The sequence below is a fragment of the Astatotilapia calliptera genome, unplaced genomic scaffold (assembly GCF_900246225.1).
Source record: "Astatotilapia calliptera unplaced genomic scaffold, fAstCal1.2 U_scaffold_110, whole genome shotgun sequence".
NCBI lineage: Eukaryota > Metazoa > Chordata > Actinopteri > Cichliformes > Cichlidae > Astatotilapia > Astatotilapia calliptera.
Window position 1 is genome coordinate 1 of NW_020535631.1, and position 59,521 is coordinate 59,521.

Here is a 59,521-nt window from a genome sequence, read left to right on the forward strand (position 1 = left end):
ATGAGTCACATGAAGTTCAAAATGGCTATCAGTGCACCAGTGAAAACTCAGTTCCTATTTACACCAACTCTGCTACTCACCAAACATCCCTTCACCAAGGAATAAAACTTGTGGGAGAAGTAGCTCAATACACTGCTCCATCCTGATGCAACAATACTGCCCCAGCATCCACTTTGCTAGCTCTACCTTCAGCTTGAAGAATCTCTGAGATGGGTCTCTAAGCCCTGGAGAGAGCAAGGATAGCCTTGATATCCTCAAAGATTGTCTATAATGATCTGACCACTGGAACATAACCTTGGGTTTAAGGGTCAGTTAGAGGAGCAACCACTGCAGAGAAATATCTCACAAAACCCACAATAATAACCCAACCATTCCAAGAAAGTGTGGAAGTTCTTCAGTAGTGGAGAATGAAGTGATCAGTAGCTTCCACTTTAGCTCTTACTGATGTACCTGTCCCTGTCCAGCCACCTTACCCAAGTAAGTCAAAGTGGCCCAGAAGTTTGCAGATGACACGGCCATCATGGGGTGATCTGGGATGATCAGGAAGAGGAGTACAGAAGTCTGGTGAGGAACTTTGTCGCATGAGTCACACAAACCACCTGCAACTCAACACCTCAAAGACTAAGGAACTGGTTGTGGACTTCGGGAGGTCCAGAGAAGGCTCACTGCCGGTTCAGATAGAGGGGGAGGAGGTGGAGTGGTCAACAAGTACAAGTACCTGGGCTGTGGGTGGACAATAAAACTGGACTGGTCATGCAACACAGAGCACCTGTATAAAAAAGCCAAAGCCGACTGTACTTCCTCAGGAGGCTGAGGTCTTTTAACATCTGCAGAAGCTCCTGAGGATGTTTTACCAGTCGGTGGTTGCTGGAGTACTTTTCTATGCTGTGTGTGCTGGGGAGGCAGCACAGCAAAGAGGACTCATCCAGGCTGGGAAAACTGATCAGGAGGCTAGCTCTGTGGTCGGCATGAAGGACACTCTGGTGACAGTGGCAGAGAAAAGGACGCTAAAGAAACTGATGGACATTATGGACAATGCTGGGCATCCTCTGCCACACGGCCATAACAACCAGAAGAGTCTGTTCATGACAGGTTGCTTCTCCCCAAGACAAGAACTAACAGACTTAAAAAACTCCTTTGTCCACACGCCATCAAACTGTTTAAACTCCCTCTCTGGAGGGGAGAGGGAGGGGAAACAGGAGGACAAAGGAGGGGGGAACAACTAAGCTGTAGTGCTTCTTCACCTCACTGTACAATACCTTTTGTGCAATACTTTTGTAAATAGTCAACAGTGCAATAGACTCAATACTTGAAATGTGCAATTCACTTGTATTTTTATTTTTTATTCCTATTTATTCTATTTATCCCCTTTGTATATTTTATTTATATTTGTCTCTGTATTTATATGTGTGTGTGTGTGTGTGTGTGTGTGTGTGTGTGTGTGTGTGTATATATATATATATATAACAATTCTGTAACTGTAACTTCGGTCGTTGCTGTGCTTTTTTTGGAAGTCGAATTTCCCAGAGGAACCCACCCCGAGGATTAATAAAGTTCTATCTTATCTTATCTTAGTAAACTCACACTTGGCAAGGTTCGCTGTAAGATTTTCCAAAGTTATGCAATCAAGGAAAGCACAGATGGACTTAAGATGATCTTGCCAGGTGTTGCGATAAATACCACTATATTATCTAAAGAGCACAGCCCACCTTCCACACCAGAAACCCACAAAACTCATTAGGCGCTTGATTGAGGGAAGACACATAGCATACAGGCTTAACCCTTAACCACACAACAGGCTAGGCTAAGCGTGTACCTTCTTCAATCACAATTTGTTTATACACCACATTGTATTTACGCCACATTAGGCAAAATTGGTATGGCCCGATCTTGCCGTCACTCCTAAAGCTTCCCCCTCTTTCTAATCAAATCAAATCAAATCAAATCAAATCACTTTTATTGTCACATCACATGTGCAGGCACACTGGCACAGCACATGCGAGTGAAATTCTTGTGTGCGAGCCCCACAAGCAACAGAGATGTGCAAACACAACAACACAAACGAGCAAAATACAAGAATGGCCAACCTGAAACTAATAAATATATGTACAATATATAATAGTGTATGCATTTCTGGATGTGTATACTAAATATTTTCCTACGTGTGTGTGTGTGTGTGTGTGTGTGTGTGTGTGTGTATACACATTTTTACAAATTAAATAGTAAAAAAAAAAAAAAAAAAAAATAAATAAATATTAATAATAGTAATAATAAAATATATAAAATATACAGAGTTGAATATGTGCAAAAACAACCAAATGTCATGTCACCATATCATTTTTGATTGGTTGACATGCATTTTCCACCAACACGAAAGGGCAGTTTTTTGTTTTGCAGCAAAAAACCAGCAGGCACAGAGTCCTCTGGCCAACACAAAGAAATTGATGATGGTGGCCGAATACGCGACTGAGCTAATGATTGAACTGAAGGTTGAGCTGGCAACCTGACCAGGTAACAGAACTGCAGGCTGCACTAAAGGCCAAGTAGAAACACAGATCGACAGAGGAGCAGGCTCATTGAAAACAGTCTTTGTCAAATTAGCTCTCTGCTCTGAGTGAGCAGATGCAGATCAACAGAAGTCCTTAACATTCTCAGTTTTTTAATTAACAGTCCTGGTGATTTTAACTCCAGGCTTGGAAGAAGCAGAGTGACTACAGTTTTTCACACTCAATGTAGGCTCAGAAAAGGCAAAAACAGCGAGCCGGAGCGGGAGCAGTTCAGCGAGCCACCGGCTGAGGAGCCAGCGCCGCTGCTGGAGGACCTCAATGAGCCGGAGCGACCGTTGCCAGCAGAGGAGCTCGGCGAGCCGGGGATTGGCGAGCGGGAGGAGCTCAGCGAGCCTGTGGAGCCTGCGCTGCCTCCGTAGGAGCTCGGAGGTCCGGAGGGACCCGCTCAGCCAGAACTGGAGGTCAGCGAGTCAGAGGGACCTCCACGCCATCCACGTCCAGCACGTCCACGTCAGCGACCAGCGCGTCATCGGCCATGTACCACACCTCGCTGTTGCTCACCGGAGCAGCGCCGCCACCGTCAGACCCGGGGCAGGCCGCCTGGGGAGCAGCGCCGCCGCCGCCGTCGGACCCGGGGCGGCCACCGGAGCTGCTGTGTTTCCACCAAGGGGTTGGAGGTAGGCCACCTGAACTGTTTTTCCGCCGCTGCCTAACCGACCGCAGGTCCCGCTTGTTTTGCCGTCAAACAAGTTGTTGTGTGGTGGCTGTTTAACGGTGAGGTTTTGGGGCCCTCCGTCCTGGACCCCCCGCCACCCGCCCTGGGTTGGTTGTGCTGTACTTTTTGTTTGTTTTTTTGTTTTGGGTCGTCGGGAGCCGACCCTTAGAGGGGGGGTACTGTCAGGGTCCTGGGTCTGAGCGACCCAGGATCCCTGGGCAGTCATGGATTGGTGATATTATATGTATTTTTGGTGTTGCTGCTGCTCTTCTCCATGCTTGTAGATGTGTGTGTGTGTGTGTGTGTGTATGGGTGCAGGTGTGTATGTACACTGGTTTACAGGTGCCTTCAGGCCTGGTGGGTGTTGCCCAGCTAGGGGACTGGCCACACCCGAAGCTAGACACCTGCCGCTGATCAGGGCTCGTCGGGGGAGCTACTTAGGAGAGTCTTGGAGCTCCCACCGACGTGGGATCATTCCATGAGACTCCACGTTAGTCATCCAGTTGAACTGAGTTAGTGTGTGTATGCCCGCGGTTATATGTGTCCTGACGGCTGCGTCTATTGTGTCCCCAGGAGAAGTGTGGAGCGCCAGACAGCAGCCAGCATGAGGGGTGCTGAGACACGGGAGCGGAGAACATGGAGCACAGACTTTTTGGGAAGACACGACACGGGAGTCAGGGGAGAGCACGGGGATTTACTGTTATTGTTTCCATCACTGTAAATAAACGCACTGTTTATACACAGAGCACCGTGCCTGGGTCCTCCTTCCCCACACCTACGGTTTGCCATGCCGAACCGTGACAGTAACGCACATACAGTGGGGCAAAAAAGTATTTAGTCAGCCACCAATTGTGCAAGTTCCCCCACTTAAAATGATGACAGAGGTGAGAGACAGAATGTGTCTTCAACTGTGAGAGACAGAATGTGAAAAAAAAAAATCCATGAATCCACATGGTAGGATTTGTAAAGAATTTATTCGTAAATCAGGGTGGAAAATAAGTATTTGGTCAATAACAAAAATACAACTCAATACTTTGTAACATAACCTTTGTTGGCAATAACAGAGGTCAAACGTTTACTATAGGTCTTTACCAGGTTTGCACACACAGTAGCTGGTATTTTGGCCCATTCCTCCATGCAGATCTTCTCGAGAGCAGTGATGTTTTGGGGCTGTCGCCGAGCAACACGGACTTTCAACTCCCGCCACAGATTTTCTATGGGGTTGAGGTCTGGAGACTGGCTAGGCCACTCCAGGACTTTCAAATGCTTCTTACGGAGCCACTCCTTTGTTGCCCGGGCGGTGTGTTTTGGATCATTGTCATGTTGGAAGACCCAGCCTCGTTTCATCTTCAAAGTTCTCACTGATGGAAGGAGGTTTTGGCTCAAAATCTCACCATACATGGCCCCATTCATTCTGTCCTTAACACGGATCAGTCGTCCTGTCCCCTTGGCAGAAAAACAGCCCCATAGCATGATGTTTCCACCCCCATGCTTCACAGTAGGTATGGTGTTCTTGGGATGCAACTCAGTATTCTTCGTCCTCCAAACACGACGAGTTGAGTTTATACCAAAAAGTTCTACTTTGGTTTCATCTGACCACATGACATTCTCCCAATCCTCTGCTGTATCATCCATGTGCTCTCTGGCAAACTTCAGACGGGCCTGGACATGCACTGGCTTCAGCAGCGGAACACGTCTGGCACTGCGGGATTTGATTCCCTGCCGTTGTAGTGTGTTACTGATGGTGACCTTTGTTACTTTGGTCCCAGCTCTCTGCAGGTCATTCACCAGGTCCCCCCGTGTGGTTCTGGGATCTTTGCTCACCGTTCTCATGATCATTTTGACCCCACGGGATGAGATCTTGCGTGGAGCCCCAGATCGAGGGAGATTATCAGTGGTCTTGTATGTCTTCCATTTTCTGATGATTGCTCCCACAGTTGATTTTTTCACACCAAGCTGCTTGCCTATTGTAGATTCACGCTTCCCAGTCTGGTGCAGGTCTACAATACTTTTCCTGGTGTCCTTCGAAAGCTCTTTGGTCTTGGCCATGGCGGAGTTTGGAGTCTGACTGTTTGAGGCTGTGAACAGGTGTCTTTTATACAGATGATGAGTTCAAACAGGTGCCATTCATACAGGTAACGAGTGGGGGACAGAAAAGCTTCTTACATAAGACGTTACAGGTCTGTGAGAGCCAGAGATTTTCCTTGTTTGAGGTGACCGAATACTTATTTTCCACCCTGATTTACGAATAAATTCTTTACAAATCCTACCATGTGAATTCATGGATTTTTTTTTCACATTCTGTCTCTCACAGTTGAAGTGTACCTCTGGTGCAAATTACTGACCTCTGTCATCATTTTAAGTGGGGGAACTTGCACAATCGGTGGCTGACTAAATACTTTTTTGCCCCACTGTATGTCAGGTTGGGTATCAGACGCCACCTCTCTGGGGACATCTCAGGCCCTCCAAGGTTTGGAGGCCTATCTCCCCCTACCACCACTTCCCCTGCCAGTGGCGGACTCCCTCAGGTGTCGGTGCGTTGGTGGTTCTTTGTGTCTGGGGATGGGCGTCCAGGTACACACCGGCTCACTCCTTGGCGGCCGCTTATCGGGGTCTGGAGCCTGGGGCTCGCTCGGGCCACTTCGGAGGTGGGGTGCCCCCGGCCTCTCGGCCTGGGGCTCGGTCACTCAGGCGCGGCTGGCTGCCGGCGGAGCTCACGGGCGCGTCACTGCAACCCCCCCTGGCTTCTGCTCCGCGGCTGCTGAGTGAGCCCTCATCTGGGACTCTCCTCAGCTCTTTCCGGGACAGTGGCGCAGCTGCCCCTCTGTTGGTCTTCCTTGGTCTCTTGTGTTCTGGGGGCCTCTGGATGTCTGGAGTTTTGATCTCCTCCATACCTGCTTCATGCCCTGGAGGACGGGGCTGTGGCCCCCCCACACCCTCTAGCAGATCATTACATGAAGGAACCTTTTAAAAAAACAAGCGCGTCCATGCTCACAGGTGTACACACAGGTGATCACACCCACAAACTACACCCTTTTTGGCTCCTACCTCAAAGCACACTGTGTTCTGTCGATCTTATGTGCTGCACAATAATGTTTAATATTTAGTATTTACTGTCATATTCCCATATATCATTGTGATGCTGTTTATTCTATTACTCTTGTTCTCTTCTGCTTGTTTTCTTTTTTCTTTCTCAGCAGGTGATCCAGGTGATTGATAGATGCATTTTTTATTTCTTTTTCTTTTTTTTTTCTGCTCATTCTGTTGGTTTTTGTTTTTTGCCCTTCTCCCCCGTCCCTCTTCTCAGCTGTTTCTCTTTCCCTCTTTCTTTCTCCCCTTCTTTCCTCCAGTCAAGTCTGTCCCGTATTCAGTAAGTGAAAATAAAATAAACAATAAAAGGTGAATCAAATGGACCATTACGGCAAGGCTGGGATGGTCAATTTGGTAAAGTAAATCCGTTGGGCATCTTTCTTTGCCTTTAGACAACAATTCTGATGGCAAAAGAGCCAAACGGGACAGGCAAAAAAAAAAAGAAAGAAAGAAAGAAAAAAAAGAAAAAAAAAAGTTTATTTGGTGACCCAGAAAGGGTAATCTGGAGAAAAGGAGGATCGCATTTGTTGGCTGCGGTTGTCGGAGCCTATGCGTACTTGTAAGCACGGCAATGGCAGAGGAGCGCGGCTAAAAAACCTTTAAATATTACATTTTCTTGGTCACAAAATAAACTTTTAAGATATTTTCAGGCGAGAATGTAGCTGTGTAAAGTTCAAGTATCAGTTCAAGCTCGATTTATCAAGACATTGCATATTTGCAAAAATGCTCCGACGTTTTCGGAGACGTCTATTTTTTTTAATGCTTTGTGGCAGCTTTTGAACATCTGTGGCATCTATATCTATTGTCAAATCTAGCCTTTATTTAACAACATAAGCAAACTGCTTTTATATTTAACCGACTTTTCTGTTGAATTACATTTTAAATAATAACATTAACAATAGTATTTGTTTTGTTAAAACATGTGTTTAAAAACAAGTTTTGTTGTGAAAGCTATAATCCAGATACATGGCCTGTTAAATGCTTAACATCTGGGTTGGCTTTATAACTGAGAATAAAGTAATATAGCTCGTCCTTCTAAAGAATTAAGTTAAATTACACAGTTGAATCATAAGAAACATGTTACATATAAACCCTGTCATAAGTTAACTTTTAACAAGCATGCAATGATTATATTTAAATTAGGTGGTCTTTTTTTCAAAACATATCTCTTTAGGCCTAAAATGTGCCAATACTACACATTCAGACACAGTAGTAGATGGTGTTTTTAATACTATATGTGTTAGTCTAATTCGGTTGTATGGGGTCTACATTGACCCTCTGTGTTGTAAGTTATTATGATTGCACAGCCATTAAGGATCAAATCAGCTTCTAAAAATGTTCTGTTTTTTCTCCCTCTGCTTGCTTCTTTCTGTCTTTGAGGCTCGGGACCAGCACTCCTGCTGTTGAACAGAAAGACATCAACTCATTGGTAAGTATTTTTGGTCAAGTTACTTGAAAAAAGTAATCAGTAACTAATTACCAATTACTTCCCCCAAAAAGTAATCTCATTACTTTACTGATTACTTATTTTCAAAAGTAATTAATTACTTAGTTACTTTTTAAAAACACGATTTACAACCTGAATAGGTGATAAAGCGATAGATCTTTCAGCCCAATTCTACTTTTTCTACATAATCCATCATACAAAATGTAATCAAATGGAAAAGTCTCTTTTTGTAACTTGTTTTAGTAGTTTTAACCTTTTAACTTTATGCATCAAGGTCAAAGGAGCTTGCAAAGAAAAGCATCTGGACTTCTTTAAGAAGAGAACCTTCACAGACTTTATGCATCAAGCAAAAATTTAATTATATGCAACATTCTCTGACTGGAAGAAATTTGTTTAACATTTAAACCTATTTTCTGCACATTCCAGCACATAAAATATATATTTTTTGTGTTTACACTCACTCTTTCAAATAGATGCAAGTAAAACACAGCAGAAAATAAATAACATCAAAGACACAGCGGTCCTGTTGCTCTATTTTCAACTGTAAAGCAGGAGTGGGGTAGGTGGAGGTGTGCTCTGGTGCAGGTGTGCCGCAGCGGTCAGTGGAAGAATCCGTGAGTTTCTCTGTGAATTTCCCATTACGTGGTAGCGCACTCCTGGTGCTTGCTCGGAAGTTTAGGGGGATTTTTTTCGCTGTAAAAAGAAGTTTTCTTCCTACGCACAACGGACATTAATGTTTTTGTCACTTTGTATGGAATCAAACTCAAAGTAAGGTCAGTGCTTCCACGCTTTAAATGCTGCACGCTCATACTCTCTCCTGCACTCGATATATGATCCATTGTTGATCTGCACACAGCTGTTGTCACGAACGTCGCACTCACTTACGTCACTGTTGTGAGATATTCTCGCAAAAAATCACGGTTTTAGTAACGCAGTAACGCAGCGTTCCTACGGGAAAGTAACGTAACGGTACTTTCCCGTAGGAACGTAGGAAGTAACGATAATCTAATTACCGTTTTTGCAATAGTAATCCCTTACTTTACTCGTTACCTGAAAAAAGTAATCAGATTACGCGTTACTGCCCATCTCTGGTGCCGACCTGGGGACAGTTTCCACTTTTGTCGTACTATTGTACTAGGTAAGACTGTGCAATGACAATAAAGAGTTATCTCTTATCACGCTATCTCTCTCTCTAGAATTGAGTTTTGTTTTCAGGAGGAAACATGCAAATGACAGCAACTTGAACCTTTTTCAAAACTGTGAAACTGCAAAGAAAAAAGCCATTTTCACTGAGCAATAGACCACTCTCACACAGTTTTTACAGTAAAATTATATAGTACAAACACTTATAGTGTGCCATTTAAGATTAACAACCATATCAAACTGTTAGTTACTCCTATTCTTTTGCTGTTTTGAAAAATAAGAACCAAATGAATTGAAATGACTGATGTGTCTAAGATGAAAGTACTGTCTCTCACTCAAGCCCTCAGTTAGTGGTGACAGGCAGGTAAAGCACTAGGGAAACTTGCTGTGGGCTGTTGTGAAGATTAAACCAAAGATTAAATGTAATTAAGGACACTGAGTCCTGTAAGCATTAGGACACCAAAGACATATTTGTGTCACAGTTGTTAGTATGAATGTTAGTAACAGGAAAACATACTAGTTATTATTTTCTAACACTTCTTAAATAAATCATACGTGTAAATACAAACAATGTAAACTGAGAAAAAAGAACAATACATTTAGCATTTGAAATAGAAGTATAATTTTAATTCCTAACAATTAAAATTTTAAACGTTTCTTTTTTCCCTATTTTCTTATTATCACGAAATATACAACATACAGAGTAGAGGAGAACAGATTAGGGAACTTACAGAAAAATACGAGTATGAGTACATTAATTTCTATTCAGTCCAGGATTAATGCAATTGAGGAAAGAATTATTACAATAATCAGAATAATACTCATCACCAGTAATCATAATAATGACAATGATAGCAATAACACAATTATAACAAGAATATGGGAAATAACTATAACTCATAGTCACTCAAACAGAAATTTCCAGCAGACTTTGTCAAATGCTTTTTCTGCATCGACTGATAAGATTATAGTTTTCTGATACTCTGAAAGCTGCATGTAGTTGAATAGTTTACAAATATTTATAGTGGGATGTCTGCCTTTAATAAAACCTGTCAGGTCAGGATGGATAAGGGCTGGAATTACTTTTTCTAAATGGGATGCAAGAACATGGCTTATAATTTTAATGTCTGTATTTACCAGAGAAAGTGGCCTAATTTGGCTGATTGGGATTTTTCTCTGGTTTTAACAAAAGGTTAATTATTGCAGTATTCATGGTTGGAGGACTTGTAGACATAATCATAAATTCTTTAACCATTCTTATGAATAGCGAGGACAGGGTTGGCCAGAAATGTTTTGTAGAACTCAGCAGGGACGCCATCTGGGCTAGATGCCTTGTTACAGAGTATTTGATTAAGAATAGTTCTTCTAGAGCTATAGTTTATCCAACATCGTACCTTGATCTTGTGTTAAAATAGACAGATCTATAGCACTCAGAAATTTGTGAATGTCTTCCATATTTGGGTCATGGTCAGAAGTGTATAGATGCATATAAAACATCCTAACAACATTATTTATATCTGGAAGATAATGAAAAGGTTTCCCTGCTGAGTCTTTGATAACTACATGTTTTTTGTCTTTATTTTGACTAAATAGCTTTACTAGATATTTATCTGATTTATTTATTATTGTATTCAGATTTCTCATGTGTCAACCGCTGTATAAGAAACTGTGATTTTGTGTTTAACAACACATTTAAATCAAGTCTGTGTTTTCTTAAATCACACACTAGCTTTTCAAAAGTGTTGCTGTGCAATTTCTTTTCAACATTTTAATTTTTTCTTCCAAATTGTGTCTTTTTCCTTTTTATAGGATGAGTATGAGATAATCCTGCCCCTTAAAACAGCTATGCCAGTTTCCTATAATAAAGTTAATAAATATTGGGAGAATCATTTATATCCAAAAAGGATGTCCATTCTCTTTAAAATATTATTTAAGTCCTACTTTTTTAGCAAAGATGTGTTCAAGCACCATCAGGTGGTCGATTTTTGTTGCCATTTTTTATTGAGTTTCAAAGAGACAGGTTTATGATCGCTTTGGATGACGGGAATTACTAGCTGGGGGAAAAATATATTCTCGATGATGAATGATGGACTTGGAAAAGTAAGTGAATTCTTGATCATCAGGGTGGTTTAAACTCCAGCTCTCACAAAGGCCATAATCTTCCATGTATGGTTTAAAAATGACAGTCGATTGATATGTTCTATTATTAGGACTTATTGATTAGTAGTTAAATATAACAATATAAAAAATATGTACAACCCTAACCACATTTTTATATTTATATTTGCACCTCTAAACACAACTATGCTTGTTTTTTACATAAACTGTATATGAAAGATGGATGGAGCCACCACAGCATTATCCACCAGCTGGAGAAGTCCCATTATGAAGCCTCAAGTTGAGCATGTCTGCAATCTTCATTTTGGTATTTTGAATGTAAGGGGGTGAATCTGACATGGATACCAAAGGATATCCTGGGCCATCTGACCTCAGGAAATCACATGATAGGGTGGGGCTAGGTTTCACAATGAGCTCACCCAAAACCTTGGCTGATTGTGACCTACACCCATTTTCACACCTTGGCTTGTGTGATTAGGTAGAGGATCATTAGAGGGTCCATTGTCCCTCTCGGAGGGACACTCCCACAGGGCTTAAATCTGTGTCTCCACCATTTGACCCTAGAACTTAAGAAGCTTCTCAGATGAGAGGTGAAACATCTTCAAGCAACTTGAAGTCCAGACGCTTTCTTTCCCAAGCTCCTTCGAATACAAAAGGATAAGAAGAGCAACTTGTCAGTCTCACTGTAAAGCATACCCTGATTTATTCTCATTTGCAATAATTATATCTGCTTTATACAAACAAACAATGATTTTTCCACCTCAGGTAAACTTCAGTGGATGACTATGGGCTGTCCAGTGTGGAGTCACGTGTGCTCAGTGGGGTTTTCTTCTCTCTCGAGAGCTTGTCGTATTTTCTGCCAGAAGATTCCAGTGTGTTGACCAGCCTGTGGCCAGCTCAAGTAAGAGCTCCTCTTCACCAGACTCCTTATTTGGTAGTACGGAGACAGCTGGTTGGCTGGTATGTCCTCCAGAAACACCATGATCAGCACATCCTTGTGCTCATCGAACAGACGGTAGCTAAAGAGATCACACGCAGATTAATCAGTGTAGAAGCTGGCGATGTCATTACATGTAAGGACAAAGAGTTGGTAACCATACCTGGCCATCTGGATTTCTTTGGAGCACCACTCACTCTGCAGGTAATTTGGGCTGATCACACAGATAGTCTTTCTGCTGCTATAGATGGCCTCTGTAATGTTTTCTACAATGGGCTTACCTGTAAAAACAGAAATCTGAGACGTTAAACAAAAATCTCACACATCAAACATGTCAGCATTTTTCTAGTTTTAACATTTACTACTTAAAACAGCACTGGTGAATAACATAAAATGTATGTCTGTGAAGGTTCTCAGTCATCCAGGTCATTGTAGTCTATTGTTTCCAAGCTCCTTAGACAACATAAAATGTAGCCTTTTCTATGAGTTAAAACATTTCAAAGGTATTCTCACTTTTGAGAAGAGCAGGATCTACAGTAGTGTCTAAATTCCAGTCACAGCCTTTGGTGGGACTTTTTGTGTAATGGACAAGCAAAGCACAATTCAATAAGCTTCTGGGGTAATAACTGGTGCTGACTCAGACTTTAATTTTAATATTTTCTGTAATTCAATATTTTCTGGAATTCAGATGTTTTTGTACGTCTATATTCTTTTATGTGAAACCCATTTCATGATTTCAGGAAAAAACTGGACCAATCTTAACTGTATATTTTCCAGAGTAAATCTTTCATTTCCTACATGTAGGATGCTTTGAAAGTTGAGCAGCACATCTAAAGTCTACTTTTAGAGGTTTAAAGATCAATTTGTAGCTCTTGTCCAGATAGTCAGTCTTAAAATATCTAGATCTAGCACTCAAACTTCGTTTTGTGGGTCACATGGGATTGGTATTCTTGTTTGACTTCATATCAGCCATTTATATTTGTGTAAAGATATTGTATTAAAATTTTGAACAAAACAAAACAAAAAAACAGTTGTGTAAACCCCGATCTTTGTCAGTACAAGTTTAAGGAAAGCTGAGGCAGTTTGTGTGGTAGCTTCATTAAATATAGATCTAAAAATAGAAAAATAGAAAAAAAGAGGCTAATGATAATCATATATACCTGGTTCAAAGTCTCTGTGGTGCAGACAGAGTTTCCAGCCCTGTTGACCCTCCAGCTCTGGAAGCAACTCTCCACAGACCCAAGCTTCATCATGAACATTGTAGGAGACAAAGGCATCGTAGCTGTGAGGAATACCTTTCTTCCTCCTCTTATTATCATAGAGAAAGGCCAGGAAGAGGTAATAGGCATAGGTGAGGTGTGACCTCAGGAAGTGATAGATGAAGGATGCAAGGAGAGTAAGCATAACTAGACTAGAGCTAAAGAGGAAGCAGAGCAATGCAGCATCTATCCGACAGGAGTCAAAACCAAAGTCAAGGAATTTTTTTCCCCGTTGGCTGACAGGAAATGAGCAAGTGTACTGATGTGCATTAACAACCTGTGTCTGTTTGCTGCCTTGAATCCACTGGATAAGACCGTAATTAGAACATTCACATGTTAAAAGGTTAGCAGATAGATCCAGATATGTCAAGCCTGGAAGGGATTGGATAACTGTTTCACTGATTACAAACAATTCATTGTCACTGACGTTAGCCACCTGAGTGCCGACAGTTTGGCCTCTGCTAGAAAATCCAAAGACCTGAGTTTATTGTTGGAGAGGTCGAGTGTTATCAGGTTTGGAATTGGCAAGAACACGTCAGATGTTAAAACTGAAAGCTCGCTGTAAGATATCCTCAGATGTTTCAGTTGCGGTGTGTATTTAAATGTGTCTGGGTACAAAGATCCATGAAATATGCCTCTGTTATTAAGTACTCTAAAGAAGTCAAACCACTGAGAACATCTTTTGAAATATCGTAATATCCTCTATGAACCTTGATATGAAGCTTCTTCAATCTTTGTAAATTTGAGAAAGGCCTATCCCTTTGTTCAGAGCTGTTATGTGACTGGCTTTGAACAACATTTAAGATCAGAGTGCTTAAGTTTGACAGTCCACTGAAATGGTCGTAAAATAATTATCACCTAACAAATAAAGAATCTGGAGGTTATCAAGTCCTTCGAACCCTCCTTCATCAACACTGTCACACTTGTCTAAGTCTATACACAAGTATTGAAGGGAAGACAGACTATGAAAATCTCCATGAATGAAATTCATGATATCAATATTTCTCAAATTTAAAAACTCCAATGTCTGTAATTTATCTTTGAATGTATCTATAAATGACATAATCTTGTTGTTTTCAAGATTTAAGCTTTTCAAATTGTTTAAATTTTGAAAACACAGTCAAAGATATAGGATATTTGATTGTGGCTCAGATCGAGTATTGTTAGGCTTTTTAAATTCCAGAAGTAAGGACAGTAAAGTTCACTGATGACATTGTCACTAAGGTCATAGACTTCCAATGTGGTGAGTCCTTGGACGGCCACTGGCAGTTCGGACAGTTCATTATTTTGTAATATCAGGCTTCTGAGCTGTGTCATTGACGGGAGTGCATTATCAGCCATGCTTTTTATATTGTTAAATGATAAGTTGAGCTCAACAAGGTTAGAGCAAGACTGCAGCATGTGCTCTTTATGGTGTGAATTTCACTATTTCTCACATCAACTGTTCTTAGAGAAGGAATTTGGCAGGCAACATCAATGAGACCATCATCTATCCACTTTTGTATGTTATCCATCTGAAACTCTTGAAGAGAGTAAGCAGTCTGCAGAATCGCTCTGTACACATCAAAGCTAAGAGAAGTTTCACTCATGTGCAGTCTCGTTAGGCTCCTCAAAAAGGTCTTGTTTGACACTTCCCACTCGATGTCCTTGGACCAGCCTCGCAAGTCCAGAGACTGCAGATGAGGAAAAATGTCTCTTGTAATGCTGAACTTTTTCACTGAATCCAAACTTAGAGTGAGTAGGTTTGAGGTATTTACATGGAGGTCATCGGACTGAAACAAAGTAAAGTTGTTGTGAGTAATAATCAAATGTTGTAAAGTTGGAAGTTTAACAATATAATCAATATCTGAAATTTGATGCAGGTAATTATTGCTCAAATCTACTAAACGTAAGATGACCAGAGGCTGAAAGACCACAGGGGAGATAAATGAGATAATGTTGTTGTCCAGAGACAGTGTCTCTAACTTGGAAAGACCCTGAAACATGTTTTTTGTCAGTGCTGTGAGTAAATTTTCACCCAAGTCGAGAACTTTTAACTCTACCAAGTCTGCAAAAGTTCCATCATCAATTTGTAAAATCCAATTATTTTTAACATATAGAGCTTCAAGCTTAGATAAACCTCTTAAATCCACCTTGGAAATATTTGAAATGCCATTTAAGCTGAGATTGAGCGATACTGCATTACCAGGAATGTCATCTGGAATAGCAGTGAGGTGACGCTTTGCACATGTAACTGATATATTCTTTGAATTTTCAGAATACAGGATTGTGCAGTCTTTTAGAGAAAAAGCAAGTGAATGTTCACAATGAAACAAAAAAGACAAAAGTGAGATAAGCAGCAGAAGGACTCTTTCTGTAGCTAGCATGTTGATCTCAGTGGTGGTTTTCACTTTCTTTAGGGAGATGGAGGTGGGAGCATACTGTTGGTCAATACACCTGAAGCAGACCAGAGAAGAAAGAAAATATAAGGTAGGTTTTGATCACATCACAGTGTCCACAATTTGGCATGAAATAATGTGACATCTGGTGCAGTCAGTGGTGAAAACTGGTGATAGTCTGAGAGTTTATCTACCTATCCATGGGTCAGTGGCTCAATCCAGTACATATATCAAAATTGGGACCTGCAGGCCAGAGCCCACTCTTTACATATTTCAAAGAGACATGCATATCACTTAAGATTCTCCATATATTTTGTCCTGCACAGTTTTACTTAGATTAGATTAGATTAGATTAGATTAGATTAGATAGAATAGATTAGATAGAACTTTATTAATCCCTCGGGTGGGTTCCTCTGGGAAATTCGATTTCCAAAAAAGCACAGCACCGACAGAAGTTACAGTTACAGAATATTATATATATATATATATATATATTATATAATATATATATATACACATACACACACACACACACATAATATAAATACAGAGACAATATAAATAAAATATACGAAGGGGATAAATAGAATAAATAGGAATAAAAATAAAAATACAAGTGAATTGCACATCTCAAGTATTGAGTCTATTGCACCGTTGACTATTTACAAAAGTATTGCACAAAAGGTATTGCGCAGTGAGGTGAAGAGGCACTACAGCTTAGTTGTTCCCTCCTTTGTCCTCCTGTTTCCCCTCCCTCTCCCCTCCAGAGAGGAGTTAAACAGTCTGATGGCGTGTGGGACAAAGGAGTTTTTAAGTCTGTTAGTTCTTGTCTTTGGGAGAAGCAACCTGTCACTGAACAGACTCTTCTGGTTGTTAATGGCCGTGTGCAGAGGATGCCCAGCATTGTTCATAATGTCCAGCAGTTTCTTTAATGTCCTTTTCTCTGCCACTGTCACCAGAGTGTCCAGCTTCATGCCGACCACAGAGCTAGCCCTCCTGATCAGTTTCTCCAGCCTGGATGAGTCCTTCTTTGCTGTGCTGCTCCCCCAGCACACCACAGCATAGAAAAGTACTCCAGCAACCACCGACTGGTAAAACATCCTCAGGAGCTTCCTGCAGATGTTAAAAGACCTCAGCCTCCTGAGGAAGTACAGTCGGCTTTGGGCTTTTTTATACAGGTGCTCTGTGTTGCATGACCAGTCCAGTTTATTGTCCACCCACAGCCCGAGGTACTTGTACTTGTTGACCACCTCCACCTCCTCCCCCTCTATCTGAACCGGTAGTGGACCTTCTCTGGACCTCCCGAAGTCCACAACCAGTTCCTTAGTCTTTGAGGTGTTGAGTTGCAGGTGGTTTGTGTGACTCCATGCGACAAAGTTCCTCACCAGACTTCTGTACTCCTCTTCCTGATCATCCCAGATACACCCCATGATGGCTGTGTCGTCTGCAAACTTCTGAATATGGCATAATTCAGAGTTGTAGCAGAAGTCAGAGGTGTACAGGGTGAAGAGAAGAGGGGACAGCACAGTTCCCTGTGGTGCTCCTGTGCTGCTGACCACTGTGTCAGACGTGATGTCCTTCAGCCTGACGTACTGTGGTCTGTCGGTGAGGTAGTCGGAGATTCAAGCCACCAGGCAGGGTCCACCTCCATCCTGTTCAGTTTTTCTTGAAGCATACAGGGCCGGATGGTATTAAAGGCACTGGAAAAGTCAAGAAACAGGATCCTGACCGTGCCTTTTCCCCCATCCAGGTGTGAGTGGGCTCTGTGTAGGAGGTACAGGATGGCATCCTCCACTCCGACACCCGCCTTGTATGCAAACTGTAGTGGGTCCTGGGCATGTTGTACCTGTGGTCGGAGGAGGTTGAGGAAGAGCCGCTCTAGAGTCTTCATAAGATGTGACGTCAGTGCCACCGGTCGGAAGTCATTCAGCTTCATTGGGCCGGTTCTTTTTGGGGACCGGGACGATGCAGGACGTCTTCCATAGGGTGGGCACTCTCCCCAGTCGCAGACTGAGGTTGAAGACTCGTTGTAGCGGCTCCCCAAGTTCAGCAGCACACGCCTTTAGCATCCTAGGACACACCTTGTGGTTAACAAGATAGATAACACAGAATGAAGTTTAAAGGAAAGGCAGGCAGCTGAACTACAGATGGGCAACTGAGTTGTCTTGTCCAGCAAATCACTGTTTCTATGAAAAACCCATATAAGGAACCCCAAAGGTCAAACCTGGTGTTGAGCACTTGTGGACACCCCCAAGTGGGATAAGTATAGGTTTGTCCTGCCCACAAAGTCCCACAGTTCACCCACATCTAGCCACAATAGGTAGTTGCTTCCCTATTATTTATAATAATAGCTGAATAATAATAGCTACCGACTGTGCCAAGATTGCTCTCATTGTTCAGTTATTGATGGGTAGGGCTTTGAAGTGGGCTCAAGCTGTTTTAAGCACCAATCCTAATGCTTCCTACCCAGATTATAAGTTTAGGTGTGTTTTTGACAAGTGCTCCAGCCCGGAGATGGCTGCCCATCGTATGTTCTCTCTGAGAACATACGATGGGCAGAAGGAGTATGGCTGATTTCTCCATGGAGTTCTGGACCCTGGTAGAGGAGACGGGCTGGAAAGAGAAGGTGCTTAGAGGAGCTTTCCTGAACGGCCTCAATGAAAGGATAACACGTGAGTTGGCAATTGGATTAGTGTTAGTAAGAGTCGAGCACAGTCACTCCCACCCCACTGTCCCATGACTGCGGTATTGATCTACTCCCTGGCGCATCTCTGCCACCAGCCGTTTGTACAGTGTTTCTAAGCCTGAGCGCAAGGCCATAGAGCGTTACATCACAGATTCCCTTGCATCGAGCATTATTCGGCTGTCCACGTCACCCCTCAGGACAGGATTCTTCTTTGTTGAGAAGAATCCTGCCATGAGGATTAAGTCCTTCGGGACTTCATCTCACCTCTCCCAAACAGCAGTTCCTGTGGTCATCAGCAGCGCAGCAGGCCTTTGACCTTCTGAAACGCCTGTTTTCCTCTGCACCTGTTCTATTTCAGGCAGACCTTAATCAAGCATTCGCAGTTGAGGTGGATGCCTCGGACTCTGGTGTGGGGGCGGTCCTCTCGCAGCGATTTGAAGGTAAATTGCATCCACGTGCCTTCTTCTCACGTTGTCTGTCTCAGGCCGAGTGGAACTGTGATGTGAGGGATCGAGAGCTGCTTGCCATCAAACTTAATTTTAGAGGACTGGCATCACTGGTTGGAGGGGAGCGAGCACCCAGTTCTTGTTTGGACGGATTACAAGAACCTTGCCTATCTTCAAGCGGCTAAACGCCTCAATGCCAGACAAGTCAGGTGGGCCTTATTTTTTTTCCTGTTTCAGCCTTGTGATTACTTACAGGCCAGGCTCACGCAACACTGAACCCGACGTCCTCTCATGTCAATTCTCACTGGTGGAGGATGCAGAGGAAAAGGACAAACCCATTCTTCCTGCTTCCTGTATCATCGGGACAGTCACCTGGGAGATCGAGAGGCTAGTCATAAATGCCCTGCAGCAGGATCCAGACCCTGGGTCAGGGCAGGCAGTACGTCCCTGTGGTTGTTCGGGGCAAGGTGATCCACTAGGCACATACGGCAAAGTTCTCCTGCCATCTGGATCGGAATCTCACACTTAGATTCCTCCAACGTCTATATTGGTGGCCTTCCCTTGCCAAGGACGTCCGGGAATATGCGACGGCCTTGGCCAATTTGTGCTCAAAACAAGGCACCAAGCTCTCAGCTGTTGGGCCACCTGCGACCACTCCCATGGCTCATGGTTGCACATTGCCGTGGATATTGTCACTGGACTGCCGCCGTCAGCAGGTAATACCACCATACTCACCATCATAGTGGTTTTCACCCACAGTCTAAACGGCCAACCTGAAAGGGCTAACCAGTACCTGGAAGCCATGTTGCGGTGCGTTGCCTCTTCCAACCAGTTCTCCTAGAGTGAGCATTTGGCCTGGGTGGAGTATGCCCACAACGCTAGCACCTCGACGGCCACAGGGGAGTCTCCCTTTGAGGCATCGATGGGATAACAAGCCCCACTCCTTTCCATCACGGAGGGTGAGTTTGCAGTCCCATCAGTGCAACATCACACGCGTCATTGCCGGCAAGCATGGCGGGCTACTAGGACAACATTGTTTAGGACAGCAAAGTAGAACAAGAGACTGCCGGGCCATCATCGTGTTCTGACTCCTGTTTACGAAGTTGGCCAACAGGTATGGCTCTCCTCTAAACACATACCACTGAGGACGGAGTCTAAGAAGCTGGCTCCTAGATTCATCGGTCCTTTTCCTGTGCAAGAGGTCCTCAATCCTGTGACTGTGCATTTGACCCTCCCTCGAAATATACGTTTCATGTGTCTCAGGTGAAACCAGCCAGTACTGTTAGTACTGTTAGTACTGTTGAGATCATGTATTGTTTCTGATGCCCTTTTGGATACCACTACCTAAAGATTATGCACTGAACTGTTGTTTTTTTTTGCACTGTAAATAAATTCATCGCAAAGGAGATCTGCGTTCAAGTCTGCTCTCTGTACTGAGAGTCTGTACTGAAATCTGCACTCCTTGACACCTCTTCCATGTTTTTCCTTGTTTCATAAGCTTCACCAGACACAGTTTAGGCTCAGTCTGCTGGTAGTGTCTGACAAAAGTGAATATATGTTATATCATTTTGACTCATGATCAAACTGGACTGGAAGTGAAACTTTACTGCCTTGTCAAGAAAAATACACTGGCCACTTCATTGGGTACACTTGGCTAGTTCCGTGAGCAGGTTTCAGACCCAAACGCATCACAAAGATGAGTTCTAAAACGTTATTGCTAAACTCCTCTCAAAACACAAAAAACATTGGTCAGTAGTAAGTAATGATGTTACGTCTGACACTGGAAGCCCCCAGGCCTGTGTCGAGCAATGGAGGCATATCTGAATGAAGCCCAGTGGATACCTGTATCGTTCTTCACAACCAAAGAGAAACGAGGCCTCATTTCTCTGAAACGACATCACTGTCTCATTGTGTGACTGGAGTTGCTGAAAAGATGCAGGGATTTGATTTATGCGTGAACTGTATCTGATGTGATTTTCCAGATCATCACAAGCTTGCAAGGAGAACATAATGGAGCCACCAAAAAGGTGAAATATATCAGGAGTTGGGCAGTATTTTGATATGATATCTCCCAATAATAATACATGTCTTCTCAAATCAATTAGAGAGGAGGGCCAGTTCGCCCCTCTACGAATCACTACCTGGGATCCCAGGGATCCCAGGTGCGATGTTGTCCGGGGGTTTTTGCCCCCTGGTAGGGTCCCCATGGCAAATTGGTCCTGAGTGAGGGACCAGACAAAGAGCGATTCAGAAGACCCTTATGAGGAAAACATCGAGGGACAGTTTACCCTGCCCGGGATAGGATTACCAGGGCCCCGACCTGGAACCAAGCCTGGGGAGGGTGCCCGAGGGCGAGGGTCTGGTGGCCGAGCCTTAGTCCATGGGGCCCGGCCGGGCACAGCCCAAAAAGGGGACATGGGCCCATCCTCCCTCAGGCCCACCACCAGCAGGAGGTGCCGTAAGGGTCTGGTGCATTGTGTGCCGGGCGGCGGATCCCTGGCTACCAAGACTGGCCATTGGGACATAGAATGTCACCTCTCTGGTGGGGAAGGAGCCTGAGTTAGTGCGTGAGGTTGAGAGGTACCGGCTAGATATAGTCGGACTCACCTCTACGCCTGGCTTGGGCTCTGGAATCAGTCTCCTGTCTCTGTCTGGAGTTGCCCCTGGTGAGAGGCGGGATTCTGGGGTGGGTATTCTAATATCCCCTTAGCTTACTGCCTGTACGTTGGGGTTCTTCCCGGTTGACGGGAGGGTTTGTTCCCTGCGCCTTAGGGTTGGGGATCAGGTCCTGACTGTCATCTGTGCTTATGCGCAGAGTGGCAGTTCAGAGTACCCAGCCTTCTTAGAGTCCCTGGGTGGGGTGCTGGAAGGTGCTCCACCTGGAGACTCTGTTGTCCTACTGGGAGACTTCAATGCTCACGTGGGTAACGACAGCGAGACCTGTAGGGGCGTGACTGGGAGGAATGGCCTCCCTGATCTGACCCGAGCGGTGTTTTGTTATTGGACTTCTGTGCAAATCACATTCTGGCCATAACAAACACCTTGTTCAAACATAAGAGTGTCCATAAGTGCACGTGGCACCAGGACGCTCTAGGCCGCAGGTCGATTTTGTAATCGTATCACCAGACCTGTGACCATATGTTCTGGACACTCGGGTAAAGAGAGGGGCTGAGCTGTCAACTGATCACCACCTGTTGGTGAGTTGGACCAGGTGGTGGGGAAGACACTGGAAAGACCCGGTGCACTTAAACGTGTAGTGAGAGTGTGCTGGGAACGCCTAGCAGAGGCCCCAGTCTGTGAGATCTGCAACACACACCTCCAGCAGAACTTCAACAACATTGAACAGACATTGAGTCCGAATGGACCATGTTCAGCATCTGAAATTGCCGAAGCTGCTCCATTGAGCTGCGGCCGCAAGGTGGTTGGTGCCTGTCGTGGTGGTAATCCCCGAACCAAATGGTGGACACCAGAGATGAAGGGAATCCACCAAGCTGAAGAAGGAGTCCTATCGAGCTTGGTTAGCCTGTGGGACTTCGGAGGCAGCTGACGGGTACCGACAGGGCCAAGCGGAATGCAGCTCGGGCAGTGGCTGAAGCAAAAACTCGGGTGTGGGAGGAGTTCGGAGAGGCCATGGAAAAAGACTTTCGGACTGCCTCGAAGAGATTCTGGCAATTTAGGCATCTCAGGAGGGGAAAGCGGTGCTCTACCTCCACTGTGTATAGTGCTGGTGGAGCGCTGCTTACTTCGACTGAGAAAACTGTCAGGCGGTGGAAGGAATACTTTGAGGACCTCCTTAATCCCACTGACACATCTTAAGAGGAGGAAGCAGAGTCTGGGGATGAGGGGGATGACCCGCCAATTTTCGGGGGTGAGGTCACTGAGGCAGTCAAACAACTCCTTTGTGGCAAAGCCCCTGGTGTGGATGAGGTCCGCTCCAAGTTCCTAAAGGCTCTGGACATTGTAGGGCTGTCCTGGCTGACAAGCCTCTACAATGTTGCGTGGAGATCAGGGGCAGTACCCTTGGACTGGCAGACCGGGGTGGTTGTCCCCATTTTTAAGATAGGGGACCGGAGGGTGTGTTCCAACTACACGGGGGATCACACTCCTCAGCCTCCCTGGAAAAGTCTATACCAGGTTGCTGGAAAGGAGAGTTCGTCTGCTAGTTGAACCTCAGATACAGGAGGAACAATGCGGTTTTCATCCTGGTCGCGCAACACTGGACCAGCTCTTTATCCTCTCAAGGATACTTAAGGGTGCATGGGGGTTTCGATCCCTATACAACCGTTGCAAGAGCTTGGTTTGCATTGCCGGAAATAAGTCAGACTCGTTCCTAGTGGGTGATGGGCTCCGCCAGGGCTGCCCTTAGTCACTGACTCTGTTCATAATTTTTATGGACAGGATTTCTAGGCGCAGCCAAGTGGCAGAGGGCTTTCACTTGGGGGGCCTCAGAATCTTATCTCTGCTTTTCACGGATGATGTAGTTCTGTTGGCTTCATCAGGTGATGGCCTCTGGCTTGGCTCGCACCGGAAGGGTTCGCAGCCAAGTGTGAAGAAACGGGAATGAGAATCAGCACCTCCATATCTGAGGCCATGGTTCTCAGGGTGGAGTGCCCACTCCGGGTCGGGGACAAGGTTCTTCCCCAAGTGGAGGAGTTCTAGTATCTTGGGGTCTTGTTCACGAATCATGAGAGAAGGGAGCCAGAGATTGACAGACGGATTGGTGCTGCGGCCGCAGTGATGCGTCGTGGTGAAGAGAGAGCTGGGCATAAAAGTGAAGCACTCAGGGGCTTCGCTTTTACAGGATCTACGTAGGTATGTAGATCCCTACGTCCCTACCCTCACCTATGGCCACGAGCTGTGGGTATTGACCGAAAGAATGAGATCATGGATACAAGCGGCGGAAATGAGTTTCCTCCGAAGGGTGGCCGGCTTCTCCCTTAGAGATAGGGTGAGATGTTCAGCCATCCGGGAGGGGCTCGGAGGAGAGCCACTGCTCCTCCACATCAAAAGGAGTCAGATGAACTGGTTCAGGCATCTGACAAGCATGCCTCCTGGGCGAAGTGTTCCGGACATGTCCCACCGGGAGGAGGCCCCGGGGCAGACCCAGGACACACTGGAGAGGTTATGTCTCTCAGCTGGCCAGGGAACGCCTTGGTGTTTCCCCGGACAAGCTAGAGGAGGTGGCTTGGGAGAGGGAGGTCAGGGCTTCTCTGCTAAGGCTGCTGCCCCTGCGACCCGGCCACGGATAAAGTGGAAGAAGCTGGATGGATGGATGTATGGATGGATAGATGGGTCAGTTAGAGGTGTGTGTGCATGTATGTATTTAATAGAGGATCTCAAAACAGGGAGTATGAGAAACACAGAAACAGAGATCGAGGGCCCTGTCTCAAAAAGCATAGTTGCGTTCTCGTATACTCGTGATACTTCATCAGTTCGAGACCAAGTACTGTTCCAATTCAAAGTAAGCATCAAGCCGAGAACGCGAAAAATTCCCGGATGTGTTCGTGCGCCACCTGTTTTACTGAGCATGCATAGGTGGTGACTTGTGTGTATCCCAGTCGTCCCAGAATGCATGTTGTCCAAAACTCAAATGCGGCAATGCTGGTGGAAGGCAGCTAAAATCTTTTAAATATTACTCTTTCTGGTTCACAAATAAACCTTTAAGTTATTTTCAGGTGAGAATCTAGCTGTGTAAGCTTCAAATATCTGCTCAATTTATCAAGATATCACATATCTCCAAACGTGCTCTGGTGTTTTCGGAGATGTCTGTTACCCACCAGCTCGATAGCAGACTGGGAGGTCAACGATTACTAGAGCACAGCAAGAGCAGCGGATACCCGGCACATCGTTTTTGATATAATATATACATATGATAACTGACACCTAGATAACAAGACTAAGGCCAGACAATACAAACACTGAGCATAGCAACATGATAACTATAAGAACCAAAGCCTGGAACCCAAACTTAACTTTAATATCAACAACAATACAAATACGCCACTATAACATAAGGATAACAAGCAAGCAAGCAATTTATTTATGCAGCACTTTCAAAACAACTCTCAGCTGAAAACAAAGTGCTGTACACATGACACAACAAATAACAATAGTGAAATAGTATATGTAAAAAAAAAAAGCCAATTTAATTAGACTAAGACCATATAAAAAGTCCGGGTCAGACTGTGTCATAAGCCAGGGAGTAAAAATGAGTTTTAAGACGGGCTTTGAGATGGACAATGATGGAGCCTCTCTTGTGTGCTGAGGCAAATTGTTCCAGAAGTTTGGAGCAACCATAGAGAAGGCCCTGTTCCCCCTGAGCTTCCTCTTAAACCTGAGTACCTCCAGGAGCAGCTTGTCAGCCGACCTGAGAGACCTAAGAGATGAATAAGCACGAAGAAGCTCAGAGAGATAAGGTGGAGCAAGACCATTTAAACATTTAAAAACAAACATTAAAAATTTAAAAATATACTCTAAAATGAACAGGCAGCCAATGAGACTCTAGCTATAGGCTCTGCACATGCGCAGCTCAGAAATAAATGAGCTCCAGCCTGAGCAAGACGCTAACTTCGGTGTCCTCTCTATTAATCCACAGGTACTGACAAACAAACTTTTATGTTACCGAACTGGTTCTAAATGTATGGAAGCCCGTTTCCGCCACTAAAAAAAAAAAAAGCTAGTATCCATAACTCGAAATTTCGAGTTATTTTCTCGAAATTTCGAGTTATTATCTCGAAATTTCGAGTTATTATCTCAAAATTTCGAGTTATTATCTCGAAATTTCAAGAAATATAACTCGAAATTTTGAGTTACTTTTCTCAAAATTTCGAGTTAGCTCTGCCAATCAAAAATATACGTGAATGAGGTCGCTTTCTTGTTACCCGGAAGCATATGGCGCAGGACCGCGCACTCAAAAACGGATCCCAACAAATTAAAGTATGTTTGCTGATAGTAACACCATGTGATTCAGCTAATAACACAGGGATTTCATCATTTGTGAAGCCAGGCTGAAAACACTCAGCAATCTGTGCATTCACGACTGGATGTAATACCGGTAGCTTAGCTGTAGCATTTGTAGCTGAGGGCTTCAGCTTCCGGGTAACATGGAAATGACGTCATTCACGTAGATTACTGATTGGCAGCGCTAACTCGAAATTTCGAGTTGCTTTTCTCAAAATTTTGAGTTAATATGTCGAAATTTCGAGATAATAACTCGAAATTTCGAGAAAATAACTCGAAATTTTGAGTTATGGATCCTTTTTTTTTTTTTTTTAGTGGCGGAAACGGGCTTCCATATAAATGTCATGTAAGTTGAGTAACAACTGTTCGGCTATATTTTGAGATGATAGTGATGATGTTGTTTTGTGATATTTTGTTGTAATGAGTATTAGTGTATCATCGGCATAATGCTATAATGCTACGTAGCACTATAAGTATATGCTATGACAGTGGCAACCTGCGACTTCCGAAAATGTGTTGTAGTGTTTGTTTTTGTGTTAGCCAAGCAGTACTGAGTACATTTATTAAGGGGAAAGCTTTTTGTTGGTGAAACAACGTTTGCAGTCGTCTGCCGCCATGTTGTGTTGCGTTCAGGGGACGTCATGTTCAAAAGTAATAGCGTATATGGCTATGGCGCGAATGTGGGGAAAGGCTGTGTGAATGTGAGATGGGTTATTTTGGTATTTTGTTATGCTTTAGCTGCGAGTGTTTTGTTTAAGTTGTGAGTATGTAAAGTCATTTTGAATTAGTTTGTATTTATTTTGCTTTTGAGAGAATGCTTTTTGTAACTTTATGTTTATGAACTCTGTTATTTTATGGGAAGAATGCATGGTCTAGTATGATTTGTATTGTGTATATGCAGAAATAAATGAGCTCCGGCCTGAGCAAGACGCTAACTTCGGTGTCCTCTCTATTAATCCACAGTTTGCTCATATTTGGCTATGCAGTGCTCTCTAGCCTGTGTGCCGCTTGCTGCCGGTCCAGATTCCCCTAGGTCTGGTGCCGGTAACACTGGCAGTAGTTAAAGCTTTACTTAAAAAGCCATCTCTAGACCCAGCAGTCTTAGCTAATTATAGGCCAATCTCCAACCTTCCTTTCATATCAAAAATCCTTGAAAGAGTAGTTGTCAAACAGCTAACAGATCATCTGCAGAGGAATGGCTTATTTGAAGAGTTTCAGTCAGGTTTCAGAGCTCATCAGAGCGCATAAACAGCTTTAGTGAAGGTTACAAATGATCTTCTTATGGCCTCTGACAGTGGACTCACCTCTGTGCTTGTCCTGCTAGACCGTGCAGCGTAGTTATTATAGGTACTGCACTGCAGTAGTTTGCATCATATCTATCTAATAGACTCCAATTTGTTCATGTAAATGGAGAGTCCTCTTCACACACTGAGGTTAATTATGGAGTTCCACTGGGTTCAGTGCTAGGACCAATTCTGTCTACATTATACATGCTTCCCTTAGGCAGTATCATTAGAAGACATGGTATACATTTTCACTGCTATGCAGATGACACCCAACTCTATCTTTCCATGAAGCCAGATAACACACACCAATTATTTAAACTGCAGGAATGTCTTGAAGACATAAAGACCTGGATGGCCTCTAACTTTCTGCTTCTTAAGGTTATTCTATTTGGTTATTCAACTCGGCCCTGAAAATCTTAGAAATATGGTATCTAAACAAATTCTTACTCTGGATGGCCTTACCTTGGCCTCCAGGAACGCTGTGAGGAACCATGGAGTCATTTTTGACCAGGATATGTCCTTCAATGCACATATTAAACAAATATGTAAGACTGCGTTCTTCCATTTGCGCAACATCTCTAAAATTAGAAAAATCCTGTCCTGTGATGCTGAAAAACTAGTTCATGCATTTATTACTTCCAGGCTGAACTAGTGTAATTCATTATTATCAGGATGTCCTAAAAACCCTGAAAAGCCTCCAGTTAATCCAAAATGCTGCAGCAAGAGTACTGACAGGGATTAGAAAGAGAGAGCATATTTCTCCTGTTTTGGCTTCCCTTCACTGGCTTCCTGTTAAATCCAGAATTGAATTCAAAATCCTGCTCCTCACAGTAAAGGTCATAATCAGGCCCCATCTTATCTTAATGACCTTGTAGTAGGGCTACACGATTTTGCATAAAATGAGAATCATGAACTTTTGGCTTAGAATTGAGATCACGATTCTCTCACGATTTTCTTTTCCAGTATAAATATTTATTGCACTTATTAACTGCACATCAACTTCGTAACAGTTGAGACTGAACATAAAAACAATAAACAAACATAAAAACAACAAATGTCTCACGTTTTGTTGTTGCCGCAAAATGTTGTACTACTTGAAATTCCGTCTCCACCGTTGCTCGACGCTGCGTGTATAGAGCAGGTAGTGCAACAATAGAAAAATAGTTGCGGGACGGCACTGTGTAGCGTTTGTCTAGGGTGTTGATCATTTTCCTAAATCCCTCATTTTGCACAGTGTTGATGGGAGCCATATCTTTGGTCAGGTGATAAGTGATAGCCTCCGTAATTTCTTTGTGCCTGCGGGAGTTCGACGGGTATAGGGAAGCGCTGTATAAGGTTCCCGTTATTGATGTTTGGGTGGTTGACCGGGACGGATTTTCTCCTGTCACTTTCTCGTCATCCCTGACGTGCTCTCCGTTGTTTTTTCCCTGCTAATTTTAGCATCATACAGCACAGCTTCTGTATCACGTGGTATAAGGCTCCGCCCTTGTCATTTGTTGAGCAGGAAGAGCGAGCGCTTGTTTTCATGCAGAGTACGTCCTGGATCAAAATGTGGTACAATCGTCGTCGTCTTTTTTTTTCTTTCTTTTTTAAATCGTTGTCATTTGGAAATGAGATCGAACATAAGTATGAATCGAGATCGCGATTTTTTAATGATTAATCGTGCAGCCCTATTCATAAGTAGAGTTGCCAACGGAATCGCCCCGCATTGAGAGAAAATATTACGCGTTTCGCATTGAGGTGAAAAGGAACAGTTTGTCCCGTACTTCAGATAGAATGGAAAAGACACAAAGCTGGAGTTATTCTGTGTTTACGCTGCACAGCTGCCTCTTCTTCTCTCATTCTCTCCCCCCTCCCTCTCCTGTTTCTTCTTCAATCATGAAACTGATCAATGATCAGCTGATCGGCTTTTCTCTCTTGCTTGTTTATCGCCCACTTTGCGCCAGAAAGAGGAAACCGGCGGATGTCGCGCTAGACAACAGCAGCACGTTTAAGCTTGATCAGCTGTTGTTAGAATGTATTTAATATTAATTTCTAGTATCAGCTGATGTTTGCTGGAGCCACAGCTACAAAAGCTGCTGGTCATGATATGGTTTGGTTATCTGGTGAGAGGGAAACATGAAGATGAAACCAGGAGATGTCCTTACTGGATCATCAGAGCTGAACAGGTGATGGAGAAACAGGTTTACCTTTTAGGTGACATGAATGAGTTGAAGGGAAGTTATGAACTGTTTCTGAGAGACAAATAACACCAGGATCCTTTTTATGTAGCTGACAGCTGGTAACTGTGCAGGGGCGGATCTAGCAAAGTGTTGCCACGGGGGCCAGGTAGGGCATTAACAGGGAAAGGGGGGCACAAAGAAATACTTTCTTATTCTCTTTTAAAATGTCTAGCTTTTATTAAATAATTATCTGAAGCTTACAACCAAAGTTTTTATCTGACGTAAAATGTATAGAAATCATACATATAACAAAGAAGCAGCTGGAATCCACAACTGTGCGTGTTCATGGAGCTGCATTTTCACCTGCTGGACATCACTACCTGACAACTTTAACTATCTTCAGAACATTGCAGAGGCCTTATTGACAGTATTTGGCTCTACATATCTGTGTGAGCAGATTTTCTCTCACATGAGTGTCCTCAGGTAGCCGTCTGAATGCTGGACACTTGTGTCTATGAGTGGGAGACCAGAGATCAGAGTGTATTAACAAACATGCCATATTGGCCCAGTTTATTTTTCTTATCATTGTTGTGAGGAGACCATAAATAGCATTTGCATTTTCTGTTGTACAGTTCATTTGCTGTTATGGAGTACTTGTTATGGATAAAAAGTGTCTTTTTTTGTTTCAAAATAGCTGATAACTATTCGCTGATAGCTGCCAACATTTGCGAACAAATATAATTCTATAAAGTTGTTCTATATAGTGTGTAACCATTAATATAGAGCGTTATTAAATTTATTGATAATGCAATCATATGGCACACTGACTTCTGAGGAAATTTTAAATGGCACTCCTCATCAGAAAGGTTGCCTACCCCTGTATTATTGTATGATCTAGTGCAGCGGTCTCCAACCTTTTTTGCGCCACGGACCGGTTTATGCCCGACAATATTTTCACGGACCGGCCTTTAAGGTGTCGCGGATAAATACAACAAAATAAAACTAGTACCGGTACCGAAAACATTTTTTATTCATAACACACGTGAAAAGACCCAGGAAAACCGAGTTAACGATAAAAACGATAACAAAATAACGCTGAAAACCGATAAAAACCCTGAAAACCATACATTTCACACCTGAGCCTCAACTCTCGCGGCCCGGTACCAAACGACTCACGGACTGGTACCGGTCCGAGGCCCAGGGGTTGGGGACCGCTGATCTAGTGTACAATATAAAGCACCTTGAGGCGACTATTGTGATTTGGTGCTATATAAATTTAATTTAATTTAATTTAATTAATAAATGCTACATTATAGTATATGTACATGTCATTGCATAGGGTTAGATTTACATTTATGGATATCCATATGTGATGGCATACTCTTAAATAATGATGGACATACCCAAGTTAGTTTCACTTTAATATACAGAACCAAAACCATAAACCAAACAATTTTCATTAAAAGTCCCCATCACTAAACTCTCTTCTTCACATTAGTGAATTAGCAGAGCTAGGCAAGCAGATAGAGCCATTTTAAGTTCGTCACACCTTTAACTCCAGTATCTACATGGATAACTTATAACAGTAGTCATCCTACCTGCATCTGCATTGCGATCGTTGGCAATTAAAATCGACGAGCTCTCAGCACTGGTACGGAGTCAGAGGGAATACCGAGAGTGTAGCCTGATTTCACCGAATCATGGCTGCACCAGGACATTCCCGACAAGAATGCTTCCGTGGAAGGCTTCCACACTGTTTGAGCGGACAGGGACAGCATCGCTAGCGGTGAGCGGAAAGGAGGTGGGCTTGGTGTTTTAGTTAACAACCGGTGGTGTAACCCTGCCAACATAACAATCAAAGAAAAGATTTGTTGCCCGGACATTTAACTGTGTGCTGTTGGACTCAGGCCGTATTATTTACCCAGGGAATTCTCTCACGTCATCTTGGTGGCTGTTTATGTTCCTCCCTCTGCTAACCCCACAGCTGCATGTGACACTATCCACTCTACCATAGCTCGGTTACAGACTCAGCACCCGAGTGCCTTTATTGTGATCTCGGGTGACTTCAACCATGTATCACTGGACAATACACTACCAACATTCAAACAATATGTGGACTGTCCCACCAGGGGAGAGAAAATTTTAGACTTACTGTATGCTAACGTCAAGGATGCATACAGCTCCTCCTCCCTCCCCCCACTTGGTAGGTCAGATCATAACCTGATTCACCTCACCCCCCGCTATGTGCCAATTGTGAGGAGGGAACCTGTGACCACCAGGACTGTTAGGAGGTGGTCAGAGGAGGCAATAGCGGAACTACAGGGCTGTTTCGAGGTGACCGACTGGGAAACACTCTGTGAGCCTCACGCCGAGGACATCAATGGGCTTACTGAGTGTATCACAGACTACATAACTTTCTGCACCGACTCCATTGTTCCAGCTCAGACTGTTCATTGTTACCCAAATAACAAGCCGTGGGTGACTAAGGACATCAAAGCCCTCCTCAACAACAAGAAGAGGGCTTTCAGAGGGGGCAACAAAGAGGAGGTGAGGAAGATCCAGGTGTTACTAAAGGACAAGATCAGAGAGGCTAAGGACAATTACAGGAGGAAGCTGGAGTGGAAACTCCAGCAGAACAGCATGAGAGAGGTGTGGAGGGGCATGAAGACCATCACTGGATTCAGGCCAACCAACAGCAGGGGAGCTGAGGGAGGTGAGAATAGAGCCGACGAGTTGAATCTGTTTTTCAATAGATTCGACACCACAGTGTCTGCTCCCACCCCCACAACCTCACCTGTAGTCAGCCTGGAATCCAGAGCCACACCACTGTGCCAGCCTCTCTCTTCACATGTTGCCTCCTGTGAGATTCCTGACACCCCTCCCCCACCCATCACCTTCACTCAATACCAGGTTGAGATGCAAATGAGGAGACTTCACTCAGGCAAGTCTGCTGGACCAGACGGAGTGAGTCCCCTCGTCCTCAAGACCTGTGCCCCCCAGCTGTGTGGAGTCTTTCATAAACTGTTTATGCTGAGTCTGAGTCTGCAGAGGGTCCCGGTGATGTGGAAGACATCATGCCTCGTCCATGTACCAAAGACGCCTCGTCCCAGTGGCCCCCAGGATTACAGGCCCGTGGCATTGACCTCCCACATCATGAAGACCCTGGAAAGGCTCATCCTGGACCAGCTGCGACCCATAGTAAGACCACATCTGAATCCCCTTCAGTTCGCTTATCAGCCTCGTCTCGGAACTGAGGACGCCATCATCTACCTGCTCAGTCGTGTCTACACCCATCTGGACCAGCCGGCGAGCACTGTGAGGGTCATGTTTTTTGACTTTTCTAGTGCTGTCAACACCATCAGGCCGACCCTCCTGGGTGATAAGTTAGCAGTGATGCAGGTGGATACTTCTCTGGTGTCCTGGATTGTTGATTACCTGACAGGAAGACCACAATATGTACGTCTCCCACAGTGTGTGTCTGGCAAGGTGATCAGCAACGCAGGGGCACCACAGGGGACTGTCCTCTCCCCCTTCCTCTTCACCCTCTACACCACAGACTTCAGCCACTGCACGGAGACCTGCCATCTTCAGAAGTTTTCTGATGACTCTGCGGTGGTTGGATGCATCAGCAGGGATGATGAGACAGAGTACCGGGCTGTGGTCGACTCCTTTGTCACGTGGTGTGAGCAGAATCATCTGCAGCTCAACGTGGCAAAGACCAAGGAACTGATCGTGGACTTCAGGAAGACCAGGAAACACTTGACCCCTGTTTCAATCCATGGGGTCAGTGTTGACATTGTGGAGGACTATAAATACCTCGAAGTATACACTGACAATAAACTGGACTGGGCTAAAAACACCACAGCACTTTACAGGAAGGGCCAGAGTCGTCTCTATTTTTTGAGGCGACTGAGGTCCTTCAACATCTGCCAGAAAATGCTGAGGATTTTCTATGAGTCTGTTGTGGCCAGTGAGATCCTCTATGCTGTTCCATGCTGGGGGAGCAGGCTGAGGGTCGCAGATGCCAACAGACTCAATAAACTGATCCGTAAGGCCAGCAATGTTGTGGGGATGGAGCTGGACTCCCTCAAGGTGGTGTCGGAGAGGCGGATGCTGTCCAAGATAAAGACAATGTTGGATAACACCTCCCACCCACTCCATGACATGCTGGTCAGTCACAGGAGCACGTTCAGTGAGAGACTGAGATTACCGAAAAGCACCACTGAACGACACAGGAAATCATTCCTGCCTGTGGCCATCTCCCTGTACAACGCATCCACTTAACACACTGGTTACTGCTATAACTACGCATGTTTCTTGTTCAGCTATTTATTTATGAGTGACTTATGTATGTATGTATATATATATATATATATGTATATATTGTACTATTCTTAGTTAGTGTATTGTCTGTCTTGTCTTAATGTTGGTTTATAATGGAGCACTGTAACAAAAAATAATTTCCCCCAGGGATCAATAAAGTATTCTGATTCTGATCTGTTGTGTAAACCTTCTCTTCTTTGTATTACGGGTAAATAGATGAGGGAAGGGATACTTTAAGGATTTCATCAACCACACTGACATGCTTCTAAAGAATAAGCAGAGTCCAGGGATGAATTTAAGACTTGCCTATCACTGTGTCTGTGCTGCGGTGCTGGAAAGGAGAATCGGGTTAACGTGAGATTCAGGACCACTAATGTGGTTTTTGCCCTCATTGTTAAACACAACCAGGCACCGGTAGCCTAGAGCAGTTACTGATTAAGTTAAAAATAATATCTTGCTTGATTTAACACTGCTTAACATCTACTTTCGAGTCACTTCTCAGCCTAGAGTTATTTCATGCTATGGATTCTCAGAAAATGTGTCAGGTAGAGTACATGAAAGTAAATACCCAAACTCTGAAAAATACAAAAATGCACTACAATATCCACAAACTATAGATAACACAGTACAAACCTGCACACTGCTTAATCTGTCCTTTCTGTCCTTTGTGTCATGTGACGTGTAAGTGAACCAACATAGCAGCTTATACTTAAATTAACTCGACTTGAGGGTAATTTTCAATATTTCTTACAAACTATGATCAGAAATGCAGTAATTCAGTAATAAAATATAAGCATAACTATTTTAGACTTAAAGTAGATCTTACAAGGACATTCAGTATTTAAAATAGGTAATTATTCAATTACTGTAGATTTTTATGTGCCTTCAGTTCTCTAATAAAAAGTCTAGTTTAAATTGTTTTACAAAGCAAATGTTATTTGCATAAAATCTGACCATCGATTTTTATATACAAATAATATATGTGGTCAATGGTTTTTCCATTAATCAAGATAAAAGAAACTTACCTATTCCAAAGATTGTTCTTTCCTTCACCAGCTTCACTACAGAAGAAAAAACCCCAGAGGCAAATCATACAAGAAAGAGGAAGTTGGATCGTTTCCTCTCACAGACGCCACTACTTCTCCAGTCTGTCTAAACAAGCCCAAGTGTGACTGGTCCATGAAGCAAAACAGTCTAATGAAAAAAACATTGCTTTCTGCAGCTTGAACCGATGTCTTCTTTGTTCCTTACATTTGAGATGAGCCGCGAACAATGTCCAATTTCATTTATTGAAAAAAATTTCTTTTAAATTTTTTTTATTTGATTTAAACAATTTAGGATTTGCCAAGTCCAAAAATGTTTTGGTCTGTAGTAAATAACAATAATTCACTTGCAAGCAGTGACAGCATGCCTTCCTGCCCTCACATCTCACAGTGAATATCATTGGGCCTGCGTGCACAAATTGGTTGCTTGCTTCCTGTTTCTAATTTGTGGTCTTTAAGAACGGTCACTAATAATAGTTCATGTTTCTGTATATCCTGTGTGAAATGTCAAGTGCACCACTGGGAAAAAGTTCCCTCACCCAGGGGTATCTAAGACAATGGAATGTATAATCTAATGTATAATCTACTTAATCTCTCTTCCACAGCATGTTTTCTATCCTGTCGTTCTTCTCTCACCCCAACTGGTCGCAGTAGATGGCCGCCCCTCGCTGAGCCTGGTTCTGTCAAAAGTTTCTTCCTGTTAAAAGGGAGTTTTTCCTTCCAACTGTAGCCAAACTGCTTGCTCATAGGGGGTTATATGATTGTTGGGTTTTTCTCTGTATGCGTTATTGTAAGGTCTACCCTACAAAATAAAGCACCTTGAGGCGACTGTTGTTGTCATTTGGTGCTGTATAAATAAAATTGAATTGAATTTATGACATCCCCATTTGAGGAGGAGGATGTCATCATTTAGCCCATTTACAGTTTGACATATTTTCTTTTTTCTTTTTTTGGATTAAACTGAACAAGCCATAGAAAGTGGCAGCAATATTTATGGTGAGTCAAAAAAAACAACAAAAAAACCCACTGCTCTTAGCCTCTGCAACTCATTTAACTTCTGTTTTTATTTCATTGTCAAGAAATAAGTGAAGGGTTACTTCACTTGCTTTTTCACTGAACAACTGCACAATTCTTTATACTCAAAATTTAAATGATGTGCCAGTTGTATGTGCAGTGCCGGACCTGAGTGACATTCCCAAAACTAAACCTCACATCAAATTGTATTTCAAAGATTAGCTGGACGGATTTTGCTACCTGCCTCTCATGTTATCAGTCCATTGAACTGAGGTCTAAGCTATAACCACTGCTCAAGTTTTAATATGTTTCAGTATGCTGCACTATAATTGTTTTATGTCGGTGAAAGGCAGTTTACTGTATTTTGTATTATTTAGCTTCATTTTTTATTTTACTTTTACACTTTAATTCAAAACTGAAACTTCTGTAAAGAGAGAAACCATTGAATTGCCTTCATTTTAAATACACTTTCCACATACCAGTAAAATCATATAGTACAAAAACTCACTCCATTCCACATCATCAGAGCATAAATAAAAAACAACAAAATATTAGTTACCCCAATGTCACTCCAGCCCTGAGGTACTGTGTCAGTCAGGTGAAGTATCAAGGAAACCAACAGTGCACTGCTAGAACTAACAAAAGATGAAATGATGCATGCTCAGTCATCCAGGTAAGTGCTTACTCGTCAGGTCAGGACTGTACACTCTATTCACACTTACAGGCCAGTGGACACTTTAATTGATGAGGATGTACACAAATATTTCTGGCACAACTTCACCTACTGAAAACCATACCCTGCTTTATTCTCTTGTGTGACTATAACTGAGAACCATTATTTCCAAATAAGAACCATGTTGTATTTAAGACTCATCAGGAACGCTTCACTGAGGTTACAGGGAAAAGAAGCTGAGGACAGCTTTCCCAAAGACTTCAAACAACTGGATATCTATTAGAGCCACAGGAGTTGCCTCTAGACAGATGCATATTTAAGGGAACTCCGCATTAGCTTGACTTTCTGATAATATAAACTTGAAAATCCTAGATGTTTTTCAGAAACGTTGACCTCTGACCTTGACCTTGGCGTTGAGGTTAGTGGAATTTAGTTGATGTGGGTTTTTTTAGGTATTGCAAAGGAAAAATCATTCATTGGTTTCAGGTTGGGTTTCATCAGTGTTATCAACTAACAGTGCTGTTTCTCACTCTTTGTCACAAACAGAGATGGGCAGTAACGCGTTACTTGTAACGCATTACTGTAATCCGATTACTTTTTTCAAGTAACGAGTAAAGTAAGGGATTCCTATTGCAAAAACGGTAATTAGATTACCGTTACTTTCCTGTCAGCACGCTGTGTTACTAAAACCATCTTGAGGTCTTGAAGGTGCATGGGAGTTTACCCAACCAGTCTACATGTGTTTTGGACAATTGGAGAAGGCATACGACCATGTCCTTTGGAGTGTTCTGTGTAAGGTGCTTTAGGAGTGTGTGGTGTCTGGACCACTGCTAGGATCAAGCCATTTGATCCTTTTACAACCATTGCAAGAACTTGGTCTGCATAGCCGCAAGAAGTTGGACATTCCAGTGGGTCCGCCGCTGTGGCAGAATCCATATCTTTAATTTGGCACAGATTTTGCATCACATGTTCATCCTGACACAACACTGTCATCTATCTGGGTCCAAGGCCATCATTATGAGCCAACCATGTAATGACAAATTACAGATTCTTGACTTGAAAGGGAAATGAGTTAGCCATTACACCATGGAGCCACTTGGTGACAGTATGGGCTGGATTATCTCATGGACACAGGCTCAGCCAGCTCGAGGGTTTCATCTATGTAGCACAAATTTTTTCCCTTGAATTTTACAAATTTTGATGTTTTTTCAAAATCAATCATCTATAGCTTTTTTTTTTTAATACAAAAGCATTTTCTTGGCTGTTGTGTCAATATTACTCTCAAAAAGAACAAAGAGCAAACAACATATAAATGCAACATAGATTATAATGAGAAATATAAGACAGTTAAGTGTGCTAGGTTTCCATCATTACAAAATCCAGTTCTGAGAAAAACTTTGATACTGCTTAACTGATATTGATTTCAATCACTTAACGTCAGCTACATCTCAACAGCTTTAAAGAAAAATTACAGATCTTGATTTAATGTGACCACATTTGTATCATTTTTTTCCAGTAAACCTGAATGATATTGTTAGGGTTTATAAACAGAGTCTTACCTCTTTCTTTTCTTTTTTTTTTTTTTTCTTTTTTTTTTTTTGCCTGTCCCATTTGGTTCTTTAGCCATCAGAATTGTTGTCTGAAGACCAACAAGGATACCCAATGGATTTACTTTGCCAAATGGATCATCGTGGCATTGCCGTATTGGTCCATTTGGTCGATCTTTGTTTTTATTATTTATTATATTTTATTTTCAGATGTTACAGACGGGACAGACATGAGTGAGGGATAGGAAAGGGAGAAAGAAAGAGGAAGGAAAGGAAAAACAGAAGGGGAGAGGGACAGTGAGAAAGGGGGGGAGAAAAAAAATCTCCTGGATCACCTGTTGAGAGAAAAATAGAAAACAAGCAAAAAAAACAAAGCAACATACTAAACACAACACCATCGCATTAATCTAGCTAAGTGTAAACAGCAGTAAATACTAAATATTCAATGTTGTTGTGCAGCACGCAGGACAGACAGCGCACAATGTGCTTTGAAGTAGCAGCCAAGAAAGGTGTAATTTAAGTCTACAAACAGTGAACACCCGTGTGTACACCTGTGTGGATCAGCATGCTTGTATTCCAAAGGTTTCTCCATGTAACGATCTGCTAGGGAGTGTGGGGGGGCCACAGCCCCGTCCTCCAGGGTGTGAAGCGGGTATGGAGGAGGTCAAACTCTCGACATCCAGAGGCCCCCAGAACACAAGAGACCATGGAAGACCAACAGAGGGGCAGCCGCGCCACTGTTCCAGTAAGAGCTGAGGAGAGTCCCAGATGAGGGTTCACTCAGCAGCCGCGGAGCAGAAGCCAGGGGGAGTTGCAGTGACGCGCCCATGAGCTCCGCCGGCCCCCAGCTGCGCCTGAGTGACCGAGCCCCAGGCTCCAGGCCCCGATAAGCGGCCGCCAAGGAGTGAGCCGGTGTGTACCTGGACACCCACCCCCAGACACAAAGAACCACCAACGCACCGACACCTGAGGGAGTCCGCCACCGGCAGGGGAAGTGGTGGTGGGTGGAGATAGGCCTCCAAACCTTGGAGGGCCTGAGGTGTCCCCAGAGAGGTGACGTCTGATACCCAACCTGACATATAGACACAGACATACAGGCACACACAGACACAAACATTCATTCCCACCCTCATGCTCTCATGTGCACTTACTCCACACTCAACCAACGTGGAGACAGACATAAAGAGACGCTGTACACACGATCACACTCCCCAAGCGTACTCTACAAACCGGGTCTAGGTACCCTTGCCCCTGGAGGGGGGAACTGCACCCAGACCCAGGTGGTGTTACCCTTTTCCCTGCGGTGGGGAGAGGCAGACCACCCCGACTCCGTAGCAGCAGGGAGGCCCCACACCCCAGACCGCAGTCGGACGGCCAACTCCTCCTAGCCCTCCCGCTCCAGCAGGCCGCAGAGAACGGGGGTGGGAGAAGACTCCAAACCTCCCTCCACCCGCTCATTGTAGTGTTGATGCATGTGTGTTCTAAGGTGCATTTAAAACCCAGGAGGGCATGGAGCTACCTGCCAAGGAGCAGCAGGTAAGCGCATAGTCCCTCCTGATAGCCCTTAATGTCTAAGTGTATTTAAAATTGAGAGGTGGGCAACGACGCCAGGGGTGAGGTGTACACCCTGATGGTAATTTGGACTCCGTGATTGTTCCCACCCCCAAGATCCTAAATGTATGTGTAATGAGAGTGTGAATAATGTGAATGTCTAAGTTGTGGGATAAAATTGAGGCAGAGGCAGCCAGAAGGGGACGGGGGGGGACGGGGGTAGCCTCCTCCGCACCCTGGTGACATACCCCTACTCCAAGGCCTGCATGTGTGGGTGGTTGTGGTGGAGCGGGAAGAGGGAGGCAGCTGGAGATGGGGAGGGAAGGAAGGGAGGGGCAGGTAACCCCTCCCTGGGGCCAGCTCCCCCGCTGACCCCAGTAGGCACTCCCATACTCCGCGACCCGCCAGGGAAAGGGGGCCCAGGCCCAACCAGACCGGGGCCCAGTGCAGCAGCGCCCCCCGGCCCCACAGAGCCCGGGACAGTCCACCCAACCCCACCACAGAGAAAACTGCACCCACCCCACCATCCACTCATCTTCCAGACTACATAAGACAGTAAACGCCCAGGTTGAGATCTTCCTCCACCTCTCCTGTATCTCCCCCTCCTGCAGAGAGAGTTCCTGAAGAGAGGAGAGCTCCTGCAAGATGTGACCATCTCCCCCACCAGTTGAAGAGCCCCCCAGGTGGCTCGACGCACCGGCGGCACCCTGCCCTACGGCTGGGCCCCCATGCACCCACCCGCCCACAACCCCGGCAACACACCAACCAGGACCCAAGCCCCCAAGGCCCGGCCCGGGCCCCAGCCCAGAGACGGAGCACCCCCAGAACCTCACGCCCATCCCGGACCCACCCAGGGCCAGCCAGGCTACCAGGTCAGTAACCCACGTCCATCAGCACAGACCCTCCCCTAGCCCCGCTGCACGCAGCCGCGAGGAAACAGTCACCTGAGAGCCAACAGAGCCCCCAACCGGACATGACCGCTACCCCGGGTTGAGCCCCCCAAGGAAGATGCCTCCGGGGAACCCCCCGACGCCCTAAGCCTGTCCCTACCCCCACACCAATCACAACATTGAAGGCGGGACCAAACTATGACCCCCCACCCCCACTAGGTGATGGAGCCGATCAAAGGAGCCCAGAGCAATTGATCTGATGTGGTGGCAGAGGCTGTGTCAAGACTAATGTAATCTAATAGATAATTTCTATATTGGTTAGAATTAAGATTATTTTTATTTTTCCAGTTCATGAGGACTGTTTTCTTGGCTATGCATAGGGCAGTGAAGATCATATGGGCTATATTCTTTTCTGAAGTGACATTATCTAAGCTGCCCAACAAACACACTAAGGGGGAGGTTGGAATGTTACATTTCAGACACTTTGATAAGTCTTCACATATCTCGCGCCAAAACTTTTGCACTGGTGGACAGAACCAAAGAGCGTGGATGTAATTGTCTGGTGTATTGCCTTGACAGTGTGAGCAGTTGTTGGAAGATGTAAAGCCCATCTTGAACATCCGATGATCTGTATAGTGCACTCTATGTAGTATTTTGTATTGTATTAATTGCAGACTGGGATTTTTAATTAATTTAATGGTTTTTGAGCAAATCTGAGACCAGAAGTTTTGGTCTAAGCTGACTGATAAATCTGCTTCCCACTTTGCAATAGGAAGGGATATTGATTCATCTAATTTAGAAAGTGTTCCGTATATTTTAGATAATAATTTGGGGGATTTAAGAGTAAGAAAATGTGCCGCACTTAGTGGTGTTTGTAATTCAACTTGACTGAGGTTAATTTTTTTTTTTACTATGGATTTAATTTGTTGATATTCTAAAAATCTTGTCTTGTTGATCCCATATTGTGCAACTAGTCTGTCAAATGGAATAAATTCTGTTCCCTCTAATATATGTTCTAAGTATTTAATTCCTTTACAACTCCATTCTGGGAAATTAATCATATTATTGTTTTGTAATATGTCAGGGTTATTCCAGATAGGTGTACGTTTGCATGGGATTAATGAAGACTCCGTTATTTTTAGAAACTCCCACCATGCTGTCAGAGAAAAGCTGATGTTGATACTTTTAAAGCATTCATGTCTTTTGATGTTTGAGCTAATAAATGGTAGGTCTGAAATCTCTAGATCCTTGCATAGTGCCTGTTCAACATCTAGCCAAGGCTCAACTAAGAAGGTATGTTTTAACCATTCTGAGATGAACTGAAGCCTGTTGGCTAAGAAGTATTGGTGAAAATTAGGCAGATCTAATCCTCCTCTATCCTTGGTTCTTTGTAGCGTTTTTAAGCTGATATGCGGGGGTTTATCTTTCCAAAGGAATTTGGAAATATATGAATCCAGAGATCTGAACCAATCTTGTGATGGTTTGTTAGGGATCATCAAAAATAAGTAATTTATTTTTGGCAAGATCATCATTTTTATAGTGGCGACCCTTCCCATGAGTGATATGGGTAAAGATTTCCATCTAGTCAGATCGCCTTCTACTTTCTTTAGAAGTGGGATGTGGTTTAATTTAGTTAACCTTGGTAGGACCTCAAAATCCCATCCTTTCGTGAACCTCGGGACCAAAAAATGGTCCCGCCCCAAAAGTGCTCTAAAAATGTTATATATCAATATTTTTTTCTACTTTAAATTAGTCAATCTTTTAAAACTACTTCTGCTTAAAATATCCATGTCAAGTTTTAATTATATTTTCATTGTTTTAACCCTTTAAATCCCAGTTTTATTACATGAGCGCCCTGTTTTTTTAGCCCCAAAAAACAAAAAAACTAAATATTTTCCAAAAAAAACATTTGAAGTAATATTTGTTTGTTATTATAATTAGGCCTTTAGATGGACTAAAGATTGGCACCAACAGTCATTTCGATCGCCTTTTTTTTTTTTTCCAGGAGCGCATTTCATAAAATGCACACTATCGACCACGCCCAAAAAGTGCAATAAAAATATTAAATATTAATTTTTTTTTTCACTTTAAATTGGTCAGTCTTTTAAAACTACTTCTCCCTGAAATATTCATATAAAGTTTTAATTATATTTTCGTTGTTTTAACCCTTTAAATTACAAAAAAACTAAAAAAAAAAACTAAAAAACTAAATATTTTCCCAAAAAAACATTTGAAGTAATATTTGATTGTTATTATAATTAGGCCTTTAGATGGACTAAAGATTGGCACCAAGAGTCATTTCGATCGCCTTTTTTTTTTTTTTTCAGGACCAGAAAATGGTCTCCAGGCGGCAAATGCTCCTCCTCTAGGCCGAAATAAGTGCATGTTGCCGGGGTAAGTCACGACGATCACCGGGGCACGATCACAGGGGACTGCTTTTTCCAGCCCACACGTCCGATACCACGTGACAACAAATACGTCATTTCCTGTTGACTAAAAAAGAAAATGCACCCTCTCATGGTCCTAGGGACCAAAAAATGGTCCGCCCGATCAGCGGGCAAAGCCGCTGCTGCACGCCGGAAATGAGGCTTCATTTCCGGCAGGTCTGTCCAAGCAGCCCGCTGTTTTCCAGCAGAGGTCAAATGTGAAGCAAGGGCGCCACCCGGTGGACAAATAAAAAAATTACAACTCTAAGGCCTGTAGTCCAAAACGAAACCTAAGCTGGAAACCTGACGATCCCTTTGACCGTAATTTTTCTGGCGTGAAAAATAGCGTTTATAAGGGTTTCAATGGGGCAGAAATCGGCCACGAGGTTCGATAGTGGATGTATGTCTGAAGCTCAGCCATTTAAGCTCATTTAAGAAACTCAGACTGAAATTTTAAAATAAAATGAAAAAAAAAATACATTTTTGAAAATTTGGCTATACTCCATTAAACACAGTGGAAATGGCGTGGAATTGAAAAATGCAAAGGCCACGAAATGGTCCCAGGTTTTACTGAGGGTTAAGTCTGAAAGCTTAGGAGAGACATTAATACCTAAATATTTAATATTTCCGGACTGCAGTGGGGCAGAGGAAGAATTATGGAAGGAGCAGTTAATGGGGAGAACTGTAGATTTTGGCCAGTTAATTGAATAATCTGAAACTCTTGAAAACCAGTTTATTAAAGTAATTACCTCAGAGAGGTTGGCTTGTGTGTTTTGCAGAAAAAGCAACACATCATCCGCATAGAGACTGATTTTATGTTCTATGTTCTTACATTTTATGCCCTTAATTGTTGTAGCCTGTCTAAATGCTGCTGCTAGAGGTTCGATAAAAATTGCAAAAAGTGAAGGGGAGAGTGGGCATCCCTGTCTGGTGCCCCTCAGGAGACAGAAGCTGGAGGATGTCTGGTCATTTGTTCTGATACGAGCCGTTGGGGAATTGTATAATATTCTTATCCAGTTTATGAAAGAGTTTCCAAAACCAAATTTGTGTAAAGTTGCGAATAAAAATTTCCAGTTAACTCTGTCAAATGCTTTTTCTGCATCTAGAGATAATATTATGGTTTCGATGTTTTTATCGTATGAGTAGTCTATTAAATTAAGTAATCTACGAGTGTTTGTTGAGGAGTGCCGACCTTTTATGAAACCAGTTTGGTCAGGATGAATTAAGAGGGGGGTCATTTTCTCTAATCTCTTTGAGAGAGCTTTGCAGATTATTTTAAGGTCTACATTTAAAAGAGAAATTGGACGATAGCTTGAGGGAAATAAAGGGTCTTTGCCTGGTTTTAGCAGGAGACTAATGTTGGCAGAATTCATATTTGGTGGTAGTCTGCCATTTTCCTCGATTTCCTGCAACATGCTGTGGAATACTGGTGCCAAAATTGTCCAGAATTCTTTGTAGAATTCTGCAGGGAAGCCATCTGGACCTGGAGCCTTATTATTGGGCATACTTATCAGGGCTTCCTGGAGTTCACTTGGCGTCAGTGGCGAATCCAGTTCCATTGCTTGACTGTCTAGTAATTTTGGAAGAGTTACGTTGTCAAGAAACAGATCAATTTCATTTTTAGATGGGTTTATTTGTGGTGAGTATAAAGTTTCATAGAAATCCCTAAAAATGTTGTTTATTCTTCCAGGATCATATATTGTGTTCCCCGATAAATCTTTAGCAGCACATATAGTTGTTTTTTCTTTATTTATTTTTAGCTGGTTAGCTAGAAATCGACCTGATTTGTTACTGTGTTCAAAATTCTGCAAGCGAAGTCTTTGTATAAGGAATTGTGTTTTTTTATTAATAATTTCATTTAATTCTAGTTTTGTTTTGCGTATTTTGTTCAATGTTTCCTGATCTTGGTCGCACGCGTAGGCTTCTTCTAGTGATTTGATGTTTTTTTCTAATTCCTGAATATTTTTGTTTTCTTCTTTCTTTTGTGTGATGAGAAAGAAATTATTTTACCTCTCATCACAGCTTTCCCTGCTTCCCATAGAACAGAAGCAGATATTCCGGGAGTGTCATTAAAGTCTAAATATGAAGTCCATTCCTTTTTAAAATATTTAATAAAGTCTTCATCTTTAAGTAGTGATATATTAAATCTCCAGTTTTTTCTTGGCGTAGTGTTCTTCTTGTGCATTAGTGTTAAAGATACAGGAGCATGATCGCTGACAGCTATAGGATGAATCTCAGTGTCTGAAATGTCACACAGCAGTGAGCTGCTGACCAAAAAATAATCCAGACGAGAGTAAGAGTGATGAACATGCGAGAAAAGTAAAAGTATATTCCTTACTGGTGGGGTGAAGAGAGCGCCATGCATCGCAAAGACCAAAGTCGCTCATATACTGTTTGATTATATTTGTGGACTGCCAATTGCGCTGAGTTCCTGTTGTGTTGAGCCTATCCATGTCTTCATTTAGTCCAAGGTTGAGGTCACCGCCAAGAATGAGTGTGCAATCAAGGTGTTCAGAGAGTGCACTAAAAAATCCGTGGAAGAATGAGGGTTCATCAACATTTGGACCGTATATACTAACAATACATAGTTTTTTGTTCAATATTGATAGTTTAATAATTAGAAATCTACCCTCTGGATCTATAACTGTATCGAGTACTGTAAAATTAACATTTTTATGTATTAAAATTGCTACTCCCCGTTGTCTAGAATTATAACCGGCTGCAAACACGTTAGGAAACTCAGGTGTTTTAAGTTCGTTTAAACCTGTGACAGGTCTGTGAGTTTCTTGTAATAAAACAACATCTGCCTGTAGTTTTTTAAGCTGGTTAAATATCTTTAACCTCTTTCCTCTGGTGCCAGCTCCATTTATATTCCATGTGACAAACCTCAGCATGCCCATAATTGTGTGTGTATGTCTAATGATGTACGCTGGGTGTTTCGTTTAGACAGGTGGAGAGAATGTGGAAACATCCCTTGTTTGTAAATAGAAAGAGAAAAAGAAGTGTGGTGAGAGGCTCCATAAGTCTGACTATGTGTGTGAATATTCACTAATATGAACAAGCGTGGCTTGCTTATGTGTCCTGCAAGTCTGTGCGTGCTGTGAGGCTGTTGTGAATGTGCTGCCGTTGAGCTGATGTGTTTGCGTGATCGTGGTGTGAAAATATGGAGAAATAGAGGTTGTTGTTTGTAGGTGAGTGGGGAAGTAGGTGGCCACAGCAGTGAAAGACAAGAGAAAGAAAGAAACCACATGAACTGTGAGCGACAAAAAAAAAAAAGAAACGAAACGGAAACATTCCAATTAAAGCAATGACGGAGGGTGACGGTGTTATATCTGCTATGACATCATATTGATATTACTAGCTTAAACTCATGTTAAAGGAGAAAGTGTGAATGAATAAGAAAAGAGTCTAGCGGGTTCTTATCTGGAGTGCAGTCAATATAACCACGGTGTGGTGCCGGGGTCGCGGTAGAGCTGTCCGTCCACGTAGAGCCGGTCCACGGCGATGACAGCACGGGAGCCTTTCTGGATGAAGCTACGTCGAACTGGGAACAGGACCTTGCGTCGTTCCAGGATCTCTTTGGGGAACTGGTCGTTCACGCTGAAGTCCGTTCCTTTCAGCTCTCTGCCGCGACTCTTCACCTGTTCCTTCTGTTTGAATTGACTGAATTTGGCCACAATAGGCCGTGGTCTCCCGGTCCGCGACCGCGCGCCCCCCAAGCGATGTACTCTATCGAAGTCGATGTTCTTTACGGTGTCCTCCGGCAGCTTCAGGTGGATTTTAATGAAGCTTTTCACCGTTGCCTCTGCGTCCTCTCTGGCAGTTTCTGGAATACCAGAAAACACAAGATTATCTCTCATGCTACGGGCTTGTAGATCGATAACGGACTCTTTTATTTTTTTATTTTCAATGTTTAGCTGGGTCACGTTATCGGTGAGAGATTTGACCGACTCCCGTAGCGTGGCATTTTCAGCGGCAAGCGTTTCCACCTGCCACTGGCTGAATTCCAGGGATTCTCTCAGAGATTTAAATTCCCGGTGTAAAATCTCCACCAGGGACAGCCTCGCATCGAAACTGGACAATCGTTTGTCGATTGACTCCAGGATGTCTGCGATGTCTTTGCCGGCAGGCGATGTTGTACCGGGGGAGTCTGCCGGGCGATATCTCTTCGATGACGGCGTCTCAATTTTGGCCGGGGAGGATGTACTCTGGGCCTTCTGCATTACTAAATTTTGAAAACAGCGGTCGATGTAATCTTGGAGAGCGTCTAAACTCTCCCCGTTGTCCTCCAGGGTGTTAGAGATGATAAAACAGATGTTGTTAGTTATATAACAATTGATTAGTATATTTGGTAATACTGAAGCTTGAAAAACCTTTGTTAAACTCTATGCTACCATTTGCTTTTTCTCCGCCAAAATCTCCGGCGTCTGACTTCACCTACAACATGGGTCGCTTACCTTGTCCGTCACTTCCGTCACTTACCAGCAAAGACTTGTGAAAGAGATTACCTCTTTCACAAGTGTTTCCTTGAGACATGATACTGGCATGAACTCAGAGTGGATGCGCTGCAAGTGCTATTAATCTGAGGAAGACAACAGTGGAAATTGTTTGTTTTCTGTCTGACTAATGGGGAAGTTAGACTGTTAAATAAGAAAATGTTTTGGTTCTCACTGCTGTATCGTATCCAGTTCCTGGTATGATGCTGATGTTTTGTGTAGCCCATTTAATTTAAAAACCTATAGATAAAGACTTATTTCATTGCGTAATTGTCCCTGGTTTTGTCCAAAACACAATGTCTGTTGGATCACCTGACTCTTGCTTGCAACAAAAGAGGGAGTTCACACAAGTAAGATATGCATTAAGAAGTTTATTTACAAAAGGTGAAACAAAAACGTCAGTAAGTCAGGGATGAGGTGAGGACAGTTGACAGCTCCACCCATGAGTCACATGAAGTTCAAATGTGGTTATCAGCGCACCAGTGAAAACTCAGTTCCCATTTACACAAACTCTGCTACTCACCAACATCCCTAGCAATAATTTGGTAGTTATGAAGCATATTTAAGAGAATGGAAGATGGAAACACCAGAAATTGTTTAAACTAAAAAAAGACATACTATGATGAACATTAAGTTCTAGAAAGAGCGTCAGCCGTCACATTTTCCGAAGCCTTCAGGTGTCAGATGTGCATATGGTAAGGCTGTAAAAATAAGAGCCATGTCATCAAGTGTTGAGTTGGATTCTTATGCCACAAGTGGACTTCTCGTGGCATAAGAAGACAAAATTGAAGCAAGAGTTTCCTTCTACAAAATAGACTAATTTAACTGGCAGGAATAAAACTTGTGGGAGAAGTAGATCAATACCTGCTCCATCCTGATGCAACAATACTGCCCCAGCATCCACTTTGCTAGCGTCTACCTTCAGCTTGAAAGAATCTCTGAGATGGGGTCTCTCAAGCCCTGGAGCAGAGGCAAGGATAGCCTTGACATCCTCAAAGATTGTCTGATAATGATCTGACCACTGGAATATAACCTTGGGGTTTAAGGAGTCACTTAGAGGAGCAACCACTGCAGAGACATTCTCACAAAACCCACAATAATAACCCACCATTCCAAGAAATTGTGGAAGTTCTTTCTCAGTAGTGGGAGAATTGAAGTGATTAGTAGCTTCCACTTTAGCTCTTACTGGATGTACCTGGCCCTGTCCAGCCACCTTACCCAAGTAAGTCAAAGTGGCCCTAGCAAACTCACACTTGGCAAGGTTCGCTGTAAGATTTTCCAAAGTTATGCAATCAAGGAAAGCACAGATGGACTTAAGATGATCTTGCCAGGTGTTGCGATAAATACCACTATATTATCTAAAAACACAGCACACCCTTCCACACCAGAAACCACAAAACTCATTAGGCGCTTGATTGAGGGAAGACACATAGCATACAGGCTTAACCCTTAACCAACACAACAGGCCTAGGCTAAGCGTGTACCTTCTTCAATCACAATTTGTTTATACACCACATTGTATTTACCCACATAGCAAAATTGGTATGGCCCAGATCTTGCTGTCACTCCTAGAGCTTCCCCCTCTTTCTAAACAACCAAATGTCATGTCACCATATCATTTTTGATTGGTCGACATGCATTTTCCACCAACACGAAAGGGCAGTTTTTTGTTTTGCAGCAAAAAACCAGCAGGCGTGGAGTCCTCTGGCCAACACAAAGAAATTGATGATGGTGGCCGAATACGCGACTGAGCTAATGACTGAACTGAAGGTTGAGCTGCAACCTGACCAGGTAACAGAACTGCAGGCTGCGCTAAAGGCCAAGTAGAAACACAGATCGACAGAGGAGCAGGCTCATTGAAAACAGTCTTTGTCAAATTAGCTCTCTGCTCTGAGTGAGCAGATGCAGATCAACAGAAGTCCTTAATATTCTCAGTTTTTTAATTAACAGTCCTGGTGATTTTAACTCCAGGCTTGGAAGAAGCGGAGTGACTACAGTTTTTCACACTCAATGTAGGCTCAGAAAAGGCAAAAACAGCGAGCCGGAGCGGGAGCAGCTCAGCGAGCCACCGGCTGAGGAGCCAGCGCCGCTGCTGGAGGACCTCAATGAGCCGGAGCGACCGTTGCCAGCAGAGGAGCTCGGCGAGCCGGGGATCGGCGAGCGGGAGGAGCTCAGCGAGCCTGTGGAGCCCGCGCTGCCACCGGAGGAGCTCGGAGGTCCGGAGGGACCCGCTCAGCCAGAACTGGAGGTCAGCAAGTCAGAGGGACCTCCACGTCTGGCGCGCCCTCCACGCCATCCACGTCCAGCACGTCCACGTCAGCGACCAGCGCGTCATCGGCCATGTACCACACCTCGCTGTTGCTCACCCGGGGCAGGCTGCCTGGGGAGCAGCGCCGCCGCCGCCGTCGGACCCGGGGCGGGCCACCGGAGCTGCTGTGTTTCCACCAAGGGGTTGGAGGTAGGCCACCTGAACTGTTTTTCCGCCACTGCCTAACCCACCGCAGGTCCCGCTTGTTTTGCCGTCCTGCGGGTCGGCCGCCAGAACTGTGTTTGCTGCCACTGGACCGGGGGTTTGCCTTTTGTACTGGGTTTTTCTTTTGTTGTTGTGTGGTGGCTGTTTAACGGTGAGACTCCATGTTAGTCATCCAGTTGAACCGAGTTAGTGTGTGTATGCCCGCGGTTATATGTGTCCTGACGGCTGCGTCTATTGTGTCCCCAGGAGAAGTGTGGAGCGCCAGACAGCAGCCAGCATGAGGGGTGCTGAGACACGGGAGCGGAGAACACGGAGCACAGACTTTTTGGGAAGACACGACACGGGAGTCAGGGGAGAGCACGGGGATTTACTGTTATTGTTTCCATCACTGTAAATAAACGCACTGTTTATACACAGAGCACCGTGCCTGGGTCCTCCTTCCCCACACCTACGGTTTGCCATGCCGAAACCGTGACAGTAACGCACATACAGTGGGGAAAAAAAGAATTTAGTCAGCCACCGATTGTGCAAGTTCCCCCACCTAAAATGATGACAGGTCAGTAATTTGCACCAGAGGTACACTTCAACTGTGAGAGACAGAATGTGAAAAAAAATCCATGAATCCACATGGTAGGATTTGTAAAGAATTTATTCGTAAATCAGGGTGGAAAATAAGTATTTGGTCAATAACAAAATACAACTCAATACTTTGTAACTTAACCTTTGTTGGCAATAACAGAGGTCAAACGTTTACTATAGGTCTTTACCAGGTTTGCACACACAGTAGCTGGTATTTTGGCCCATTCCTCCATGCAGATCTTCTCGAGAGCAGTGATGTTTTGGGGCTGTCGCCGAGCAACACGGACTTTCAACTCCCGCCACAGATTTTCTATGGGGTTGAGGTCTGGAGACTGGCTAGGCCACTCCAGGACTTTCAAATGCTTCTTACGGAGCCACTCCTTTGTTGCCTGGGCGGTGTGTTTTGGATCATTGTCATGTTGGAAGACCCAGCCTCGTTTCATCTTCAAAGTTCTCACTGATGGAAGGAGGTTTTGGCTCAAATCTCACGATACATGGCCCCATTCATTCTGTCCTTAACACGGATCAGTCGTCCTGTCCCCTTGGCAGAAAAATAGCCCCATAGCATGATGTTTCCACCCCCATGCTTCACAGAGGTATGGTGTTCTTGGGATGCACTCAGTATTCTTCTTCCTCCAAACACGACGAGTTGAGTTATACCAAAAAGTTCTACTTTGGTTTCATCTGACCACATGACATTCTCCCAATCCTCTGCTGTATCATCCATGTGCTCTCTGGCAAACTTCAGACGGGCCGGGACATGCACTGGCCTTCAGCAGCGGAACACGTCTGGCACGTGTGGTTTCTGGGATCTTTTGCTCACCGTTCTTCATGATCATTTTGACCCCACGGGATGAGATCTTGCGTGGAGCCCCAGATCGAGGGAGATTATCAGTGGTCTTGTATGTCTTTCTGATGATTGCTCCCAACATAGTATAATAATAAAATAAAATTTCTTTTCTTAGGCAGTATTATTCAAAGACATAGCATACAGGTTTAACCCTTGACCCTCTTTTAGTTATGTCACAATAGGCCTAGGATAGAACTGTATCTTCTTCACTCACCATTTGTTTATTCACCACATTGCATCTAACCATTAGCTATTAATCTGTGGCTCTCTTTCACAGCACGTCTTTTTTTCTGTCTTCCTCCCATCACGCCCAACTGGTAGCAAAAAACGTCTGCCCCTACATGACCAGGCAGCAGCTCCCTGAGTGCCACAGGTTTCTGCTTGTTAAGAGTCTTTTTCATCTGAGTGTTGCCATGTGCCTTCTCAAAGTGGGTCTCTTGATTGTTCAGGTTTTTTCTGTATTATTATAGGGTCTTTACCTTACAATATAACATGCCTTAAGTTGATTGCAATTGTGATTTAGAAATATATAAATAAAACTGAACTGAACAAGTTGCTGGGTGTTTGGGTTTTTTTGTCTTTTAAGGTAAAGTAGACCGGAAAGGAGAGAGAAAAGGGAGGTCCATTGAGTGGACAGCAGGTACAAGAAACGGTAGCCAAAGAGTAGAAAAAAAATCACTTGATCAGTTTAGCACATTTGAGTTCGTTTACAATAAAACAAGCCCAGGGTATTAAAGAAAAACAACCAAAACCAAGCTCGCAGTCCAAGCCTAATGCATTATGTGCCAGTGTGATGCATGCTCAATCATCCAGGTAAGGAATCAGCATCTGGATGCAGCATTTTCAGTAGAAGAATAGTTTTGTTGCACATCCAAGTCACTTCTTCAGTCTCAGCTATAAGGCTGGGAAACCCTCAGTCAGCTGAGACCAAGGAAGTCACTTGCATGAGTGACGAAATGTTTCTCCCACTGAAAATGCCACGTCAAGACAAACAGAATCAATTTTGGGGAGTATGTGCACAGGTTCAAGAGTCTAAAGTACTAACCATCAACGCAATCAGTCTTTCACTGTTTGTGTCTCACTGAGAAAGGCCTCCTCCACATCCAACACCAGTTCCACAAGCAAATCCATGCTGAATCTCGGGTCTCCTTGGCATCCAGTCTATACGGTCCATCTTTTGCTCCCTCTGCTCTGCTATAGCTCTGCTGTGTGCCTGCTCTGAACTTTGCTGATATCCCTCACTTATATCGCGACTTTGCAGGTGCTGCTAATTACTTCAAGAAGTGGCAGCTTTTAAAAGTTTTTGAAAAACATTAAAACATAAAAACAGGAGGCAGGAGATGGAAAAGAAGGGGAGGAGAAGGAAAGGTAGGTGGCAGAACAGAAATGCAGTAAGTGACGTAAGATGTCAGAGACTTGAAGGAAAAACAAAACAAAACTGAATAGTCACCTAGAATTAAACATTATTTTTTTGAAACTTCAAATTATACCAATCAATAACAAATACCTAAATGATATGATAACACCACTCAGCGTCAGCACATCCACTACTGACTCACAGCGCACAAAGACATATTGGACACAGGTGCACAAACACCCCCCCAGCATTAACTGTAATCAGTAGCGGTTTTTGATACGGGCGACACGTGCCCGGAGCGGCATCGTGGTGGAGGGCGGCATCACGGGCATCGGCAAAAAAATGCTCGTACTCATGCTGCCCCGACATCAGCCAGCGGCATATTTGGAATGTCATAGGCACCGATCGGTTTTCTATCGCCCATTTGCTGGGAGTAAAGGCGCCCTCCGTTTGTGAGGTGCGCCTGCTGCTTGCGGCACAGGGAGGAGAGGGCGGAGCGGCGGGGGATTCTCTGGCTGGCTGAAGCAGCATCTAATAACCAACTCGCAAATAAAATCAAAAAAACAAACACGAAAACACCAGACATTATGATACAGACTTATAATATGCGCCGATGTTTTTTTCGAAATTCTGTACGCGAAAAGTGAGCGCGAGAGCCCTCGGTGCGCCTGCTCGCTGCTGAAGTCAAAGTAAACTTTATTGTCAACTCTGTTACAGTCCAGTATATAGAGAGACGAGACGACGAGGCTCCAGTACAGCAGTGCAAGTAAACAAACAATAAATATAAGAAGAGTAAGAAAATAAATATACACTTTAGGACTAGAGGTAAAGGGATCAATAACAATTTAAAATTTATAACTTACAGTTTGATGATTTAAAGTCTCACCACAACCAGTCGAAAGGGGAGGGGGGCCCTGCTGCTTCCAAATAGAGCACATTTCATTCATAATGTTGTAAATCCAAGCCCATTATGTATTTCATGATTTGAATCCTGGGTTGTGTGAAATCCCAGAAATAAACCCTAAGTGAATCTGGTGAACTAAGGTGTAGGTCTATTAGGTTATGTTGTGGCAATCCTCGAGTTGGGGGATTTGTGTTCATACTGGAGTGCAAAATTAAAACCAATGGAAGATGGACAAGAAAAGTTCAAAGCATCAGGTGCTCAGTTTAGAAAAAATAGAAAGAAGAGGAGGAGAAACGAGCAAAAGATACAGGTAAGCCAGATGTGTCGTTGGATAATGGCAGGTCATCCTGAAACAATCTGAATACTTTATTAATCCCTAAGGAAATAATGTGGGTTACAGTTGCTCCAAGAAGAAATGGTAAAAACCAGAGGTGGGACCAAGTCATTGTTTTGCAAGTCTCAAGTAAGTCTCAAGTCTTTATCCTCAAGTCTCAAGTCAAGTCTCAAGTAATGTCAGGCAAGTCAGAGTCGAGTCTCAAGTCACTGGTGTAAAAGTCCGAGTAAAGTCACAAGTCTGAAATTTTTAATTTCAAGTCCTTTCGACTCTTTTAAAAAAACAAAAAACGAAAAAAAAGCAGGTTGCAGTTATATGCCTAAATGTAAATATTAGACCATGTAAGTTTTAAATCTGTGTTTTTCTCAACACATGACAAAATAGTGAACTTAGAAAATACACAAATTGTGAAATTGCACCTGTTTAAAATGCAGCTCAATTAAACCTAGCCTCCAAGAATAATTTTCACCGACAGTTCTGAGATAAGCTGCATGTATTCTTGGATGCGGTTGTAGGGACCAGCTTTAAAATCGCATGACAAAAATATCATACACATTAAAAAAAACTGGCATCACCAACGTAGCCTGGACAACATTGCTAGTTAGATGAAGTCAGCTATCTCATTGTAGCATATTTATATGCATATTTATAATTATCGCGTTCTTGGAGTGAATTGCATTACACTCATGAAGTTTAGTAACTTCAGGTCACTGCAACAAGCCCAGGTACAGTTTACCGACGGATGGGTGCAGCACCTAGAAATGCACCGTGTAGGAACGAAAGACCATCGTACGTATCATAAGTTTACCAGTCTCACAAATTGTCATAAATACACATTCGTTAACCGTTTATTAATAGGACCTTTGAGCTCAACGGTAATTAATAGTAGTGGAAATAATTTCTGGTAGCATTACAGGAAATGTAGCAGTGACAATAATATTGTATGCTGTAATCGTACTGGGCAATTAGTGATACAAAACAACTGTTTTTATCCTGTGAATAAAAGTATATTTTTTTTGTCAATGTACCATAATAACAGAAGAGAAACACAATATCATGTCAGGACAATTCACTATTTATGCACAATAAACACAGGAGCATAGCGCGACAATTTCTGTTCAGCGCCAGACTTGCTTGTAACCTATATCACCAATTATGTTATGAAAATGACGCATTAACTACAAGCAGACTGACCTTTGTGTAAATGCTTGGAGCAGACTAACCTGTGAGCTGGAGTGTTCTGGGACGTTATATTTGGTCTTTGAATGGCTGCAATCCAGGCCATCCGTCGCCTCTTTGTTACTTCGGAAACATGGCTCGAACAATTTCTCTTCAACGACGTAATCCGATAACAACGATCTCTTTTACCCGTCGGCTTCCCGTGGCTGTCATGCGACCGGCTATTGCAGTTAATAATACAACAGCTTCTTGACATTTTTTGTGTTTCTTTTTATCGCTGTGTGACTGATTTTAATTTGAAAGCCTGCGTGCGCTAGTACCTCTTGCCACGAGTTCCCAGAATCCTTTGCGGTTTTACCCCTGAATGACGTCACATTTTCAATCTCTATATAATATGCATGTTAGATTTTATATTGGGGTAAAATATCAAGTCTTTTCAAGTAAACCGGTTCAAGTCCAATTCAAGTCCCAAGTCATTGGTGTAAAAGTCCAAGTCAAGTCACAAAGTCTTAGAACATTTTTTCAAGTCAAAGTCTAAAGTCATAAAATTAATGACTCGAGTCCAAGTCATGTGACTCGAGTCCACACCTCTGATAAAAACAGTAACAGTAACAGACTAAACTTCAAAACAATACATTATGTTACAGATTTTAATATTAATTAGTCATTGTCAATGTTGATTCTTCCTGTTTCTCATTGTATGATGAATTATGATGGCTGTTTCATAGCTGTTTGCATACAATGCATACTCTCTCTCTCTTCATATGTGTGTGTTTTCTGGCGAAATTCAGTATGGTTCCGACAACAGTTTTATCTTAATGTATAATCCTTAATATGTTTTATGTGTGCGTGTGTGTGTGTGTGTGTGTGTGTGTGTGGGGGGGGGGGGGGGGGGGGGGAGAGGGAGTGTTCGCCCGGGGCGCCAAACAGGCTAGGACCGCCACTGACTGTAATAACCACTCTCTCTGAGGTTATTACGGTAATTACTCCTTCCAGAATTCTTCTACTCCATTTCAATCTGGAAATATTAATGTTGTTCCTAGGCTTGCAGAATTAACTAAATAAAATCACATCCCACTTTTGAGGGAAGCTAAAGACAATTTGGCTATATGGAAGACTCTACCCATATCAGTCCTTGGAAAGGTTGTTTTAATAAAAATGATGGTTTTGCCAAGAATCAATTATTTATTCTTGATGATCCCAAGCAAACCATCACCAGACTGGTTTAGATTTCTGGAATTGTCTATTTGTTCATTCCTTTAGAATGAACCCCCTTGTATTAGCTTAAAAACACTACATAGGAACAAGGATAAAGGAGGACTACATCTGCCTAACTTTCAACACTTCTTCTTATTCAACAGGCAACAATTAATCTCAGATTGGTTAAAACACACCCTCTTAGTTGGGGCCTGGCTAGACATAGAACAGCAGGGGTAGGCAACCCTTCTGATGAGGAGTGCCATTTAAAATTTCCTCAGAAGTCAGTGTGCCATATGATTGCATTAGCAATAAATTTAATAACGCTCTATATTAATGGTTACACACTATATAGAACAACTTTATAGAATTATATTTGTTCGCAGATGTTGGCAGCTATCAGCGAATAGTTATCAGCTATTTTGAAACAAAAAAAGACACTTTTTATCCATAACAAGTACTCCATAACAGCAAATGAACTGTACAACAGAAAATGCAAATGCTATTGATGGTGTCCTCACAACAATGATAAGAAAAATAAACTGGGCCAATATGGCATGTTTGTCAATACACTCTGATCTCTGGTCTCCCACTCATAGACACAAGTGTCCAGCATTCAGACGGCTACCTGAGGACACTCATGTGAGAGAAAATCTGCTCACACAGATATGTAGAGCCAAATACTGTCAATAAGGCCTCTGCAATGTTCTGAAGACAGTTAAACTTGTCAGGTAGTGATGTCCAGCAGGTGAAAATGCAGCTCCATGAACACGCACAGTTGTGGATTCCAGCTGCTTTGTGGACTTCAGCTCTGCCTTCAACACCATCCTTCCAGACCATCTCCGAGGCAAGCTTTCCCAGATGAATGTGCCTGATCCCATCTGCCGGTGGATCACTGACTTCCTGACGGACAGGAAGCAGCACGTGAGGCTGGGAAAGAATGTCTCGGACTCCCGGACCATCAGCACCGGCTCCCCTCAGGGCTGTGTTCTTTCTCCTCTGCTCTTCTCCCTGTACACCAACTGCTGCACCTCCACCCACCAGTCTGTCAAGCTAATCAAGTTCGCAGATGACACCACCGTCATTGGGCTCATCTCGGACGGGGACGAGTCTGCCTACAGGAGGGAGGTTGAACGTCTGGTGTCTTGGTGCAGCCACAACAACCTGGTGCTGAATGCCCAGAAGACAGTGGAGATTATTGTGGACTTCAGGAAGCACACAGCCCCACTCCCCCCCATCATCCTGACTGACACCCCCATCACCTCTGTGGACTCATTCCGCTTCCTGGGTACCACCATCACCCAGGACCTGAAGTGGGAGCCCACCATCACCTCCGTCATTAAGAAAGCCCAGCAGAGGATGTACTTCCTGAGGCAGCTGAAGAAATTCAACCTGCCAACACGGACGATGATGCAGTTCTACACTGCAATCATCGAGTCCATCCTCACCTCCTCCATCACCGTGTGGTACGCTGGAGCCACTATCAGGGACAAACAGAGACTGCAGCGTGTTGTGCGCTCTGCTGAGAAGGTGATTGGCTGCAGACTCCCATCTCTGCAGGACCTGTACACCTCCAGGACATTGCGGCGAGCAGCTCGGATCTCAGCTGACCCTTCTTACCCTGGACACAGTCTGTTTGACCTGCTCCCCTCAGGCAGGAGGCTCCGGTCCATTCGCACCAGAACCTCTCGCCACAAGAACAGTTTCTTCCCCTCTGCTGTTGGACACATGAACAATAACCACATGATTGTTCCCGCCACTAACACATGACCCTACGCTGTGTCACTGCATCATTTCATGTCTGGCACTGATCACCACCTGCACTCATGTATATATCTTTCTACGTAGCACTCATAATTCTTATTCTCATGTATATATCTCATGTATATCTCATGCACATATCTTTCTTTCTACATAGCACTTTAATTCTTATTGTCTGCACTGAAGCACCGCAGCAATTTCCTAATGTTGTAAACCTCAACATCTGGCAATAAACCCATTCTGATTCTGATTCTGATTCTGATTCTGATTCTGCTTCTTTGTTATATGTATGATTTCTATACATTTTACGTCAGATAAAAACTTTGGTTGTAAGCTTCAGATAATTATTTAATAAAAGCTAGACATTTTAAAAGAGAATAAGAAAGTATTTCTTTGTGCCCCCCTTTCCCTGTTAATGCCCTCTACCTGGCCCCCTGGCAAAACTTTGCTAGATCCGCACCTGCACAGTTACCAGCTGTCAGCTACATAAAAAAGGATCCTGGTGTTATTTGTCTCTCAGAAACAGTTCATAACTTCCCTTCAACTCATTCATGTCACCTAAAAGGTAAACCTGTTTCTCCATCACCTGTTCAGCTCTGATGATCCAGTAAGGACATCTGGTTTCATCTGCATGTTTCCCTCTCACCAGATAACCAAACCGATATCACGACCAGCAGCTTTTACAGCTGTGGCTCCAGCAAACATCAGCTGATACTAGAAATTAATATTAAATACATTCTAACAACAGCTGATCAAGCTTAAACGTGCTGCTGTTGTTTAGTGCGACATCCGCTGGTTTCCTGTTTCTGGCGCAAAGTGGGCGATAAACAAACAAGAGAGAAAAGCCGATCAGCTGATCATTGATCAGTTTCATGATTGAAGAAGAAACAGGAGAGGGAGGGGGGAGAGAATGAGAGAAGAAGAGGCAGCTGTGCAGCGTAAACACAGAATAACTCCAGCTTTGTGTCTTTTTCATTCTAGCTGAAGTACGGGACAAACTGTTCCTTTTCACCTCAATGCGAAACGCGTAATATTTTCTCTCAATGCGGGGCAATTCCGTTGGCATTTCTACTTATGAATTAAGTAAAGTTCAACATCAGTAACAAGCACCCACCCAGCTGTATAGAAACTCTGTCATGCTAGCAGGTACCCAGTACGAGTTATTGTAACTGACTGTAAAAAGTCAGCACAACGAAAATAAACTCCACCTAAACTTGGTTTATATCTGACCCAGACAGACTGCAGGTCATAACTTCTTACCTGAAGCTCAGTTCACCTGACATTCGGACTGGCGGCTGCCTCGGGTCTCTCCTCCTGCCTCCCCTTTCTCTCATCCACCTGCTGGCCTCCACCACTTGCTAATTTTACTGAATCTGAGGAAGCTCCCATAGCCACCACCAAACAACTGCGTTATTTTTACACACCGACCAGCATCTGGCCAATCCACCACCTTTCATTGTTTATACCGTTATAAAGAAAAAAAGAGTCACCGGGCCACCGAGCAAATGCCCAGTATGCCGGATGACCAGTCCAGCTATGGTCGTGTGTTAGGGGTGAACAGTTATCAAACACTCAGGTGAAGAAATGACACTCAGACAGTTCAACAGTTAACGTGCACGGGTGAGCTCAGAGAGAGTCACACACCCCACACTTGTCTTGCATCTTTATATATACACTCAGTATAGTGATGTCACATGGCAAAGCAAAGATAAAACAGGAACTTAGCTGCACGCTCTTCACTCGTGGGGAGAGAACATGCAGTTTCTGGAACTTAATCTAACAATAACAGC

The 59,521-nt window shown here is 43.6% G+C and overlaps 1 long non-coding RNA gene and 2 pseudogenes across 1 annotated transcript; 1 reads left to right on the forward strand and 2 right to left on the reverse strand.

Moving 5' to 3' along the window:
- Positions 1–3,682: 3,682 nt before the first annotated feature.
- On the forward strand, positions 3,683–3,967 carry LOC113017368 (uncharacterized). Its single transcript, XR_003271469.1, has 2 exons — positions 3,683–3,712; positions 3,796–3,967. It is a non-coding gene; the product is annotated as an uncharacterized LOC113017368 (long non-coding RNA).
- Positions 3,968–11,635: 7,668 nt separating this feature from the next.
- On the reverse strand, positions 11,636–14,125 carry LOC113017369 (toll-like receptor 13; annotated as a pseudogene).
- Positions 14,126–14,317: 192 nt separating this feature from the next.
- Positions 14,318–34,524, reverse strand: LOC113017370 (toll-like receptor 13; annotated as a pseudogene).
- Between the last annotated feature and the right edge of the window lie 24,997 nt (positions 34,525–59,521).